Below are 72,089 nucleotides of genomic sequence, written 5' to 3'. Positions count from 1 at the left end.
TTAAGTCATGTGCCGAGTATGACTTAAGTCACGCAGATGTATTTTAGTCAGTTTGTATGGTAATAAGCGTTAAGCGTTTTTTGTTGGGAGAAGAACAGTTTTCATTTTTCATAAACATTTTTTTTTTGCTTAAAGGTGTTCGAAAGTTAGGTTCTGATTGTTGTTCTCGTGTTTCTTTTTTTTTTGAGAAATTAAAGATGACTTTTGAGCAACCTTCAATTTCAGTTGATTCTTTTATTTATTTTGTTCGATGATATTTATTATTTTATTTATATCCTTTAAATCACATTTTTTTTTTCCATATTAATATCCTTATTGACTTGCATTGAAAACTTTCTATAGTATATAATTTTGGTACTATTTATTTATAGACATTTTTTCTTTTAACGTTTTAAGTCAACTCTAAACTCGAAAAATAATCTTGACCAAAAAAAAAAAACTTGAAAAATAATTAATTTATATCAAGTTTGTTAATATTGTTTTTGTCTAAACATAGGTTATGAGCCTCATTCATTCGATCCAACTAAATTTTCGTTGGTGATTGAAATTTTAGGACAATTGAGTTTCAATGGCCAACTTAAGTCAGAGTAGGTCTTAAGTCTCAGGAAACACTAATAAATATACTTACAAATTACAATTTATTATTTTTTAGGGACAAAAGATATATTCAACCATAAATTATTTTATCTTTTCCACAAGAAAACTAATTAATTTCTTCTCCTCTTAACTTAAACAAACCATAAAAGAAGGGATCTTTAATATTATTTACTACAAAATGTTTGTGGCAGTGGCAATTTCAAAAGACATTAAACCACAACGGATTAATGGTTGATGCAATAGATTACCAATGTATACAAAAAGCTTAAAGGAAAGCTAATTAAAGTAATTGCACTTAACAGAACAACATAGAAACGGACACAACTTGTCTAAGTAGTATATATTCACATTTCAATTACAATATTCAATTTCACTTGATAATGTTTGAACTACCTATATCCTTACCAATATTCATCATCATTGTTGCCATTTTGCCCATTTTATTGCTCTCTAGGGCTATGTTGTTGTGTACAAGTGTGAGTTATATGTCTCACATCGGATAAAAAAGTAAAGATTAAACACTTATAAATAAAAATATCAAAAATTTATTTTCTTAAAATTTTGAATAAGAGTGTGGCGTTTATTTTGCTTATGGTTGTTACTCCCCCAACCCAACTTTTGGGTGGGTCCTCCTCAAGTGGGACCACACATTTATTTAAGAAAAGAAAAAAAATATATAAGTGTGTGTGCTATGTGTGATGGGCTAGGCCCACACGTGATGTGTGTGTGTGGTTGCAAAAGGGAATTCTTCCCTAGTTTTGCAATAGTGGTGTGTGCGTGAAATATATAATTGAGAGGCGCAGCACTTCTGAAGAGGAAGATTATTTGGGTTCCGATGACAAAAGTGTGTTCGGCAAACGATCTCCGTTTCGGCTGAAATTTGAGTATGTTATTTTTGTTATCTAGTTTGATACTTAGATAATTTTTCTAAGTAGTTTTGTCTTCTCTTTGTGTCTGTTTGGGATATCTATTTAGGGTTTGTTGGTTGTTAGAATCATCATAGTTGGTGATTATTTGATGATTGTCGGTTCCTAGAGATTTAAGAAGACATTAATCGTAACCATAGGTGTTATAGTGGAAGTTTTTGGCTGGTCTAGGTCCGTGGTTTTTATTTACAGTTTTTACTCCTTTTTATTGTTGTTATTGTTGTTGTTGGTTGTGCTGGTATATTGGATTGTTCAGGTTCTACAAAAAGAGATAATTCATGCTTCCGCACATTCCACTTTGCGCACTCTGATCCCAACACCAACAGGGTATACATGTATGATCAATCCCTTGCCATTGTATATCCTCAGTAAAGAACTGTTGTCATCAATTAAAATACAAATATGAAAAAGGATAGGTTTAAATGTGTGTTTAGTCCATGCACTTTCGCCCAGTTTTGGCATTGATCCCTACGCTTTTTTTTGTTTGGCATTAGTCCCTGCACTTTCTAAAACTTTTGGCTTTAGTCCTTCCGTTAACTTTCCGTTAAAAAAAAAAAAACCAAAACTAACGGTGTGCCACGTGGCCCAATCATGACACGCCACGTGGCATACTAAAAAACAAAAAAAAAAAAATCAATTTTTAATTATTATTTAATTCATTATTTTTTTACTTAAAAATATCATTAGTCCCTGCACTTTCAGCATTTTTTGATATTAGTCCCTGCACTTTGGTATTAATCCTTGAACTTTTTTTAAAAAAATAAAAAAAATACTTTCAATCAAATTATTATGTTTTAATTATTGTTTTGTTCATTATTTTTATTGAGAATAATCATAAAAAAATAAAATCAAAAAATCTTTGTTAAAAAAAATTAAGTAATAATTGTATTACATTGCAAATGGAAATTGTACCGTATTAACACCGTAACAATAGATAAAAATCAACAAAGAAGATGGAAATTAAATTGCACTTTGGATTTTTTGTTACGGTGTTAATACGGTACAATTTCCATTTGCAATGTTATACAATTATTACTTAATTTTTTTAACAAAGATTTTTTGATTTTATTTTTTTATGATTATTCTCAATAAAAATAATGAACAAAACAATAATTAAAACATAATAATTTCATTGAAAGTATTTAAAAAAAAAAAAAAGTTCAAGGACTAATACCAAAGTGCAGGGACTAATATAAAAAAATGCTGAAAGTGCAGGGACTAATGATATTTTTAAGTAAAAAAATAATGAATAAAATAATAATTAATTTTTTTTTTTGTTTTTTAGTGTGCCACGTGGCGTGTCATGATTGGGCCACGTGGCACACCGTTAGTTTTGGTTTTTTTTTTTAACGGAAAGTTAACGGAAGGACTAAAGCCAAAAGTTTTAGAAAGTGCAGGGACCAATGCCAAACAAAAAAAAGCGTAGGGATCAATGCCAAAACTGGGCGAAAGTGCAGGGACTAAACACACATTTAAGCCAAAAGGATATAATCTTTTTGACAAATATACAACAAATTTACTTGATCATCAAGAATGTGTCCCTTGATCAGGGAAATGAGATCATAACTCACAAGCAAGTATACACACGGCGTTAAAAAATATGGCGTTTTTACCTTGTAGAATGTGAGGTGGTAAAGACTAAAGACACAACATAACAAAGGAAAATGTCGGGTAAATGGGGAGAAAATGGTATTTGACAGAAGATATGGGTTGCATTGCATTAGATCAAAAGATTTGGTCTAGTTAGGCAATTATGATGAGAGGTAAAGAAAGAAGGAAGACATGATTTAGTTTAGTTGTTTCCTTTGATGACATATTTTTCACTGCAGCTTTAATCAAAATGTAACAGCTAAACCTTAATAAGTTGCTGGTTTACTATATTCAACAAAACATGGAATTACCTTTTTCAGATCAATCCATTGGAAAAACTCAGTTGGTTTATTATCATCATAGACCACTTTATGCTCTCCCTGCAATGAATTGAAATTTCAGATTATGACCAAATTGTTAAAACGTTACAAATGATTTTAGGTAAGGTTGTAGACATCAAAATTGAGACACAAATAACTAATGTTGCATATTTGTCATTTTTGTAACCTATACCTTTACGAAACCCCCCAAAAAAAAAAGATTTTTACATGTGAAAATATTTAGACATATCAATCTGAAAAGGGATTTTAACAGCTATAAATTTCGAGTTAAATATATCACCGGGCAGGGTCATAATCAGTAATCTCGGCAAGCTCTGACCATTTAATACGAAGTTTCTTCCCAATCAATATATCTAAAGTTGCTGCTTTAGCAGGTTCAACTTGAACAGAATGATCCTCCACAGACTTCACTGAAGATAAAAACCCGGCCAATGGTTGATCCTGGACCCAAAATTGGTAGCAGCAAAACAAAAGAAAAATAGACCTCATCAATACATGTTTTTCCTTTGCATTTCTCTAATATAAAGAATTAAAGCTAGCCTATTAATGCCACACTGAACGTAATTCTCTACAATATAAAAAATTGCGACCCCAAGGCAAACCGTGACTACAACAGTGTTGAAAGTGTTGATCAGTGGCTGCTGTTCTGAGTTGTCACATCATTAATGCATGAATACTCATATACATGATCATATTATTATTCACATCATATACAAGACAATGTTGATTACCATTTAAGAATCTTGAAAGTCCATTTGTATCTCTGGTGAAGCTGGAACTGTTGGAGAGGGTGATTTGCTGCATGTGATTTGTTAACATTATAAGAAAATTAGACCCTTTTCTCTACATGTGATTTGTTACATATTTACAAATTATTACAATACCTTGAGTGGTAGAGTATTGCATCATTGTTAACCTCTTGAAGAAGCTCTTTGTGTTCATTCTCTTCCTCTGTAATCATCAGTTCTTCAATAAGACCAATTACCACATTTTACTTATCCTGATAAGTACATAATCATAAAACAAGTGATTAATCTTCAATTAAATATAATATAATATAATATAGTATTGTAAATTATGTATTTCAAATTAAGCATATAGTATTTGTATAGATACCTGAGTGAAATTGTTGGTTCTGTACAAGAAAGCACGAATGACAGAAGCATATGCTTCTTTCTCAGCTGTATGAATGAAAGAGTCAAGCTGACTTATAACAATAATGAAAATAATTCTGAAAAAAATATCATATGACATAAATAAAATTATGAGATTAATTAAAAAATTTAATATCAACTACTCAAATGTATAATTTTTATTAAAAAAAAACTACTAATATTTAAAATTTCAATTACTTTCATCACTCTCTGCTTTATTATATATCGACTTTATCATGTCATTTACATATTTTGTAATTGAAAATGAATAAAATCTGTCCGGATGTATTTTTATTTGGTATTAGTATTTTATTTTACAATTTTGTTTGAACGAAAAATGTTAGTAATTAGATATGTATTAACTTTTTCTCTTTCGTCGGGATTTAAACTCAAGAACTCCAACTTTTTATCCCTTAGCTCTCAAATCAATTGTTAAATTATTTTGCAATTAACATATAAACACATAAAATCAGCAAAAAAGAAAGAACGATAGTTTACGGAAATTTTGCATATTGGGCTAATTATGTACAAGATTGTGGTTCTCCACCAAATACTTGTATGTGAGTGAAGCCTAAAAAAAGTAAAAAATACCATCGAGTCAATGTCGATTGAGTTAAAGTCGTTGTGGAAGTCTGTACCTAAAAGACATGACAATATTATAAGGTGTTTTACATTAAAATAAAATAACAAAGTGTTCAATGTGGTATTTTAAGCACGAGACTTCTCCATCTAATAGAATAGTTTTCTAGGTTGGAACTCCCTCCATGTAAGTCCTAACAATTTCAACATACTGACTAGATGAGCTCTAATTAAAAAAAATGAAACAATTGCTTATTTACCACATAAATTTAAGGAAAAAGATATATGGACACTCTTTTTCTGTTACCACTCTTGTACACCTGCCCATGTGGATGACAGTTTTGTAATTTCGTTAAACAGGCAGGGGCAAAATTGAGATTTCACATGTCCTTTGCTTCTCACATTCTCCCATCTCTCTTTCGTTCTTCTTCTTCTCCGACACATCAATTACCACCACCATCATCCTCCCCCATCACCGACCACCACTTCCACCATCGTTCTCATCCTTCTCTTAGTCAGCCACTACCGTAGTCGGTGGCTCAGATTAGCGTTTCCAACGACGTCGCCGTCACCGATCTAAAATTATAGAGACTGGAGAGGAAGAGGAATTCGACGGCGAGTGGAGAGAGAGATGACAACAGGGACGAGAGAGATGAGAACGGTGAGGACGAAGGTTTGTCGCTGTCGCCGTCGAGAACAGAAGACGGCCGGTTATGGTGGAGCAGAGGACGGCGACGGTTGAGAGAGAGAGGGGAGAGAAGGCAGAAGACGAGGGCAGAGGTGAGTTCTATGGATAAGTACGGTGACATTGGTGGCGGTGGCGGTGGCAGTGGCTGTGGCAGTGGCTGGAGGGCGAGGGGTGCGGTGAGGAGAAAAGGAAGAAAGATGATGAGAAGTGACGAGGCTGAATTGTGAGAGAGAAGGACACGTGTTGCATTTTTATGTGGTGGTGTAAGGGTGTATGCCACCTTAGTGTGTTCATGTATCATTGCTCTAAATTTAATAACTTAATAAACAACTTTCACTAGAGATGATTTAAGGGATTGAAATTGAAACATCACCCTTTTGTTATTATTTTAGAGATGTATTTGTGAATTCGTAAATTTAAGAACTATTATTTTAAATTACTCGATGTTAATATCGAGAATCAATTTGATTACTTATTCATTTGAAAATCAATGAACAACTTTCTTAGTATGCAAGTTAGAGACCATGACAAAAGATGTCTATATATGTAGAAGTGATGCTCATGCACAGTGCTGATTACTATATACTCCCCAAGATGCCTAGCTAGTGCAGCTTAGTCATCATGTTCATGTGAGGTTACTTACTACAATAAAAATATTCCAATGTGCTCATTTTCTTGATTTACACTCATCCCTATCTTCTAATTAATCTTGGGAAAACAAGAAGAATCTTGAGTACAAAAAAGAAACAGAAAAAAACAAAACATGACTGAGTGTAAATCTTCAGGATCAACAGTCTAAATTCAAAAATAAATTGTCTGACAAGCCAGCTATGATAGTTTGAATTTTCTACTAGAGTTTTAATCTAACCCAAAGTACAAGTTTTCACATGATATCTGAAAAAATATGGAAGCATTAGATAATTTTAATTTTTAATAATGGTGAAAGATGACAAAGTATAAATGATTAGGCATGTTAAAATTTAATAAGTTCTCTCTAGTAAGGAATTTCATCAAGCTAAACAAAACTGATTCCAGATGAACATGTTAAGTTATTATTAATGTAATAAAAGATCTTGCCAAGAGAAAATTAAACCATTATTTTGATTGACAAAGCTATATAAGAACATGAATTTACAAGTCTATTTTTGTTCAGATTCACGTGTCTGATCACATGAATCTCTATAAAATCATGTGTCACACGATCCACACCTACCAGGTTTCAACCTAGTAAATTAGTCTTCAATGTAAAAAAGTACTATGCATTTTTCTTTCCTTCACATTCTTGTTAATGCTGAAAATTTAACATTAGTCTTATCATTAACTGAAAACTAACACTGATGATTAATTAAGTATAGCTACCTTTTGTTTCCTTTTAATTAAGTATGGTTAACCACGTGGAAAAGGCATGCTCCACTCTTTTTTCATTTTATATAAACCTGATCCAAGCTAAGTATTCAACCCTTCTTTCATCTTAGCATGTTTTCTGCTTAAACCTTTCTCAACTTATTATGAAGATCACTAGCTGCAGAGTTTTTGCTGTTATATTGACCTTGATTCTGATTCACTTTCTTCTCTTCTCTTGTTGTTGTGTCCACCATGAACCAATGTTTTCAAGAAAGACGAGATTAACAATGTCAAGGGAGCTTCTATCTTCATCTTTTGCTTCTTTTGCAACAAGTGGCATCAATGGTAAAATAAGTGGAAGTAAGAAACAAAACAGGAAAGTTGTGGAACCAAGTATGAGGATAGCACCACCTAGCATCCCAAACCCTACTCAGAACAAGTGAGAGAGGAATACTCTCTATGATTTGCTCTTCTTGTCTGTTTTCTTAGCTTTTTGCTTATATAGTATATAAACTACTTAGATTATGATCTTTTCTTGGTTATTATTACTTCTTTTTATGGTTCATGGTTTTAAATTGTGGTTGCGGTTACAATAAGATCTATGATATTGTGAAAAATGCAATCAAATGCGATTGCGGCTGCGATGTGATTGTGGAGGCTTGAGAAATCTAAGTTGTGGATGCATTTGTAGTTGGAGACTGCAATCTAAAACCATTTTACTTGTAATGTTTAAGGATTTAGAGAGACTAGGATGGAAGAAAATGTACATATGAACTAGAATTCAAAATAAAAAGTGTATTTGAATTTTGAAGGATTTTGCTTTGCAAAAGGCAGAGAATAATTAGATCAAAGAGGCCTTGATGTCAATTTTACATTTGATATCAAGAAAATGTCTGTAATTTAATGTTAGTGTTTTTGGGGATTGATTGATTGTTGTTTTTTTATTTTATTTTTTATGATTGTTGCTTCTTCATTCCATTCCAAAATAAAACCAAATCGGATCATAGTATTTTTAATCAAAAAACTAACTAGCTAATAAATAAAAAGTCATTTCGATCTTTAAATATGTCAAGCGCTCTCACTATAATCATTGATGGAATGAATTTAAATTATAAAAACATCTTGAATGTGTTTGTTATTAATGAGTATGATTCTCGAATGTATTATTTCTTTGTTAGTTTGATCTTCAAATTTCTCTTATGTTGGTCAATTTAAACAACGAAATCATTAGAAAATGGCATAGTCAAGGATGTTATTATAATTTTGATATATTTTAGAACTATAGTGACACACACAGCCTCGCATATTTTTGGACCAAAATGATAATTCACTCTAATAATAACTTGTTTGTATTTTCTCGCTTGAAAGATAGTTATGGGCATTCACTATCTTCACTCGTGCAGGCTAAGCACATGAACTGATTTCCTTTTGAGAACATAAATTATTGCGATTCTTGGCTTACATGCTTGGCTAGCGAAGATGCATGGTACTGAATGATGCTAAGGTCAAAATGAGTCATAAGAACAGATGGAAAAGTAAGTAGTGCACGTTTGGTTGTTGGATAGTGAGTTGTTTGAACTTGAAAAATCTAGCCATACTAGTACCACCCACGTATAACTTTTAGGTATAGAATTGCCTTTACAGCTAAAATGATTGAAAACTCTTGGAGGTGATGTGAAACATTACTTGGATACGGAGAAAATGAGGTTGGCCTGGCCCAAAATTAATCAAATGCTAAAAGAAGAAGAGCGTGTGAATGTGGGTGAAGTGCACGCAAATTTGTTTGAACAACAATAATAATGATCCTTTAATTAAGAAAAAGATAATGATATGACGTGGATCAACAAGGACGGTCAAGGTTAGTGTGAGTGCGGTGTAGCCCCTCAACAAGGTGTTGTATCTCCGAACACTTACGCGCTCAAGTCTCTTTTTGATTGAGACAAGCGAGAGACATTTCAGAATAGAATGCATGCATTTCTTGTGGTGCAAGTGTCCTTTTATAACAAGGGTTTTCTAGAGAAAAGAGTGAAAAGCCTCTTGATGTGGTTGAAGAATCGTTGTCGTGATCGATAAATCACCATTTGATCTCATGTGTTGATTGATTGCTAAGAGATAATGTCTACTAACATTGTAGCATACCTAGCATTTTTCGGGATAGTCCAATTAAAAAAAAAAATTATTTATTTTAGAAATGGTAAATTCTATGGTACATTTAAAATTTTGATTGTATTAATACATCAAATCTTTAAATTAATAGTTAAATAACTCATTTTTTTTTTTAAAAATAAATTATTTTCTATCACGATTATAATAACTAAATATCATCTTCCTTCTCTTTTAGTTGTTGTTTTGAAGTTATTAACACATAAAAACAATAAACTTTGTTATTATTTGTCCTTTTCCTATAATAGTCTTAATTATTTATTATTTCATTCCACATGTATTTCCTTTTCGGTTGGTGTTTCCTCACAACCTTTTTTTTTTTTGGGAAATGTTGTACTAAAACTTGAAAATGACAAATAAATTGGAACACATTAATATTATATATATATATATATATATATATATATATATATATATATATAAAAGCAGCCGTTAAAAAGGAACAGAGTAGCTAAGCTAAGGTCATAGGAAGAAAAGACCATTGGTTCTTCTTGAGATGAAGATGAATAACATTTCATCCTCTAAAATTTGAGCCCAGTGGAAATATGCAATGATGGGAACAAACAGGCAATTTATGCACTCCCTTTTTCTATTTTTATTCTCTAAAATTTTATATTGTATTACCCCCAAAGTTGGGAAATATATCTGAAATTAAGATGTTGAATTGATGATGACGAGTTGAAGACTATGCTAATCAGCTAAAGCTACATTAAATGGAATTCAAATAGGTTAATGTCAATGAAGACTATGTGGTATTTTTATGTATTTTTGTTGGATGAATGACACATAAAAGGCATGGGAATGAGTGTTAAATCCATATATATAAAATGAAATTTTTTTTTTTTTTAATGATAAATGTTACTAGAATTAGTTTTTATATTAGTTTTTTTTCCTTCTGATTTGAACCCAAAATCTCAAATTTATCTTTTATTTTAAACCAGTTGATTATCTAACCCCTAAAATAAAAAATCTCTATTTATCACTACTCATAAAAATATTAACAATTTGATGCATTAATGAAGAGTTACTTGTGGAACACTCTCCCTCGATAAATAGCTTTTAGGTTGAGCTAGACCTGAAATAAAATTCTTTTTTTTTTTTAGAGATCCTGAAATAAAATTCTAAAACACAATCAAAGCTAAACTCATTTTATTGCATGTTGTCCCCCGTAGATGTGCTAGCTATGCTTCATATGTTCATGTGTCAATGTATATGCAGAATCTAGATCATTCTAGAATATTCCCAGATCATTCCAAGCTAGTTAATCTAGTGCTAACTAGGCAATAAGCTGTTAGATTATGTTAAAGTCAGTATTTTGGACATCGCAATTCAGTTACAGTAGCCTCTACATTGTAAGAGCTGCATATGCTAGCTACTGTTGTAATTATGAGAGCATAGAATTTTAGAATCTTAGCACCATGTCAACCAGTGTTGATATTCTTTCAATGTAAAAAAAACTCCTCAACTAGTAGACAGGGCATAGGAAATCTAACTCCAATTATAATTGTAAATGGTGTACAATCCTCAAGCAAGTTAGGTCCCAAATACAAAGGAAAAAGATAGGTAGACACAATTTTTTATACACCTTTCATATACACCCATGTGTTGGGGGTATTTTAGTAATTTTACATTACATTATCATCCATTTTCATCTCTTCTTACAATATTTTTGTCACGTGTCACAAATATGTATGGATGTAAAAGGGTGTATGCCACCTAAGATGATAAGAGCTTAAATACAAATTCTAAACTTTGATAAGGGAAATTTCACTGTTCAAACTCTTGCAAAAGAAAAAATAAAATGATGGATCATGTGATGAGATGTCCCATCAAAGCAGAACCAGACCAAAAATATATACTGTTTTTTCTTCCGTGCTCTACAAATTTTAGGCCTCATATTTCTGTGCCAATGTTCTGTAGTAGAGGCATTATTGTGATATTGGCTTGGGTGTTTTTTCAAATTTAAATAACTCAAAAAATGAGGAGAAACTTTAACAAAATGATAATTTCAGGTCACAAAGAAAAAAGTGTTATGCTTGCATGATAGAAAGTTAGTTCTACCCCAAAGTACACAACCACAGTTCAATTTCCGACCAAAATTATTAGTGAGTCGAAACAATTTTTTTGAAGAGTTATAATCTCATGACACTATTGTGAGAGACCACAAAAATATGCTCTACAATATAGACCCAACTTGGAAGTACTAACTAATTGGGCTGTTTTTGGTTAGTGGTCCAAGAAGGTATTGCAAGTAGAAGCAGTTTTAGAGCCACCTCATCAATTTTATCCCATCCTATCCTAGTCCTAGGGAATAAATTCCCAACCAATTTCACTTTTATGATTAATTAAAGGTAGTTTCTATCTGGTAACAAGGAGACCAAAGGCACCAAAATTGGGTATATTAAAGCTTCCATTTCTCTCTATAACAATAAAGTGGCTAAAGGTCAGTTTTGGAATAAAGGAACACTTGAGAATTGATTCCCTTAGCTATTTTCTTTTTACTGTCCTAAGAACCTTGCACTGTTTGTGAAACGGATTCTTGACTGGTCTTAGTTCCTCTACATCTACTTAATAAATTAGAAAGAAAAAAAAATGATAATTAACCTAGCTATTGTACAAAAATAATCAAAGACTATATATAACTCTGATATACGAGACGGCAAAGCACTTTAGGTGATAGGCCTTGAACCGAGGCACCTGACAATGGAGACTGTTGTCGATCTTGATCTAACAATCAACGATGTGTTGAATGTGTAAATGCATGTATTGTTGGCCGCAGTGATCTATATCCAAAATGATGGAGGTAATGTAGCAAAATAGTGTTGTGGTGGTGACAATTGGCAATTTGAGTACTAGTGCACCATTTTTTTAATTGTGTAACATAAACTAAACCTATAGTTACTATTTAAAATTTAAAAATAAAAAACTTGCTATGACGTGAAAGATGTGCTAGCTTCCTATTTATGTATTTTCCCCTGCAAATAGTTGAGATTCCTTGACAGCAATTTGGATTCAAATTAGTCATTATTTGGATGTCCTAAGACAGTGGAAACATAACATGGCTCAATAGACAAATATTTGGATACTTATTAGTTAATTTTCTTAATTATAGTTTTTAACATTTGTTTAATTATCAGTTGCTTACAAAGTTCTTAAAGATCCAACATAAATCAGACAGGAGTCCTGTATATTATTGACCAAAAATAATCATAGACTTCTAGTCCACTATCCTATAAGATCAATTATTAACCCCTTGATGTTAACTACTATAGAAATTAAATTTATCTTTCTGGATTTTAAAAATCCACTTGAGAATTAAAACAAAAATCAAACTATTTTAGCTTAATAATTGGAACATTCAAACTATTGAGTTTGGAATGCAGCTGGTTTATAAGTGATTCATAGACAATGTATCAAAAGCATCTATATACTGCAATGATATGTCACAAATTTGACATGGGAAAGTAACCAAAACTAATTAATCACAACTTTGATTTGTTTAAGTGCATCATCACATGATATCATTGACTTGTGCTCTTGTCATTTACATGTGCTCCTCTTAAACAATATGCAATCTGATTTCTATTTTAATTTTATCGTTTTACTTAAAATGTTATAAAATGAGTGTTACTTTTTAAAAAATATTATAAAATGAATATCATATTTAATCTCCAAAGCAATATTAACTATTTCTTTCTGTACTCTCAAATTAATACCATATGCATTATTTTCTAACCATTATTTTAGTTTAGTGGAAAAGAAACTAATAGATAGAAATGATAATTTGATAAAATAACTATTTTTTTCTATTAAATAATTATATTTATCAATATGTATGTAAAAATATTAAATAACATTTATTTTAAAACGGATGAAATATATTAAAGTCAAGCAAAACAGAACACAATCAATAAGATTGAAAAAGGATAATCATGAGTTTGTAGACATATAGAGATTGAAAACGTAGTTGACAAGCTTAATGAATTATGTAAACATAATTAATTTTGGGTTTTGAAAATTACTAGATGTTGGATCTATCGCTATATAATTATCTTTGCCTTTCTCAAAACTATGTCTAGCTGTCTTGTAATGTGAGAGTCCGTGCATCTTGATCCATGTACTATACCTACCTAATGGGGACCATCATTGTTTTTGATATTATTATTGCAATATGGATATTTGAGAGTTGAGGTTAAGATTCTTAATTTTTAATGTACGTTCCAACTACTATGGTAGCATATTCTGTACCTTTCTAACAATTTCTCAAATTTCTTTGTGAAATGTCATCAAATATTTGCATAATGTGAAAAGAGAAAATAAAATAAAATGAAAAAAGAAATAAAAGGAGGGGTTGATTGGAGCAGGTGAGTTGGGTATAGACTGAGTCCACTTTTTACTACAGACAGATAAAAACAAAAATGGTTAACAAATTGAGTTAATCTTCTGCAAAATCATGCTATATACAATTGACATGTGCTCTATAACTGAACGTATATTATATGCAATCAACAAGAGATACGGTAGGAAATTAGAAGCTTCAAAAGGTTAAAGATACGTACTCCCCAAGAAAACAAATTAAGAATACACACACATAAATTGAAAAGTTTCAAATAGGTAAAAAATAGGGAATGACGTGACTAACTTTCGTTGGGTCTAACGGATCGACAAATTCTACAACATTGCAAGTTATGGTTTGAATTGTGACAAATCTCTACAATATTATAGCTTGAATCTCTTTCAAAGAGGTACCACATTTAGTATCCGACTCATCAAATAAAAAAGGAAAAAAAAATAGAGAATGTCACGACTAACTTTGGTTGGGTCTAGTGGATCGACAAATTCTACAACATTGCGAGTTATGGTTTGAATTGTGATAAATCTCTTCAACATTGTGAACTATATGTGAACTATATATAGTTCGAATCTCTTTCGAAGAGGTACCACATTTAGTATCAGATGACGACTCACCAAATAGAATTATAAGCATCGATAGGACGAAATATGTGGGGTCACTAAGGAAAATAGGAGCCTGGTATTCTACTGAACAAAAGAGTTATTTTGAAGACATGAACTAGAAGTCTGATATTTCTTTTTCATTCCATTTGGCGGTAACTCACACATGGACTAACAAACAAGAGAGTAAAACCAAAAATATTTAACAATGGATAAGATGTTCTTGTCAACTAACATATGGCTATATTTTATTGTCCAGAAGACAAGGCGCCGTATAATTTTGTATGAATTTGAATGTGAAGAACTTCTTAATTAGATATATAAACAACTAAATCTTGGCTTAGCCTTAATAAAGACACACATCATTTTATCAAGCAAGAGAGTTAATTTTCACCATAATATAATAATCAAAATTATTTGAGGATTCCAATTTATTGTATACATTTTTATTTATCAAATATACATGAGATATATATTAGTCTTATTAACAATGGATAAATATGATCTGAAATTACGAATGTGATTATGATCCAAAGTCTTATGTTGCGAGAAAATGCAACCAATGCAGTTGAAATTGTATCTATGAAGATCTCAAAATTTATTGTACTGCAACCGCAATTACAATTACGGTTATGGATTGCAATTTAAAACCATGATGATAAATATATGTATTTTGCATATTTATAGAATGATAAAGTGAGTGAGATCAACTTAATTTTGAATTTTGTAAAAAAAAAAAAAAAAAAAAACTTAATTTTGAACTGCACTTTTCATCTCAAAAACACAAATAAAGCTTGCAAATATGAAGAATTGCACAATTCCCCATACCAAGTACACAATTCTTCAGAGTTGAGACCCCATTTCATCATTGGAAAAGTGTTTAAATTTGAATAAGAAAGAAAAAGGCAAATATATATGACCATAAATAAAATCCACCAATATTCCAATTAATACACTCCTAAAGATAATTTTTCCCAAGTAATTAATTATACCAAACTGAATTTGATTGTGGGAAAATGCACAAGCTACAAACCTACAACTGATCAAGTAGTGAAGTTACTAAAGAAAATTACATAAATAAAATAAAATTACATCTCTTAATTGTTTAAATGCTTCTAGCAAGCATTTCTTGATACTTCCTATCAGATTCTTGTTTTTCCAACTTGAACTTCTCATGACAATTAGCAATAAACATTTCAGCTAACATATCAATATTCTCATTAACAATCTCTTTCTCTTTTGTACCCTCTTGAATCTTCTTCTCCTCAAGCCACTGTAAATATCCTGCAAGATGTGAGTCAGGACAATCCTCACTTTTTGGCTGCTCTGAAGTATCAAACAAACCTTCATAAACCCGTTCCGGAACCGGCAAAACATGAGAAGATTTTGAAGAACACCAATTATAATGAAGTCTAAAGGAACCTAAAATGATCTTTTTTCTTATGTTGTTACGTTTTTTGTGAGAGGAAGGGTAATAAGTGAAGTTGATGGTTGAGTTGTTGTCGTCTTTGAGAATCTCAACTATAAAATCTTTGACTTTGGATAGTGCACGAATTATTCTACACAAGTGTGAAACTAAGAGGGTGTGGATAATTCTTTTGAGTTTGATTGAGGTTAAATTTGAAGATGATGATGATGATGATTTTAGTGAGAAAATTTGAAGAGATGGAGTGAACATTTTTGTGTGATTAAAGGAGCAGGTGGTGGATAGAAATATTATGAGAGAGTGGGTGTATGTATAGTTTTGGTTCATGCTAGCTAGTTTATATGGGGGGATAATTATGATCAAGTACTGATTTACCCTTTCTCTTTTGGTTTATTTAAAGGAGTACCCATATACTTTTTTGATTTAAATATAGTCAAAATATACATTTGTCATTGTTTGATCTTTTTCTTTTGTGGATAATATGCTGGGGATAAGACCCGCTTGCTTGTTTTGAATTTCTGCAATTTTGCCTTCACCTTCACTTAATTTACATGGTGTTATTATTATTATTATGTTAGTATACTAATTATATTATTGTCTGTAGTAATTAAGCAGCTCGAGAACGGAGATTAAGGCTTAAGAATCGCAAGAATCACAAACCCAGTGGAGAACATAATTTTATATATCATTTTGTCTCTTATATTATGGTTTTGTTTCTTAAAAAAAATAGTGAACAACTAATATAAACTCTAGTTGATGGCAGATGATCTTATAACGGACATCGAATAGGTGATAAGCGTACGTATAAATTATTAAATTGAATTTATATTGTTTGATAAACTAATGATTAAGTAGTTGATAAAATATAAAGTATATTTTCAAACGTTACTTGAAGTAGCTTAAAAAAACATAATATAACTATGAGAAAAATTGTTACCGTAAATCAATTTTGTTCATATGAAGTTATAATCAATCTACAATATTACCAACAAAAAAAATAAAATCAATCCACAATTTTTTTCATATTTTATCTTGCCATTCAATAGATAATATTTTTTTTTATCAAATTTAAAATATTAATTTAGATTTTTTATTTATATAGTGTCAAAACATTAAACTATTTATAGTAAGAGATTGTGAGATAGTAGTAGTTAATAGGCTTAAATGCTCTTTTGGTCCCTTAATTATTTAATTGATATCGTTTTGGTCCCTTAACTAAAAAAAAGATTGTTTGAGGATTTTAAGTTTTTTTTTAGTCTCGTTTTGGTCCCTTCTGTTAGGTTTCCGTTAGTTTTAATAAAAAATGTTAAGTGTGGACACGTGTCACCTTGTCATTGGCTCTGAGTTTTTTTTTTTTTTACAAAAAAAAATATATTTTATTTTTATAAAAAAAAAGAATAATAATAATTTTTTTTAAATATAAATATTTTATTTTTTTGTAAAAAATTCCCAGAACCAATGACAAAGTGACACGTGTCACTTTTGTCATTGGTTTTGTGATTTTTTTTTTTAAAAAATAATAATTATTTTTTGTAAAAAAAAAAAAAACTCAGAGCCAATGAGAAGGTGCCACGTGTCCAGGAGTTAACTTTTTTTAAAACCATAACGGAAACCTAACAGAAGGGACCAAAACGAGACTAAAAAAAAACTTAAAATCCTCAAATAATCTTTTTTTTAGTTAAGGAACCAAAGCGATACCAATTAAATAGTTAAGGGACCAAAAGAGCATTTAAGCCTAGTTAATATGAGGACTATTGTTTAAAGTTTCATCAGTATGAATGCAGTTTCCTAGACATTACAAGTAATTATTTTATTGCTCAGAACCTTCGTCTGAATAAGGTGTTAATTTCCCTGTATAAAAATATATAGCGTCCCAGTTATATATTTTGACACTTTCCATGCCCAAACGACCTTTCTTTCATTTGCATTAGAACCGTAATATTAAATGAAAAAAACTTGAATTTGTGCCGCAGTATCAAACAAAGGCTAAGATGTTTGAGAATACAAAAGAAATGAGCACCAAAAAAACCTCTTCTTGTTGCAATTGTTAGAGAAATTGTTGTTGGAGGAGGATGCTGCAACACTTGAACAATGAATAAATTGACGAGGACAACAAAGGCTAAAGCATGTGTTAGTACATTAACCTTAAATTAGATTTGATTTGTCCTCACCAATCTATGTATATGTTGGATGTAAGAGTGTATAATAGCAAATACCATTCCGTATATTTTGAAAAGCTTAATGTGATTTGTAAAAATCTAAGCGTATTAGAGAAAATAATGATGATTTAAAAATTAAAAACGACAGAGAATTGACTGAAAATAATAGTCAGATTTATATACTATGAAAACCATTCTGAACATTTTTATTACATATGGCCTATTTAGGCTTGAAGTGACTAAGTGTCTAAGTCCTAAGTTAAAGATTAAATAATTACATAGCTGATCATCTAAAAGATCAAAACTTGAGATGATAATATCCATTGATCCTCAACCAAAGAAACTGATAAGTTAGGGGTTAAAAATAAAAATGTATACTAACTTTTTCTTTTGAAAAAGGAAAAAAAAAAAATCATTATGGATTATCTCAAATCTTACAGAGATTTCTATTTCTCCTTTTTCTATCTATAAAATAGTATGCATCATCTTTAGGTAGTTGGATTTGAAGGAGACTTGCCCCAAAGAATTACGTGCACTCAAATCAAATTATTAGCTTAGATTTGAGACTTTTTTATCCTGGTGATGAAAGAGACTATCATGTCGATATGTAGAATAAATGTTACTAGTACATATTTATATACTTAATTTATCACTTTATACCAATCAGTTTACATTAAAAAAAAACTAAGTTAAATGTACCAAAACAAAAGATAATCTTTACTGTTTGACTATACTTAGTATCACTTGAAATTCTACACAGTTTAATATATTAATGCTATATATCTAATTAACTCTATCCAGTGTGTTTTGTTGACAATCCTCTATGAAATGTTAGGATTAGGTGATTACGTAGCCTTCAGCATTATAAGTTATATTTATGAATATGAACGTGTGAGATATCATATTGGATTAATTATGTGAAGGAAAAATTCACGAGAGCATAAAAAATGAACTATAGACATTGGATTGTTTGCAATAATTCACGTAGGGCACCTAAAATCTTATCTTTCAACGACATTGGGTTGTTTGGAGTTCAAAAATTATAATTTACATATAAGATCTGCTACATATCTTTGGTAAATCAACTAATTAATGTCTAATGATGCCTTGGAGCTACAATTTTATAATCTAAAAAATGATTCTCAACTCTCCATATTATATTTCTTAATTGAAATTGGTTCAACGAAAAGAATAAGAAAAGGTAACAAATTAAGTTTGTATGTTAAGCTTCTATATGAATCAAAGTCCAAAAGGTTAATTCTCCAAGTTCTTTAGTTAATGGGTTTGTACAGAACACTGCAACTCCATGTGATATACTTCAAATAAAAAGTACAGAACTGAGCTCGTTTTATCATACCGACCATATACAGCTTTTTTAAAACAAAAATAAATAAAAATCTATAAAACAAATTGCACTGAAGAAGTTTTTTATTGAAAGAGATAGAAGTGAAATAAGACAGAATGAAATTTAATTCATCCCATTTCAGTAGGTAATTAAACATAATTTTGGTTTTTATAGTGGTAAAATTTGAAAGTCTTTCTAAGTCACATTTCTATACCTCAAATGCGAGTTCATCAAAATCATTATGTCTTCTTCAAGCCGAAGTTTTTTCATCCAAATACACTTGCAACGTTGTTGTTTGCTCTCATTTGACATCCAAAGACTTTCAATACGAGAAGCCAACGAACTATCAATTATTAATGCATTATTAATATTTTTAGAAGAATGCATTATTAATGCTATTGTTCTCTTGCCAATCTCTTTCCAAAGAGTCAACCCTAAGATCAAGCAAACTTTAACATATTGAAACTAAGAAGTCATTTGTTACATCTTTCAGAAGTTTTCAATTGTTTGTTTCAGATTTTAAAAAATTAAATTTGGCGAAAATATATAAATTGTTTGAAATATTTTTTTGAGTAAATTCTATAAAAAAATCATTTTTGTTAAATTTTTTTTCAAATGATTTTCATCATGGTAAACAAACATAAAACAATTTTTGATTTTCTGTTAAATCTCTAAAAAAAAAATATTTTATTGAATACCAATAACATTGCATATCGGAAAACCCTCAATTGAATAGTCATTGGAAATTAAGAAGTAGGCTTCTTCAAGTCAAGTCTTATGCTAGTTTTCAAACTTTTGAGTTGAGTCCAACCCTGTATTACTTACATTATTCATGCTCAAATGAAATAAATTTGTTTTTGTAAAAAAAAACTTTATACTATTATGATCTGATAATTAAATACAAGTAGTAAAATTTTATCATACTTATAAATTAAAAGGAAAAAATATTACGCTTATCAATGAGTTATATGATATCGAACCAGTTAGTCATCTGCAATATTTACTTACGTAATGCTTGCCTTTTTCCTTCAATTAAGGTTACAGGTCCACATAACTTTATATTTTTTCAAACAATAATGAAGTAGACGTAACTGGATATATTATATAAATATCCAGCATGTTCCAGTTAAGAAGCATCGATCAATCACACAAACTAAGATATTAGTTCTTGTGATATCATTCACACACACATATATATATATATATTGCTGAAGTTGCTAAAGTGATTATAATCATTGGTGCTCACAGTTGATTTATTGATGCCTATTTTGGATAATAAAAACAAAACCAAACATGTTCGAAGTAATTAAAATGTGATGTCATTTTCTGTTTTTTCATGGTTAGGGCTAATGAAAGTGTGATATCATTCACATATATATTGCACAAGAGTGATCATGCAATTCGCATCAGCATATAATGCAATTCGTGTGCCCGCAATAGTCGCACTTTGCACAGTGTTGAAATGGTCTTGTGACACTAAATTGATCGGGTGTACTGTTATTGTTTCATTGTTTTTTACTTTTTGATAAAGATTGGTGTTTCATTTTAAAGTCATTGTTTCATACCCAACATATATATATCCAAAATAATATAGAACAAACATAACTAATTGAATGATCCAAGTGATAATAGATTTTGATCCTTTAAACAAGCGGTCAGAAGTTCCAAATGTTTTATAAATTCTCTTACCATAAGGTGTTTGGATGCTCGGTCTCTCTCCGTTAAATAGAACTCTCTCTATTTATAGATGGAGAGATTCAAACATGTTGATAGGCTAGTTATTTGATTATTTACATGTTTTTGTACCAGTTTATTTTTATTTAGATATTTATGGAATTAGTGCAATTTCATTTTTATTTAATCCAACTATTGTTTTTAAAATGTAAAAATATATTTAATCCTACTAATGTTTCACAGGCCCAATGCATCTTCTTCGTTCTTAGGTGAAATTCTTCCCCCACTTCTCACGAGGCTCTTATTTTTTTTTTCTTCTCAAAATATCCCTCAATTGTTTGATTCTAAATTTTGAAGCGAGTTTTTGTGTCATTTAAAAAGAGAGAAAAAATTAGTTACTGTTGAACTATGGCTAACTGTTTTTTTATGTCTTGATTCTAGAATTCAAACAGCAAAAAGTACTTTTACACATTCATGTTTTAGAATTCAAACACGTGCTTTACATATCTCAAACCCATATTGTGATAAAATGCAATTTTATAATCTTTTTCAATAATTTTACACATCAAGACTTTAAAATCTAAACACCTCATTTACATGTTTTGAACCCTATTGTAATAGAATTTCATAATTTTTTTCCTATCCTTTACCTGGATCCGATTCTAAAATTAAAAAAACCATAGGATATTTTTAGATTTTCAAGGGCACAATGGAGAAAAGGGATCATTGATGTTCCCTCTTCAATTTTTACTTAAAAATACATGGAAGTTACACATTTAATCCCAATGATAGCTAACTAGCGTTTGGGAACAAAGAACACGAAGGAAGCCGAAAGATAGTTAGCTACCATTAGAATTAAATGTATAATTTATATGTGTTTTCTAGCAAAAACTGAAGTGGGAACAGCAATTTTTGAGATTATCTTTGTTAAGCCCAAATCTAATTGGGCTGCCAATAAATTAAATAGACGGGCCTTAGTTAAGTCCAATCACGCTTGTTTTGATAATTTCTCAACTATTACTTTTCCCACCCTATATCACTTCCACGCGCCCTGTTAATTTTCCAAAAAAGCCCCTGTAATTTTCGGATTTTAGAATTCAAACTGAATTTTTTCTTTGTTATAGGGTAAAAAAAAACAAAGTTTTTCACCAATTAGGATTTTATAATCCGAAAACCTCAAAAAATAGAGTGCGTTACTTAATTTTTTTGGATTATAAAATCCAAACACCATTTAAACACCTTTTTTCAAGGGAAAAACAATTCGGATTATATAACCCGAACTGTATCAGCACAAATTCTGAATATGTTTGTAACATGAATAATCATTTTAAGACAATATTAAGCTTCCTAACTCTCATCCTTTTGTTTTGGGTCATTGTTAGTTGTTATTAGTCAAAATTCTGGTTTTCGGGATACTTGATCGAATTGCTTCGAAACTTCCCCAGAAAACCAGGAAAAAATCAAGGATCAAAACTCCCATAGAAGCAACTTCTAACTGGACTCCGCACCTTAAAATCCAAAATTCCATCATTTAGATTTTTTTTTTTTTTCATATTCTCAAAAAAATCGAAAAAATTTGCATTACTTTTATTTGATTTTTAGAATTTTTTCGTGGTATTTTTATGATTTTATTTGACAGGTTTTTATCATTTTTTTTACTTTGTTTTTCAGTTGTTTTTAAAAACAAAATTCAAAACTACTGAAATGAAAGAGATTTTGATTGCTAATTATACATAAGCATATTTCAGATTATAAAATCCGAATTAGTGAAAAATCATTTCAGATTTTAAAATCCGAATACCTTAGAAACATTTTTAAAAACTTCACAGGACGCGCAAGAAGGTGATAGGTGGAAAAAGTAATAGTCTAATTTTCATGTTGAAACTTGTAACCCCAATCCAATCCGAGGCTCCTCATCATTAATGATATCATAGTTGCACTAAAAAAAATATCTATGGGGATAATTCACTAATCTTTTTTTTTTTATTCAAAATTCACTAATCTAAACTTCTTTTTATAAGGAAATTCACTAATCTAAACTTATTTACGCAGAAGAGTTCTGCTATTTATCACTAAGTTTTTTCTAGGGGATTTATTACTAAGCTTAATTACACGAAAACTTCAAATACATACAAACTCACATACAAACTCCCTTAAAAAACGTGTTCTTGCATTTCGTTTCTTGATATTGAACATTTTTTTTTAAAAGAAACAAAAAAAGAAAATCTATATATCCGTTTGACTAAAAACAGGGATGTATTCTTGCACTTCAGTTGGTAATGTTGAGGATTTTTCTACACATAAATAGTTTTATGAGATGATTATCGACTATCAAATCTCCTACTAGAAATCAATTTTCATTGTCTTGTGTATGCTTGGTTCTACCTTTGGAAAATGTTAAATTGATTCTAAAGAAGTAAAATTTACTCTTACATATTTGATTGTTTTCGAATAGAATAATTTTGTCTTTAGAATTGATTTAAATTTGAAGTTAAAATTTAATTCTACAAAATCAATTTGAATGCAATGAGTAATTCAAATTTAATTTGCAGCGTCTGCCGTAAAATTCTTATATGATGTTCATATTAAATGCTTCGTTGTATCGTTTCTCAAGGTAAAAATTTGACTCAAAGTCAAACTAGAGTCCATAATCACCAAATGATCTAAAAAACATTGCATGTAATCAAAAGACGTGTTGCTTGAAAATAGAGGATCAAATTTCTATATACGAACAAAAGTTTGTATTCTCTAGATCATAATTAACGATCTTCTAATTTTATTCGAAAAGCTTCAATTGCACACTCAAAAAAACATTATATGATAAATACGCATGTTATTATCATCAAAACTAATTACGAGTCATTGTTCAACGAAACAATTTGATTCGAACACAGTTCATTAAAAATCAATTTTTGTAAACACATGTTCAACCTTATACAGCAGGACAACTTGTAAAGTTTCACAATGGTGTTTGAGTGCTTTGTTATCAACTGTAACATCGTAAAAGTTGTCCATAAATCTCTGTCTTCCGTGTAAATTGTTGTTGCTGAATGTGACTCTAATGTCTCATACCCTCTTTGAGTCAGTAACAAATGTTAAAGTTAAAAAGAAAGTGAAGCATTGTCCCACCAGGAAAAGAAATGGCAACAAGAAACACATGTATTAACCATCTTGAGAAAGAATAATTATATATTATCAATGTGGATAAAAAACAAGAGTGGTAACAAACATGAGTGAAGAAAAATCAATGGCAACACGGAACTGAGATTGCATTGCACATGAATGCGCTCAATATGCGTTTATCTTTTTTTAACCTTTTATTACTATTCTGAGAATCTTGTTGTTAAAGTTACATTCTACTTTTAGGATAAATATATACTATGCAATTTTCTAGTAATTTTTCTGACCCCCCATATTGCAAGTCGCAGTGGCAAGCAATGGAACAGAAATTTTTAATCTATATTATATTTTCTTTTGGGAAAGATTCGATTGTCTGTATATAATTATCTTAAGGTGTGTGGTTAAAGTTATTTTATCTTGATTCCTTTATGAAAATTTTAGCAGACCTATTGTGTCTGAATTTATGCCAGAATCTTTATAATATTTAATTACTACATTGCGTATGCTCACAATGTCCTAACAATTGTTCCGGACATGGCTAAGACCCGCTATACGAATGAATTCGATCATAGATTCAATCATAGAGGTAGATGATACGGCGCTACACCGCGAAAATTGTCTATTAACCCATCACTTGATCAAGATTAGAAGGCGATCCAAAAATCACGCCAGATATCCTTCGACGAACTCAACGGAATTTCACTCCATCCTTTTGAAATTCTACCTGTAAATGGACGTATGCACATGAGAAAGGTAGTAACACTTTTATCCAAAAATCTCACACGTGCCTCATTCACAAAATTAGCTCAGCGTTGAAGTGTTTGCAAATAGAACAACTCTGACGGTCAATCTAGATCTACTTCATATCAACAATATTACCCAATTTTAATATAATTAAAAAATCTCTCAATTCCAATTTTATGGCAATTTTAGCATTTTATTTTAATTTTAAATAATAAGTGTTTTAGAAATTTAAGATAAGATTTATTCAAAAAGAGGAGATATATGAACACTCTCTAACACTCACTCTCTTATTAGATAAAATCAATGTGAAAGAATGAATGTTAGAGAAACTGTTAAAAAAATATGTACATGATTCTCATTAAAAAAATAAATAAAAAATTTAAGATAAGATCGTCTTTGTTTTCCAACTTTACTTTAAAGTATTTATGCTCTCTGCTGACAGACAATTGAGAGATTAATATTAGTTTATATACATTGTAATAGTCTGGAAATACTTTTTAACCTCTCTTGAGTGTGACCCTAATCTTAAATAATTGATGTAAGGGCCAAAAACATTAGTAGTATGTAGTTGTGCCCTCTGACTTATTATTTTAACCTTTTGAAGTTTAGTTTTTATAGGCCAGCTTGCCCTTGAATAAATTATTATTTTTAAAAACAAAACAAGAAGTAAAAATGAAGAAAAATAAAATATTTTCTATAACAAAATGGACCTAAATTTTCCTCATTTTTTATCTCCAGATTCTTTTTCACTTGGTTCAATTTCACATGATGACAACATTAGACAATTATTTTTTGTTTGTTTCTATGTAACAGTACTTTGTTTATGTCAATTTGGTTATTGTCCATTCTTATCTTTAATTCAAGAATAATTTGCTGTTGACCCTGCATTACCTCATTTAGAAATATTGATTCATATCTTATTCTTGAAGCCTTTATATGGGAATATATGAGACAAATCTATACTAAATATAGTCTCAAATTAGCATTATTAGTATCACCCTTTCAATCTTCTTCTTACCTCCCTCTTCCATTTTGTTCTCAGTTTTCAATGAACTATTTTCCATATATCTATTAGTACAACTCAAAATCTTTGTCCAAATTTTGGTGAATTTTGAGTTTTGCAATAGTTCATGTCAATTTTTTGATATGAGTCAAATTTGGAATATAGGAGCATGCAATCAACAACAATTATCCATAGTTGAAGAAGGAGAATCAACAAAATCATGTAATACAAACACTATTATGAGCCGTTTCGAGTCACCAGCTTCTGCTTTTTATGCAACAGAAAACTGCATGGGATTTGCAGAATTTGATCACCAAGTTGATAATAATCAATCTTTGAGTTCTCAATCATATAAGGTTAATGATTTGGAATTCCCTTTGTGTCAATCTCTTAGGGAAAACAATCATTTATTGGATGCATCAAACCAACATGACCCCAACTTTGAACTGTCTAACACTTTGCAAGCATTGGTGAAATCTCAATTGAATGGTAATCAACACCTTAGATTCCCAGAAAACTTGAATAAATTTTCATGTGGGAATTTTCCATTTGAACAGCAAAAGTTGTTCTTTGATGGTCTTGCCTCAGTTAGCAACAGCTCATCATTTTGTAATAAAGGAAATCATGACTATATGGTAAGTGGTTTTGCAAAATGAATCTTCTGCGGCCTCTTCTACCTCTCCAGCAGAGCTTGGTCGTTGAATTAATCCAACGATCAAGATACTGCTGGAGGTGATGGAGAGACCGAAGAGGATTTGTGTCATAACATATTTATACTAGTATTGAGAACCCTTGCGTCTCACAGGGAAGAAATCGTTGCAAGAATATATAGTAGTTACGCTTTATACTTTTTTGTATTCAATTATTGAGCATCAATAACATGTAACATAAATCATTGTATCACATTAGGCATACATCAATGAATCACATGTCTAATTATAGCATCCGTTTGCAGGTTGCTCGTGGATCTTATCATTTATCAGTCGAGCAACTGAATTTCTCTTCTCAGCATGAGAAGTTGTCTCCAACAATTTCAGCAGGAAGTTTATCAACTTCTCTTGGAAGCACTTCTTCTAGTGGGAATGTAGTTTCAAGTAAAACAAGAATTAGATGGACTAAGGATCTTCATGAGAAGTTTGTTGAGTGTGTAAATCGACTTGGGGGTGCTGAGAGTAAGTATAGCTTTCAAAATTTGTCAATTGAAAGAAAAAATTGTTTAATATCTGATAGTCCTCTCTATTGGTTGCTTGATTATAGAGGCAACACCAAAAGCTATATTGAAGATGATGGACTCTGAAGGCTTAACTATATTTCATGTGAAAAGTCATTTGCAGAAATATAGAACTGCAAAATTCATGCCAGAGTCAGCTCAAGGTAATTTCTTTTTTTCTTTAGAATCATTGTAGTTGAGTATATTTTTGTTATAGTGTTTGTCAATGGATAGGATATAGGTTTATCCTTTTCCCTTTGTTCACAGTGAATAATGTCTGGTTAAATAGGCTTCAAATATAAGAAGTTGCAATGCAGAATAAATGTATTTATATCCACTAGAATGGTAGAAGTTTGAACTTCAATTATTCATAAATTAATGTGTCCAATTTCAGGGAAATCTGACAAAAGAATCCATATCGATGATGTGCAGCATGTTGGTGTTAAAACGTAATGCTATTTTTTCTTATACCTAAACTACTTTTATACTTCCACCAAGTTGCTTGATTAATTTCATATGAACCTTATATGTTATGACTCTATAAATCTACTAAATTTACACTACTATTGATTTGCAGTGGCTTTCAAATCAAGGAGGCACTTCAACTTCAATTAGATGCACAAAGGCGTCTTCATGAACAACTAGAGGTATATCCTTAATTGCCATTCATTTTCTTTAGGAATTTTGTTATCGAACCTAAATCATCATTAAAAAACAGTTTGTAATAAACTCATTTCAGACCTTATTTTTATTTTATATGGGACTTACTTTTATCTAATATTCTTTCTTGGTCTAGATTCAAAGAACATTACAATTACGACTTGAGGAACAAGGCAGACAGCTGAAAAAAATGTTTGATCAGCAGCAGAAGACATGTAGTAACCTCTTCAATACTCCAAATACAATCAATGATGATACAAAAAATATTGGCAAAGATGTTGAGGTTTCTATTTCTGAAAGGGCTGAAAACTCTTTATTACAATCCAAATCCTCCGAACGCATAATTTGATAGTTTATGTATAAAACTATTGTTTCTCTGAAGCTTACTCCTTGTAAGCAACAGCTAAATCACACTATGCAATTTTGTTATGGGAATAAAAGTACTATTGATCCTACAAATATAAACCCAGTAAATTAGTACATATTCTAGTGATGTTGCTTGTGTAATATTCTATAGAAACCAGAAGCAGTGTACAGTTATACTACAGTAAACTACACTAGCATTATTGAGAGAAAATATATATTATATCTGCACTAGCTCAAGCTTACTGACATGATTATTTAATTCATTATGATTGCATATAGTCACCATCACCAAAATTACATTCTAAATACAGTCATTATAAAAGCAACCATTTATTTGATCGGAGGTTAAATTTACTAATCTAGTGTATGGAGACAAATCTTTCGGGAGAAGTTAACCTCTTAATGGAAATAGTTACTTCTAATTATTAGCCTTTTTAGTTGCACACAGAAATATTTTAGTTTAACAAAAACTGACATCTGGAACCCAATAGCTACAAATTCAATACTTTTGAAATGAATAATTTATTTGTTTGTTTTCCATAGCTTCTCTCCACTATTGAAGGTATATAACACACAATGTAGATATATCTATAAGTCATAATTCGAATACGTTGTTCTGTGCAAGTGTGAGTTATATGTCCCAAATCGTATAAAATAGTAAAAGTTGAACACCTTATAAGTAAGAGGACCCATAAATCCATTGCCTTAAGGTTTTGGGTAAAAGTGTGGTGTTTCTCTTGCTTATGCGGTTGTTCTAGCCTCGATGTGGATGGGTCCCCATGCTCCCTTCAATGACCTAGCAGAATATTATCAAGGAGATGCTTAAGACAAACCCGTTTAAGTGGAGGATGTCTTACAACATGCACCATAAAGATAATTATATATGAGAAATTATATTTGGGAAATGTTAGCGAGTGTCTCAGTATACTCTCTCAACACTTTTAATGATAAGTTTTTATGTAAATTTGTGTAATTAATGCACTGAAATTTGTAACATTTGACTTTTTTGAGGAATATTTTTTAAATTTAAGATCCTTAAAGAGTGCCTCGGTCCCCGGAGGCACTCCTTAACAAAACCCATTATATTTTTATTTTGACACGCAAAATTACTTTGTCGTAGGCAATTACTCATGGATAGACCCCATCTTCGTAACTCCTTTGGCGTTTACCTTTGTATTCCTTATTGGAAAAAACCAAGATAGATGTAGAATAAAGATAAAGTCTTAAATGAGTTTATAGAATGATATTTCATCTTAATAAGTTAGTTTTATAAGAATGAATTATGTCCAATATGAAAAATTTAATATGATATAAGATTGTATCGTTTCAAGTCACTCACCATTTATATGCACTATAAAACTCAATAGTGTTGAGTGTGAGATGATGTATTGGATAAACCTCAAGTCCCACATATGAGAAAGATAAGGTCTGAAGTTTATTAAGTGACAAATCACATCTCACAAGTTAGTTTTGCAAGGATAAATTAGACCCATTATAAATGCATACTATGAGATCAGAGCTTATCGATTCAGGTTGTCCACCATTTGTACTTACACATCAAACCCATAGTATTGAAAAGAGTTTTGGTAAAGATAAAGATAGAATAAAATCAAATCTCACATAGAATAAAGATGAAGTTTGAAAAGAGTTTATCAATAGTGGCATCTTTCACCTTGCAAAAAATTTGGTGTTGTTTGTTGTTTAACATACAAACTAATTTTGTAAAGATGAGTTAGACTCAATATAAATATTTAATATTTTTTCTCCAATAGTTTTGGTATTGTATTTTGGCTATTAAATCATTGTGCTGCCAATAAGACCCTTTGGTAATATTGTGTCTACTTATATCGAACAATGAACTTTATCTTTTTTCGGGTATATTTCCTCCACACGAGATAATCTTATTTGGAACATTGTCGGATACTAAATATAAATAGATTTTCAATTGATTCTCTATGTTGTTGGAGACCAACCCCTTATGCTAAACCATCGAGGGCCAAAATGAAACTCATTGAATAGACCGGAATCTCTCTACATTTTTTTCAATTCTATTATAACATGTCCATGTGAACATAACTCAATTGACAAAGACACTACAATATGCAAAAACTGGATTTGGATTTGAACTCCAAAATTTCCACTTATTCACCTTTAAGGGTGAATATTTAGTCAATGCTACTTGGAAGAAAATAAATCTATATTGAAGACCGTCCATTCTTGGCATTTCTTTTTGGAGCTACTTGCATATATTATAAACATGTATTTGGGATCTACACTCTTTCTACGGCCATTGGTAACCGTTATCTAGCTGAGCAAATGAAACATAAAAAAATGGCCAAAGGGTAATTTACAATTATATATATTGTTTATTATTTTGTAATGTATTGGACAAGATTCTTTCTCTCAACCTCCCTGTATTTTTTGGAGCAACCTCTCTGTTAGGGGTAAAGTAATTGGTCGATAGGGACGACTTTGGCTGGGAGACACGTGGACTTTATTCATTACATTGAATTGAACATAAGACCTAATCTCAAATGTTCCGAAATTAATTAATTAATTTCAAACGATATTGGAATCTTTTTTTTGTTTTGACAAGAAACGATGTTGGAATCTCAGAAATATTATTTGCCGAATGTGTGGAACGTAATTTGCAAATATGAAATGAGTCAGCATAACAATGTAAAGGATAGTCAATGAAATTCAAAGTGTATAATATGTAATGAGAATGACGTGCATGACAAAGCCATAGCCGTGACAGCTTAAAGAAAGTTAGAAAGTGGCTCTATTCTATGTTTTATTTGTTAATTTTAAAGACAAGAGACAAAAATGTGCTTTTAACTGTTAAGAATTGTTGCCAAAATAATGTTAAGAAAAGAATTGATTATATACTAATTAATAGTTTGTTTTTTTTTTCAAAAATAATGTATAGGTTTTTTTTATATATAAAAACGTATATAATTATATAATATTCAGTCAGTGATTCTTGAACCCGACTCTACGGAAGAATCGTAACTCCAAACTTTGGGAGAATTTCGATCAGCCACCGTCTTTTATGGTCAAATGCGCACTAGAGTCACTCAATGAATGGCAATGTATGCATAGAGTTAGGAAACGGTCAATCATCGCAAACAACATATTCATGGACAAAGCCTCCATTTGCAACTCTAAAGTGCAATGTTGATTGCGCCTTCTTTAATAATAGTTTCATTATAGATTGTGGTTTATGTTTTCGAGATTCTGTTGGACAACTTCTTTCATGTTTGTCGAATATCAAACTTGCTTCTTCGCCACCTGCTGAAGCTGAAGCTTTAGGACTATTAGAGGCAAATGATATATTGACAATCTTTTGGTTATCCAACATCGTATATCTATATTGTATAGATACTATATCGTATAGTCATATCAATAGTTATAATTGATGTATTTTTAAACTAGTTGTCCAAAAGTTGTTGATTTTTAGATGTTCATATAATATTACTCTAAAATTTGGTATTGAAAGAGACATGAATTCAGTTATCTTTGAGTCTAATGGTAAAATTGTTATAGATGTTGTTAATTCTAAACTGATTCGTCATAATGAATTGGGAGACATTATTAATAGATGTAAGGATCTATTGACATCTCATCTTACAATGGTTATGTTGTGAGGAGGCAAGCTAATAAGGTTTCTCATATTATAGTTAGACTTATCTTATCCTACCCTAACTTCCATATTTAATATTTTCAATGATGTACGAGACTATTTGTACTTCTTATCATTGAATGAAATGATATAATTTTACGTTTGAAAAAAAAATTACAACTACAATCAGTAACCTTCTAATCAATAATTTACTTCGAAAGGTTATAATACCTTCTAATCTATAGTTATTAGTTAAAAGTAAGATAACCACATTAATGTCCAATAGATGCAAAAAGATAATCCTATGCCAAATAATAGAGAAAAAGACAAAGCAGTGTAATCACGATCAATTTGTGCCGATTAATCCTACCAGTTGGATTGAGAACCAAATCAGGTTCAATTCAAAAGACTGAAAAACACACTATCACAAAACAAATAAGAAATCAACTATATACTCTCATAAATATCTTATTTATGAAAGGAAAAAAAAGATAATTTAATTTCAGTTGTATTACTCACAAAAGTCTTGATTTATATGTATAAACTTTTCTACAATTTTTTTTTTTTTTTTTGGTACAAAAGAGGACAATTTTTTTCTTTTAAAAGGACTAGAGATGACAAATCTGGTTGATCGTCGTGCCAACCGATTTAATTTGTTTTTTGGCTGGGTGATTTGACATTTTCAATCCACCACAACGCTAGGTGGCTCGTCCCATCTAACCGCTAAAAAATTGTAATTTTTTGCAAATTTTTTGGTTTACTCCACACATTTAACCATCTATTCCTAAAGTGTCATGGAACAATAATAGAATTTCTGAAAGCCGTATGAGTTAGCTGAAAGTCAGTTTCTAACCAAAACCTACTTCAATTTTTCTTATAAGCTATCTTAATAGCATTCATCATCTCATGAATCAATCTAAAAAGCAATAGTGATATGCATATTGACGCCAAATCCACCTAAGTAATTAGAATTTTTAACCGTAATGGTTCCTCTACATGTTATAGGGATTGAACAACCCTTATTAATACCATCAATATTACACTAGACCCAATTAAGGATGGGGGTTGCCACAATACCTCATTATGCTAGGAGCACTAGACGCATGAATCTGAACAAAGAAAGCTTTTAAAATCACTACCTCATGCAAGTTAGAGTAAGATTGCACCTTGGCATAATCTTTTTATTTTCTAATGAAAAATGGTTGTGTATTTATATTCTATTTGAATTATCTTGTGTATGATGATGATGATGAAGAAAAAAAAGGTTTCATGATCAACATCCAACCAAGCATCAAACATCATTGTTAATTTAGATTATTTTTTTGTTACCCAATCAAGGTGCTGCCCATCTTGTTAATTTGGATTTAAGACTAATTATTATTGTTTATGGCTTACGGTTTACTTTTTTGTTGGTTGGAATTTAAACATTTAATCCAAGTTTTGTTTGTGCAGTTGGATTTAAACTAAGTATTTTATTATGGTTTTCTTGTTGGTTTAATGAAGAGAAGTTATATTTGTGCAAACATTTTATGATAATTTTTGGGACAATCTTCCCTCTCATACATTCATTATGTTCTTATTTTCTCTCACTATTGTTTTGGTTTTCGCGTCAATACATATATATTTCTTTCTATATTCTTGTTTATCCCATTAATTGTACAAAAATTGATTATTATCAAAAAGAAGTTATGTTTTGTTTGTTTATTAACGAAAATCCATTTTATTTTAGATCCAATTGGTAGTCGTGCGACGAGGCGCGGCCTCCGCATCACCTCACCTCCGGCATCCCTCATCCTATCCGGTAGTTCGTCGTCTCAGATCAAGCATTGTTCTGGTTCGGGCTTGCTGTGGTGGGTGGCGGCGGCAGCGTCGGTGACTTTGGGTGCTTTTAGCAACACAAATCGCGGTGGGTTTTCGTAGTTTGTTCTTGGTGGTGGTTTTTTTGGGGTGATGCTTTGCTATTTGTGGTGGCTTTTGGGGAGGTTTTTGTGGGTGGTGGTGGTGGTTTTCGTGGAGGTGTTAGTGGTGGTAGATGTGAATCCGGATCTGAATCTGTAACCATATCCGGATTTGGATCTATGTTCTTTTTTGAATTTGCGATCAAGGGACACGTTTCGGTTGGTGATGTCGGAGTGGTGGTGTTGTTAGTGCGCTGTTGTTTTTTGGTGAAGTTTCGAAGGGAGGTGATGCAGGGAGTGGTGCTGCTATCTTGGGTGATGTCCAAGTGGTGGTGATGCAGCCTGAGTGTGGTGATCTTCAGATCGAAGGTCATGGTTTATTGTTGATGGTAATTTTGGTGGTTGTTGGTGATGGGTATCACAAGTGGTGGTGTTTGGTGTTGAGTTGGGAGGCGAAATATTCACTGTCTCTTCTTGTGGTGGTGAGTTCGGAGGTGTGGCGATGATGATAATGAGGAGCTTGTGGGTTGTGTTGCGTTGGGGGGGGGGGGGGTGTTTGTGATTTTCGTCCTAGCGGGTGCTGAGTTTGCGGCTGTTAGAAAAACACAGTTTGTCTGGTGTTTTTGTGTGGTGGATGTTTCCTTCCGATTAAGATCTATGTGGAGGAGGTGAGGTGGTGATGTAGGTCACATTTTTGGTGGTGTGAGGAGGTGTCGGTGGGTCTTCAACGGTTGGGTTCGATCAGAACCTTCTCATCTGGTTCGACTACTCTATTATCTGGTGGTTTGCCAGTGTGGATTGATGATGTTGCTGCTGTGATGGTGGATTTTGTTGTTGCGTTGGTTGTTGTTGTTGTTGCAACGGTGGATTCATTAAGGTGTCATCGACTGTTGTTGTGGCGAAGGTGGTTGTTGTTGTTTCAATCGTTAAAGTAATCGGTTGTTTTTCAAAGGTTCCTGGTTGTTGTGTTGGTTCTTGACATTGTTGTTTGGGGTTGTGTGCGAGCAGTTGAATGTAGGTGGTGGAAGTTGTTTCTGTGGCAGCTTGTGATGTTGGTTGAGGGTTTTTTCTTTTTATGTATGTTTTTGGTACAACTTTTGTTCTTTTTTGTATTTTGCTACTTTACGACTCCTATCCTAGCATTCCTTGTGCTAGTTAGGATTCATTGTGATTTTAATAAATTCCATTTTGGCTTCTTAAAAAAAAAAAATTAAAACAATATGTTATCAAAAGTTATTTTTTAGATAAGTGAGGGGATGGATTGCTTATTTGATTGAGTTAAGATATTAAAGACATTAAGAGTTTTTTCAGGGGAAAAGCGTTAAAAGTTAAGGTTATGTGTCTCAATCCTGACATAGAAAAAAATACTGAGTTACTTCATAATTAATATACTAACATTTTTTTAAAGATCTTTAAAAAAAAAAACATTTTTGATGGTTTATTCCGTATTTCTTTTTTAATAGAATATTTTTCCTTTAAAATAAAATAAAACGCAACAAATCGGTTCTGAATTACGAAAAATTGATTGTAATTCACAAAGATTGGCTGTCCTGCAACAAATGGGTTCTTAAAGGGATGGTTGAATCTTGATTTTTCCAGTCGATAGCAAAAAAGACAAAATGATCATGAGTAAAGGTTGTGTACTGGTCCCATTTCCAGGTTGGAATGTGCGGCTTCAAGCTGCAAAGAGGTGGTTACATCACATGAAACAAGCATTGGACACACACTACACTACTCCATATATAGATGATGACTCAAAGATCAAAATCATGAACTGAAACTTCAGATACTATAGGATAGTTGCTAATCTTTTTTAGATGAAATATAGTTGATAATCTTGCTCTTAGCTGATTGAATTTTGTAGGGTATGGTAATACTAGCAAATATAAAGTGAAATAAGAACATGTTTACAAGTGTATTTTTCATATTTCTCTAAAAAGAAGTGCTTTTTTTTTCACATCATCATCTTGCATGTCACATCATAAAAAAAAATGACACGATTTTAAAATAAGGGGACTCTTTTCGTGAAAAAGGGTAAAATTGGAGATCAAAAGTATAATTGATATGAATTAATATTTAATTTTTTCAATTAAGATAATAAAAGTAGATTGGAAAGTAAATATGATAAGTTATAAGTTCAAAAACTAATTTATGTTGTTTATCATCGAATTTTATAAGCTAGTAAAAATTTATGTATGCTTTTGTAAGGAAAATTGATATCAATTGGGTTAAGTTTGGTTATATGATATATGCTATATGCTCGAAATTGAACCTTGTCAAACAAAGCCTTAAGAAAGGACATAATGTCAACTTGTTATCCATGATAACTTCTTCTTTTGAATAACAAATATTAGCAGTTAGTTGTTAGATTAATATTTATTTACTCTTTTGTCTTGATTTAAACTCATACCTCAAACTCTTTATCAATTCATTTAAACTAATTGAGCTACCGAACACCTCAATTACCCATGATAACTTCCAACAAATTTTGAAATAACTAAAGGAAAAATTGTTCAAAACCAACTAAAAAACGGCTTTAAAACCAATTCACAGGAAAACTAGATTTTGCAACAGATCCTCTTGAAAACCGGATTTTAATTTAAACTAGCTCGGAACCGGTTTTCAACCACTTCTCACTCTCAAACCGATTTTTGTGACGAATGGTTTAATATATCAAACTAGAAGTATAAAATGGGGGTTCACTTCGTTTGGTTAACCATGAACACCCCTAAAGAAAACAAGAGGAAGAAAACCATTAAAATTCTATTAAAAACTAAATGTGACATTCCTTTAGAAACAAATATATTTATTTTCCAACGTTCCTTAAAAAAAATCTAATGTGACGGTTATTATGAGACAAATATATATATTTTTAGCTTAATATTCCTTAATATATATATTGGTCTAGTATAGAGCTCACACAATTAAATGTAGAGAAGTGGGGTGTCCGGGGTTCGAACCCCGGACCCTGCATAAATTATGCAATGTCCCTGCCAACTGAGCTAAGTTCACAGGGACTAATATATATTTACTATCAATATTACTTACATATGAATAGGAGGCAAGCGGATAACAAGCTGCGCCGCTAGACTTTTTGGATGACTTAATATTTTAATTTTGATTGGTATAGTATTAGATTAGCTCTTTAAAGTGTTTAAAACATATCATGTAATAATTTTATTGAAAAAAAAAAAAAAAACTATCATGTAATTAAAATATCTTAAAAAGATACTACTATCATCTTTTCGAGTGGCAAGTGCAAAGTAAGATGGGGACTTAGGAGGATGGAATTAATAAAGTATTTTATCTTACAAACTTCAAATTTAATTTACTCTTAAAATAGAATCTTGAATCAATAACAATTACCATGAATCTAAAGTACTATTGCATATTGCTATGCTGACTGCTGCTGAGTCACAACAGATTTAACATTTTATGGCTGTCTTCTATTAACCTAAGTCCATGTGTGACTGTTAGTATTTCTCTGAAGCTACAATGCATACTATATGTTTCATGAGTCAAAATGTACTTCAACATAAATCCTGTCCTCATTCATTGATAAATTCTCTTTGTACAATGACAACATTATGTCTATATACATTTTTAACTTTTCCTCACTATTCATCACCCTCTCTCTCTTTTATCTCATCACAAACACACATATATAATATAAACAACAACAATTTGATGTTTTGTATACATAAAAATACCTTTAAGGTTTTTTTTTCTTCCCTTAAATATATAGGTTTGGTATGTTAATGAAGTAATGAACATCACAAAAGTTTAAGATAAGAGAACCAACCATGTACCAACATTGGTCAAAGATGTATGGAACTCAATGGGAATCCTACATAGGAATTAGCAACCTAGTTAAGGTTGTTGGGTCAGACCAAATTGTTGGATCAGAACAGATGAGTTTTGAGCCAATCAAATCACCCTGCAACAACATTGTCACTACAAATTTTCAAGGTCAAACACCCCATGAGGGTTTTGGTGCAGTGAGTGTAGCCAAAATCAAAAACCATGGTAGTTTTCAAGCTGAAGAATATTATGATGAGGATGAGATTGAAGTTCCTGGTTGGTGTTTTGATCAGTTTCCAAAGATAACAGACCCTCCAATGCTGAATTGTCAAGCCCATGGAGGAGATAATTTTACAAACTCCTTGTACTCTGTTGATGAATCTTTGTTGTCTAACAGTGCAGATAGTCACAATTCTTCTGAAGAAGAATATAGTAATTTTCAATCTGGAAATATGTCATTTTATGACCACTTTCCAAAAAAACATAATGAATTGTTTAGGAATGATGCTTCCATTGATGAGAATCCCCTTGAAATTTCCTTTCAGAGAACTAAGGTAATTTTTTTTTAATTTCTTTGTATGTAGCTTTTAATTTTTTACTCCATCTGAATTATATTTGAAATGATATATGTTGTGCTTTAACTTGTTTAATTATATTAGATTAGTGCTGTCCAAAGAAAGTTATATTGGATTAGTCCTTTAAGTAATCTTTGTGCACTCATAACTTCTTTAATTATAGTATTAGATTAGATTAGTCCTTTAAGTATTTCATGGATTTTGTTTTTTTTTAATGGTTTCATCTATTTGTGAATGGTGAATTGTGTTGGGTTGATGGTGTTATGGACAATAAGAAGGTGATATAATATGAGATTGAAATTAATGTTTTGATTTTTCTTCCATAAATGCAATGAATCTAATTATGAAATTTAGGGTTTTGTGAAGGGGACAATAATGAATTGGGGAGGAATCAGATAACATAATGAGTCAATTGTAATTTTAGAGGCAACATAAGCACATAAAGTGCACATTAACATTAAGACAACCACATAAACATCGATTTATCGGAGTTGGACGGAAAACTAAAAGGACTAGTATGATACTATTAGATCGATTAAAAGGGTCGCAGGATGTATTTTGCCTAAAGTGATACATGTGCGAAAACACGAGGATTTTACTAGTAATCTATATTTATTCTGGTTAAGTGCTACTGCTAAGTGCTAACCTAACAAGTTCTCCAACTCATCAATTAAAAGCAATTGTAATCTATGCCTTCTTATTTGTTTTTTTCTTTCTAATAAGCTACAATCCATGACTTTCTATAGTCAGGCTCATCTACAAAATCACAAAAGCAGACTCCTCAACTTTATGGAATGTGTGCCACTTCTAACAGGAAAGCTCCAACATGTAAAAGAAGAGTAAGATGGACAGAGGATCTGCATGAATCATTCATGATCATCGTTGATCACCTTGGTGGTCCAGAAAGTAAGTAATTAACTACTAAGTAATAGCATTAGTTACACATAAGAAAATTCAATTAATTCATTGATTATAATTGCAGAGGCAAAGCCTAAGGCTATACTAGATATGATGAAATCAAATTTGCTATCCATTTCCCATGTTAAAAGTCATTTGCAGGTAAAATTATTTCCATTCAACAATTTCAATGAGGTTTGTAAACGTTGTTCTGTGAAGCCTCATTTGCTACCAATTGACTCTAATATTTTTCTTATATAATTGCCTTGCAGAAATGTCGATCTACAATACGCGTCGGCGTGCATAAAGCTTTGCAGGGTAAATTTGTTTTGCCATTGCATTCTATTACAACACTGCTTAGTGCTTACTTATTAAGACTATATTGTATATTGTGACACATTTATCTTTATCTTTCAGAAAAACCCGAGGAAGGACATAGAACAGATAGAGTCGCAGATCTTCAACTCAAAATGTAAATATATTAGTGTTACTAATGATACTTATTGATTCTTTATGTAGCAATTGCAAATGTTTTTTTTTCTGATCACTGGTTTTTTAAATATATATACCCTTTTTTTCCTATTTCCTAGCAGCCTTAAGCAAATTGAGGAATCACAGCAGTTACATCTAGAGGTTCGAAAAAGTATTTCGCAACAGTTAGAGGTAATATACAATTCTGCTTTGATGGAAACAAATTATACAGAATGAGTTATTATCGTTAAGATCATGAATCAGTCCAAAGTCGTATATCCTTACAACTTTGTTTTTATTTTTTCTTTGGCTTTAGACACAAAGAAAGTTGCAAACACTAATTGAACAACATGGCAACAAGCTCAAACTAATGCAAAAAGAAAGAACCAACCAAAGAAAATCATGGACACAACGAGAAAGAACAGTTCCCAAATAACAGGTCAATTGTTTAAGGCTACTCGATTCTCCCAATTTTTTCATCCAGTAACAGAGCTTTGATGCCATCTAAGTTGACGAAATGGAGCCTATTTTCACATTGGATGACAAGATCCAACATCATTACCTGCCAAGAACGATTGATAATTTTTATACAAAATATTGTGATTCAAATGCATTAGAGCTTTTAAACAAATGTGAACCATGTATGATGTATATTACTGCAAGAAGATGATGAATCATTAGAATAATTAATTATGTTGTGGACAATTGTGTTTATCTTTCCACAAGTAATTAAGCTTATAAGTTTAAGGTGAATATGTACTTTGGTGGCTACTTCAAAATGCAATCATATGTGATTTGAATGGTGAATGTCAATAGGAAGGAGATTCATGAATTGATTATATATACATGTAGTGACTACAAGAAATACTCATTTACTTTAGTCACAAGTACCATTAAAACATCAGCACAAGTACTCGCAGGTACGGATTTTTATCCATCCACGGCTAACATTGTGTTCAATCCAATTCATGGGGATAATTTTTAATGTACACTCGAGAAAATTTGTGTGTATCAGTACACCCGATCATTAAATTAATAGATAAATTAGTTGTGTTTTGAAAAATATATATATTATCTATCATTTTTAGTTATAATAACTAAATCGTATTTGCTAAAAGTGTCACCAAAATAAAATTCAATTTTTCTGAATTTGTATTACTTGTAATAGCAAATTTTGATTGTTTTTTTACGATAAAATGTTAAAAATTCAAAAAATGATTTTTTTTTCCCTTATGAATTACTTATATCTTAAAATATACAAGTCGATAAGTAGCTATTTTATTTCATAAAAATTGTCGTTAATCTATTAATTTAGGAAGCAAGTGTATCATACATTTCAACTTGTGAGTGTATGGTAGAAGCTTCCGTTGATGGAGAATAAATAACAACTATTTAATTTAGTTTTTTAACAAAAATAACAACTATTTATCAAAAAAGTCACTATATTGTGTGAGAATGCCAGAGTAAAGGCAGAAGAAAAATCAATTTGAAAAAACCAATGATCGTGTTTTGTTTGAGCATAAAGAGGTGTCAAAATCCTTCGATTGCAGAAGAAATAAAGAGGGCCAATCGAAAGCATTTTGTTTGTGCATGTTATGGCATAAAGAGCTTCTTTAACTTTAGGTGTTGTGAGTGTGTGCATGCTTGCCCTTTCATTTCACTTGGAACATGGAATGTCAACTTCAACATTCCTCTCTAATTTAAACGAAATATGAATATCTATTCTTTGTAGATTGCTTCTTAATATTGAATTTTTCTTTTTCAGACGTTTGAAGAGCATGTAGAAATTGAGGAAGTGTATGTGATTTATGATAAATTCAGAGCAAAATCACGTAGCAATGGAAAATTACTTACTAACATATTAAATCAGCTTATAATGTTCCTTAAAAAAAAAAATCAGCTTATAATGTATTAAGTGCATCTATATAGTTCATTGACATGTTTTATATCATAAGTTTATTTTATGGATTTGCTTTCAATAAAGATATGATTAGGTGTATGCAATTACACAAGGGTTATGGTCCAACTGCTCCTAATTTTTTATTGAGATAGAAAACTTTTTACTATAAACGCATCACAAATGTTGATATACTGGGAGCAGGGCTGGCAATGAACCGAACCAACTCGATTATAGTTCGACATTCGACTCGATATCTAATCCGTTGAACTTGGTTCATGAACCTAACGAGTTGGACTTGAGCTAAAAATTAAGTTCGTTAATTAAATGAGTTGAACTTGAGCTACATATAGTTCGACTCGTTAGGCTCATGAGATTGCTTGATTATTGATTATATATATAAATCAATTTGAGTTAGTTTTTTAAAAAAAATTAATTCAAATGTGACAAATGTGGTTGAATACAATTTTGTCTTGAAGGGAAGAGCAGTTGGAGTTTAAAAGTAAAAGATATTATGAATTTTGTTCACAGCTAATAGAATTTTGTTGGAATTTTTTGTCTCTGTTACTTTTATGCAATCTTTAACTTTATATAATTTATGTCTACTATATGCATGTTTGTGGGAACTTTTATTTTAATTCAATATTTAATTTATATATATATATATATATATATATATATATATATATATATATATATATATAATATCAAAGATCTATAAATTAACTTTTTTTTTATAATTTTTTTTGGACGAGTTGAGCAACCGAACTGAACCTAACGAGCCGAATCGAACTGTTCGTGAATTTTAAATGAGCCGAACTCGAGATGAAAAAATAGTTCGTGTCGAACTCGAGCCGAGTTTCGAGCCGAACCAATTCTTATCGAGTCGAGCCGAGCTCAGACAGGTTCGATTCGACTCGACTCATTTCCAGCCCTAGTTGGGAGGTATGGTGCAATAAACGAGGAAGGTTTAATACAATAATTTAGATAAAGCATGGTAAAATAACAACATTTCTTTCATATGCAAAGTAGGAAGGTGCAGTACTTCAGCTTAGATAAAGTTAAATGTGGTAAGTGTCTTTAAATTTGCAAATGACAACAAACAAATTATTTTTTCTATCAAGACATTCATTCTTTTATCTGTCAAAACATGCATTCTTATAGATGAATTGTTTTTAAATTAGAAAGAGAGAGAGATGAATGTTTGAAGTCTGCAACGTGGATGACGCCAGAGCAAATAAAATATTTTCAAATTGCTAAACCCTACCCAGTCCAAACCAAGGTTCTCATTAGCATTCCTCAGCTGGTCATCCAGGTATTGCGTGCCAATCTTCAAAGTCATTTCTACAAGTCACACAAAAGAATTTGGGTTTGAGCTGCAATTAGGTTTCTACATTGAAACCACTATAGCACCTAAATTTTAAAAAGCAAACAATATCAGAAAAAGATATTGTTGAGTTTTGCAGCAATATTATTTATTTCTTCAGTTTTGTGTTATATATAACACTAGATGCAACAGTTTGCAACACTAAAAAAGAATTTGTAAATAAAGTCAGAAAAGATTATTAGTTTCGGCATGATTTTGAATCGTATACTGCATTATAGGATGTATGTTGATAGTATTTGTTTTGTAATTATTTACTTTTTTTATTTTTCTAACTTGGTCTCCTGTGTACGATATCAATTAGTCATTACTTTCTATCCAATTCTTTCGGTGTTATCGCTTCTTTAGAATTTTGCACATTATGTTTAGTTGTAATTGTAAGTCAAAAACATTTAGAAAATTTTAAATACTAGTGTATTTTCCTTGCATTGCACGGGTTATCTATACTATATATAAAGAAAATATATGGCTTTTTTAGGGAAGAAAAAATACATGGTTTTTGGCTGCTGAATTTTTCAATTAAAATTATATATATATTTTTTTTTTAACTTCAGTTCCAATTATACTTTTTTTAATAAATAATGTTATTTTGTTGTTGTTATTCAAAAAGATAAGAATTTATGTTATATTTGTTATATTGTTGATAATATTGAAAATAATAAGTATAGTTTGTTACAATATGAAAGTAGTAGCGGAGCCAGAAAATTCAAATAGTGGGGGCATCGTATGTATTTGTAGCATTAAATATATATTACATTTCATTTTTTAAATCAGAAATATACATCACAATTTTTTTTAAGGAAGAAATATGCATCACAATTGTTCTTTACGATTTACCATTTTTTAAAAATATTGAATAATTTTATCATTTTCAATCTCAATCAAAACACATCTCTTTTTTTTTTTTTTTAGAAAATCTATCTCTTTATACAAAAAAAATCCTGCGTAACTAGGTTTAATTACACTTTTTTTTAACACAAATTTGTTAATTGTCTGATTTTGTCCTCCCAAATTTTTTATAGCAATCTTGGCCCCTAAATTTATCATCTTTCTGTTTTGGTAGTCCCCTTCCCAATTTTACGTTGAGTTGGCAATTTGTATGATGTAGTTGTCCTATCACCTTGCTAATATTGATAGTATTAATTAAAAGAAAATATAAGAACAAAAAACAGAAAATAAAGGAAGTGACATTAACTTCCTTAAGCTCTTCATGTATCGGAGATTAAATCGTTTCATATACATAGAAATAATACTCATTTATGTCAATGATAAGCCATCATTAGCATCTATCATCATTTTTTATTAGATTAAATCTATTAGCACCTATCATCATTTATTATTAGATTAAAACTATCAATAGTATTATTTTATTTATTTTTTTGTAAATTTAGTGCAGGCAGGAGCCCACACACACAACCTTGTGTGTGGCTCCGCCCCTGTATGAAAGTGAAAATATTTATTATCAATACATATAATTTTAATCAAAATGAAAATAATTTTAATCAAAATTTCATAAAAATATTATTTATAATTTATACGCATTAATGTAATAAAAAGAGCGGATAGATGAGAACAAAGTGGTTGTTTGAACATTGTTATACATAATATTAATATTTTTTTGTTTTTTCACGACCTTCACAAAAAAAAACATAATATTAATGTTTGTATTTTATGTATAATATTTATTAAAAGTTCATATAACTCACGAGTTATAAGAGAAAAAAGATGACTCATATTAAAACCCGTTTTTTATTAAATAAAGTATTAATATCTGCCTAAAATATAAAATAAATAAATTCTTTTTTTTTTACAAAAAAGTAAATAAATTCTAGTTATCTAAATTGAAAAAATTATCAATAATATTATTGTTTGTATTATTTGTATAATATTTTATTAAATAAAGTATTAATATCTGCCTAAAATATATATATTTAAACGGCGCCCCACAAATGAACGGTGGAATTTGACCCTTCAAATTAGTTGATCATTGAGCTGGATACTGAGTTTAAAAATAAAATAAAAACTACTTAAAATATAAAATAAAGATATCCTAGTTATCTAAGTTGAAAAAATATCAAGAGTTCGTATTTATAATGAAAATAATTAGAACATGTAGACAAATAAAATCTTTTTCTTATAGATATATAAAATTAATCAAAATAAATAATTTAATTAAATAATCATCTAAATTTTCTCATCAATTTAATAATTAAAAAATGAATGAATTATTTATTATATTTGAAAAAATCTATGCTAAATGAAAAATAATTTAAAAGGAAGTTTAATGAAGGGGAAAATTGAGAAACAAATAAATAGTTTGAAATAAGGACAAAACTCATGTTAATTTCTTTATGTGTTTTTTATATGATTCTTAGCTAAAAATACATTTTCATGACTAGTTTATTTAGGAACCATATGAAATGCATCTAAGTTTTTTTTTTTTGAAAAAGTTAAAATAAGGATAAAGCTTATGAGCATGCTAGAGTTAAAATAAGGATAATACTTATGTGCATTTTCTTAAATGCTTTTCATGTGGTACTTCAAATAAAATACTCACAACTACCTATGATTTTTCAAATTCACAATGTTTTCAAAGTTTGTTATAACTACAAAAAAATGAATTAAAAAAAAAAGATTTTGTGTTAAAAAATATAGAGATTTTTTTTAAAAATATTTAGAAAAAAAAATGAAGCTATTTTTATTTGTTTTCTATCCATCAAAATCATTTTAAAAAAATATATTTTTAACTAATTTGTGTGTTACCTCCTTGTTTTTGAAAAAAAAAAAATTTGATTTTGGCAAAAGTTAATCCTAGTAGCTTTCATTTTGGAGCCAAAAATGTTTTTTCATAACATGATTTTTTAAAATCTTAAACAAACACTCAAAATGAAAAGAAAAAAATTTGTTTTCTCATAAAAAAATTGATTTTTTTTTCCTGAAAAAATCTAAAACAAACGTACCCGAAGACTTAAAAATATTGAGGGGTAAACAAAGAATGGTGGTGTAACAAACTTGGGCTTCATATGTGTGGGAAATCAAGAAGAAAAACCAAAATTTAAACTATATATACTACATTTAGTTGAGTGAATATTACATTTGTGAAGAGAACTATTGCTTACAAAAATAGTAATTGACTGGAGAGAGTAACTAAGAAGAAAGAAGTGGAGGATTTGAATGCGAAGAAGAGAAGAAAAAAATATATGAAACGAGAAACAACGAAGAAGATGAGACAGAAAGCAATAACTTTGTTAATTAAGTCTAAGAAGATGAGAAGAAATCGTGGATGTTGATGAGTGTCGGTTAAGTGTAATGTTGGCAACCAAAATGATTCATGATTTTGCAGGACGTTCTCAATTTGGTTATCGATAATATGAACATTTCAGTTTAGTACTCGACTCTATAAAATGTTTCTCAAAATCATCCTTATTTAAACATTCTTTACTGAATGTTGTGGATGATTGCAATGAACCTCCGTTCCTTTTTAATTGTCACATTTTGACATTTTAAATAAATCAAGACAATCAACAATTGATATTACTTTTTGATGCAATAAGCTATGTTTTTACTATAATGACCTTATTCATTTAATATCTCATTTCATATATTTCTTTCTCCGCAATAAATAACTAAGGATAATATTGGTAAAACAACATTTAATGTTGCATTGAACTTTAAAAGTGACAGTTAAATAGAAATAAAAATTTTCTCTAAAAGTGACACTTAAAAAGGAACGAATAGAGTATCTCTTAGTGTATAGATGACATTCCTAGTCACAAAGAGGAAAATAATTTGTCTTAACTTTGTGCGTCTTTCCGTATCCATATTTTTAAGGAATCTTTCATTATCCTTATCAACGTTTTATCTTCTTCTCCACGACATTATACATTGTGAGAACAACAATTGTTCTTCATTTCACAAACATCGTTAATATGTCTTCACAAAATTTGGGACTTTTTCGTAAATAAAATTTGGGACTTTAAACGAGTGTACATTTCATAACCATCTTAAGAAAAAGTCAATACATAGGGTGTGCTTTTGTGATTTTTAATGAAAATTAATGCATTGAATATGAAATAAAAAAATAGCTTTTTTAAATATTAAAAGTAAAATATTTGAAGTTCTCGTAATCATTATATGAATACATAGTTGAGCACACTCAAAGATTGAAAAATATTTTTAGCTTATGTGCTAGTAGTTATACTATGAAAAATGAAGTTGACATAACATAATTGAAGACAAAAATTGTGAATACCTAATTATACAACTTAATAATTTGTGACAGTTATCAACTATTTACATATTTTAATTCAATTGGTAAAGATAAGTATAATATATATAGGTTGGGATTCGAATTCAAACACCTCACTAATTAACCTTAAAGGTGAATTTTTTACAACTAGATCACTTGACAAAAAAATATTTAATTTCAATCAGAAATAATAAGCTTATCATTTGTTATTTTAGTTATTTTTTCTTACAAATGAAGAGAAATTCATATTTCGTTCTTTTCTAAATATTCCTTCCTATTAGGTAAAATTTATATCAAAATAGGTAAAATTAAGAAGAAACATAAGTATGAAACAAATTATTGGGAAGTAAAAGAAACAAATTTATCATTGAAAATGAATTGAAAGAGATGGAAAAGAATTAGAATCGAACCTGATGGTGCAACAATGAAAAAATCGAATCAAAAGCGATTATTCTTGAGCTATGTAATTGGGGGTTAGTACATGTTTAAGTAATATTCATTATTCTTGCGGTTTGGTTTGGTTCGGTTGCTGAGATGCAAACTGCAAACCAAACCGAACCGCGTGGTTCAATGCAAAAGTAATCCGAATTCATCCGAACCAAGTGCGGTTTTTTGTAGTTTCGGTTTGGATTGGTTTGGTTTGCGGTTTTTCTATTGGGTTGGTTCGGTTTTGAACACCCCTACATCTATTATATGTGAGTTTCTTAGTGCACCTTTCTCTCTTATCAAACACCTTTTTTTCAAGAGTAGTGATATATGTACAACTCTTTGGTACAACTTTTATTACAACTTTGATTTTCTCTCATTTGATTGGTCAAAAATAATAGAGAGAATAAGAAGATAATGTAAGTATGAGAGAGAAAGTTGTCAAAAAATTGTTAAAAATGGTAGTACAAATATCATTTCTCTTTTTTCAAGCACTTTTTTGTATTTCCTAAACTGTTTGTTTGTCATTGTCGTGTGTTTGGTTGGGTGTTTACCCACTCCAAACGCACGTTTACTTTTGCAAACGTCGTTGTAACTTTCTAAATGATGTTTGGGCAACTCAAACGTAATTCTACAAACAGTACTTTTAGCACCAAAACGCCGGTTCGACCGAAGCTACAAATCAAAGCTTTTGCGGCAGAAGAAAAGCATGAATATGCTTTAACTTTTAAGATTTACCAAATTACCTATAAACCTCTTTCTAGCACATCTAACATCTTTCTCCCTCTTCTCCAAATTACCCATAACGACAATGCAAATCAAGATCTGTCCTAATTTTTTTGCTTGAAGTAGATTTTCTCTTGGTTAGAGAAGACGATGATAATGAATTAAAGGATAAGGCCCAATCTTTTTATTTTTATTTTTACTTTTTATAAAATTCCCAATTTTCTACAATTAAATATTAAAAGATAATATGGTCATTATATATTCGCAATCAATTTTGATTCAATGTACCCAAACAACATCAACTCAAAAGAATCACCTTTAATTAAACGTATTCAAACATAAATCAATTTATATCTAACTCACTTTTAACCAAAATCAATTCTTTCAAACTCAATTTTATCAAAATTAATTCTCACCGCAGCCCGACCAAACACACAAGTCGTTACCACGCGGTAACACCACTAAAACGACACCGTATCCGACCTCACCTTTCTCTCTTCACATTCTCCACAAACCCTATTTTTCATCTAAATCCCGCCATGATCGACCTTAGAAAACTGAGATTAACATTCACATTTTTCAATCTCACCAATCTTAAACCCTCCCTAAACCCTAGATTTTACAACACAGCGAAAAAACCAATTCAGTTAAATTCAAAACCTAAAATTCTCTCAAAATTAACCATTAAAGAAGCCCAAGCTGCATTGTTAGAATATCTCCATTCCACAAGAAGCTTGCAGTTTTTAGACGCAGATAACATGTGCAAAAACTCGCCTTTTTTCCTTCAAAATCTCGTCCACAAAACCCTAAAAAACGAGAACTCGATTAACACGAAACGGTTAATTTCTCGCCACCTGCGTTACAACCCTATTAACGAATTTGAACCCTTTTTCGAGAGTTTGGGTTTGAAGCCTTCTGAATATGAATCCTTGCTTCCACGTGATTTGATTTTCCTCAACGATGATCCTCTTTTGATGGCGAATTATCACACTCTGTGTAACTATGGTGTCCCTCGATCCAAAATGGGGAAAATTTTCAAACAAGCGCCGCAAGTTTTTAAATTTGAAAATGGGGTTTTGGTTTCGAAGATTAAGGCTTATGAAGATTTGGGTATTTCGGCCTCGATTTTAGTAAATGCTGTTGCTGTAAGTCCAGGGATTTTGGTTGGTGATGTTAATGTTGAATTTGTTAAGGTTGTTGAGATGTTGAAGAATATTGTTGCAAAGGGTGGTGATGGTGATTTTGATAGTGGTTGGATTCAGTGGCATTATTTGGATGAGGTTTCTTGTAACTGGGGTTTAATGCTTGAGCTATTGTGCTTGCTTTCGGATACTGGTTTCAGTGAGAAACAGTTGGCTGAGATTATTCACCGTAGTCCTTGTATTGTTTTCGAAGAATCAGGAGGTAAGACACTATCGATGATTGGTTTTTTGGTCAAATTTGGATTGTCTGTGAACCAGATTGCCCTCTTGTTTCTCGAGTTTCCACAAATTTTGATGGTCAAGTTTTTCGCCAACTTGAGGGTGTGTCTTCAGCTTCTGACTGAAATTGAGATGGAAGCTAAAGAGATTGGAAAGATTTTCCAGTCTCACACAATACTTGCGGGTTCCAATACTCTAAAGACAACTAAGAGTTTGCTTGGTTGCTTGAATGTAGGCAAGAGGCGTCTATGTAGCATACTGCAGGATAATCCTCATGAAATGAAGAACTGGGTTCTTGGAATAAGAGTTAAGCCTATGGTTGGCTTAAGGGATCTGGAAGAGGAGAAATCGAGGGTGGGGAAGACAGAGTTCTTGTTGCGCTTAGGTTATGTGGAAAACACGAAAGAAATGGATTCGGCGTTTAAGGCATTCAGAGGTAAGGGAGCTGAGCTTCAGGAGAGATTTGATTTTATTGTTAATGCTGGATTGACACGTGATGAAGTTCGTAGAATGATTAGAGTTTCACCTCAGATTCTTAATCAGAACACAGATAGGGTCAAGATGAAAATTGAGTATCTTGTAAAGAAAGGATTTTCTGTATCAGACTTGGTGAATTTTCCATCATATCTTTCCTATAAATCTCCAAGAGTTAAGCTTAGGTTGTCAATGTATAACTGGCTCGTAGACCATGGGGCTGTAACTCCCGGGCTTGCTTTGAGCACCATTATCGCATGCACAGATAATCTATTCTTACAAAGTTATGTAAAACGCCATCCGTCTGGCCTTCAAGTTTGGGAAGAGTTGCAAAAAGAAATTCATTCTGAAGATTCATGAATAATCAGTTCTGGAATGCATAATAATGGTTTGATCTGGCAAAAAAAATTACCAATTAAACTGCAATTGGCATTTTGAAACAAATCATCTCAAGTTAACTTAAAGAGTGGTCTGCGACCGCGATTTGGATTGTGATATCAAAGTTTTTTATGTCTTGCCCTCACAACTCGACTGTAATTGAAGTTACTTCAGATGCACTTGACCGTGATTCCTTGCAATAACAAAAATTGCAAAGTCGTCGTGGTTTGAAACCATCTAGCTAGCAACCATTATGCTGATATGAAACCAACGGGGACAGCTGAAGAACAACAGCTTTCATGAGCAAGCATCATAGGTAATTGCTGATTGCAAATTTTTGACGTGACTCAAGAATGCTGGGTAGGTACGCGATCTTCACTGTATGTAGGTGCTTCTGACCCTAGTTACATTGGAGATTACTGTCCAAGTGGTTTTGGTTTTGAGAAACTGTATGTTTTAATTATTGCAAGCGATATAACCAGGTTCATTGGGTTATAGGCTATCAAAATTAACATGACTCAATTTTCTCCTCAATGTGATTTTAAAAGAATACAGACACAAATCCTCTGTAGCACTAAACTCTGCAATCATTTTAGATTCAAATTTTGCCAGTTGAAAATGATCGAAAGACCCTTACAGTGAGGTAGTATATTTTAAATTCAGTTCAATTTAATAGTTAAAAAAATGGGTTGTTTGATTTTATCGTGTTAAGGCTGAAATTTGCAGCTTCTAGAACTCACAACTGGAGAGAATACAAACAATTAAGATTCACACTTGCAATTTGGAATGAAATTGTGTAATTATGTACTACTGAAGCCACACATTGGACAGAGATTTATATTATCCATCACACTTAGAAGTGGAGGTTGCAGTGATATCAAAATGTTGCAGAGAACTCCATACTGCATCCAGTAGAATATCTAATCTTCTATGTACTGGTGATGTATGTATCGTATCCACTAGTATTATTACATTAAACTGATTTAAGCCTGTGGCTTAACTATGTGACTGAGAACACTGGCGTTTATGTCCCAATCCTATTCCCCACAACACTGCATTACAGTCTCTATGTTGGAGCCAGCTGAAATTATTCCAAACTTTCATAATTAATTAATTGATCATATACATGCTTAGTATAATTACTAATCTGTTGTCGGAAACGTATACACAATTGACAGAACTTTTTGATCTATCATTTTTGTTCTTGTGAGTTTATCTTCTTACTTTAGTACTACTTTAGTAAATGCCACCCTAGATTTACTATTCTAACAATTTTATGACAATAATTTAACCAAAGTTTGTCTGCTATAAATTCAAAAAACAAAAATTAAGAAAATACTCCCTCCGTCCCAAATTGTATGACGTTTTGGGCATTTCACACGTATTAAGAAATGTAATTAATATTGTGTGGGAAAAAGATATTATGAGTTGTTTTACAAAATTATCCTCAATAAATGATATGGGAAAGATAAATGAAGGAATTGAAAGAAGATAGAGTAATAAATAGTTAAGAATATAATATGAAAAGTAACATTAATTTTTCATTGATATTGTAAAGCGATTTATAATTTGGGACAAATATTTTTTTTAAAATGACATACAATTTAGGACGGAGGGAGTAAGTGGCATGGAGCTATTACTGAATTAGGATTCTTCCACAAGATTACTTGGAATTGCTGCCTTTCTTGTTAGGGGCAAAAACTTTTTTTTGGAATCATCAAATGCAAACTTTAAAGCAACGAATTTAATTGTAGCTAACTACCATTCATATCCTAACTTTAAAAGTCTACATGTAGATTAAGTTGATCCCTTATTCAAAAAAAAAAAAAAAAAAGTTGATCGCTTGAATTGCCCAATGAATTTCATAATTTCGAATCTGTAAACTTTTCTAAGCAACTCTAGAGTCTAATTTTTTTTTAACAGAACCGTAGAGTCTAATATGAGAAGGGTTAGAAACACTTTTTTCTTAACATTTATTTTTTTATCAGATAAAATTAATGTGGATCACATACTTTTGAATTGAATCCCACGTAAAATAATGATATTCATGTGGGTTTCATCTAATAAGATGATGAGTGTTAGAAACAATGATGTTTAAGTTGTACATTGATCTTTTATCAGGTGATTAAATATTTGACTCTAGTTGGAGATTGTTAAACTGACATCATTACAACCAGACATCGGCTTTATGGCGGGTCCAATTGCTAAGCTGTGTTTATAATTTTAGATTTTATATTGAGTTGAGGTTAAGAAGCATTATTAAAAAATTATTTAATGTATTTCTTGGTGTTTTTCGTATAATTAATATTTAATTTTTATGTTAATTTGTTAAGTTCATGACACTTGTTTCAATACCATTATTATCACCAGTCACTAACACGTTTAAATTTAGTTGAAAAATAGTAGATTTTATCTGACTATGAATGTATGTGTGTTTCTGTTCTGGGATCCCCTACTTCAGCATTTCCATGCCATGCTCCTACCAATTTAGGTGTGAATTATTGGATTCTCCAAGTAAGTACTATCCTGCAAGGATTTTAAGAGATCCAAACTCTTATGCACAAAAACCTTTTAACCCCATTGAGGTTGCAGACAGCAGCATGCTGCCCAACCTTGTGTTGTTCCTAATGCGGTACAAGATTATTTATGATAAGAAGATTGACATTCAATCATTATACTCTCTCCGTTTTAAAATGAGTGTCGTTTTAGCCATTTTCACATAGATTAAGGAATGCAATCATTTAGTCAAATATCATAGCAATTTTACTGAAATAGCCTTACTATTTTTTAATCAATTAGAAAGGCACATGTTCCAATATTGAATGCATCTTTTTCTAATTTGTCTCACGTGGATGTATGAAAAGGCACTAAGCATGGATATATGGAAAGGCAAGCTTTGTACTCCACGAGATCATAATACTCAGAGTAAAAATTACATATGCGCCAACCATGCTTTAAAATTTTCTGTCCAAAAAAATTGCACCAACCATGCTTTAAAATGTTTTGTCCACAAAAATCGCGCCAACTTGTAAATTTAATTTTGCCAATTTTTTCTGTTCAGCGCCAAAATGCTTTTCATTCTTAATCTTTATAAATAGACCAGTTTAGTAGGAGTATTAAACACATCAATTCTATATCATAAAATGGCTATGAGAGAAATAGATTTGAATGTTACTCCTACGATAGAAAAATTTGATGATAACATCAATCAAAGTACTTCTACTTCAATGCTTCAAACTTCTTCATCAACTCTTTTTCCTTTTGATTTAAATGATGACATATTTATGGAGGATGATACACCAATAGAAGAAATAATGCCTCAATCAAATTTAAATACTAGTATGTACATCTCTAAGTGATTCCATTTGTGTTTTTTTTTCTTCATTTGTATCTTTATCTTTTAATTTTTTTTTCTTCATGTTTATGTACAGAGTATTTAGCAATGCTTTCATGAATCTCCATTGAACATATAATACTCTAAATGAATCTCCATTGATCCTACGTTCTTTTTAGTGTATTTAGCAATGCTTTATTGGAGTACTTTTTAACACCATTTTATATTTTTATTAGAATTATATGACATTGATCAAATTTCAGCAATTTCTACACCACAAATTTCATCATCGATCAGTAATTTATCATATGACACAGGTATATTTTGATGACAATTCTTATTTAATTTTTCTATAGGATTATAGTTACTCCATTTTTTTAATTCAACGTACGTAATATTCTTTTTGTAGGTGATGATGAAAATATTGAACAAGCAGCAACAAGCCTTACTACAAAAAGAAAGTTACGTAATGATGAAAGAAGAGCCATATTTGAGGCTCTTTTGGAGAAGAGTTCAGAAAGAAAATTAAAAAGAGGTGAGACAAGAGCGGCGACTTCACAATTTTCCGTTTCCATTCGTACCATTCAACGCATTTGGAAACAAGGAAAAAATGATGGTCCATATGTTGATGTATCCCATAAATTAACAAAAAATTGTGGCCGAAAAAGAATTCAACTTGATGTTGATCGTATGCGTGAGATTCCTTTGTCTAAAAGAACAACAATGAGAGATCTTTCTTGTGCATTGGATGTCACTGCATCCACAATACATCGGCGTGTAAAGTTGGGAGACATACAAAAACATTCAAGTGCTATAAAACCTTCTCTAACTGAAGAACATAAAAGAGCGAGATTGCGCTTTTGTTTATCAATGCTTGAAAGTTCCAGCTTGCCTCATAATCCAATTTTCTCGGAAATGTATAACATCATTCATATTGATGAAAAATGGTTTAATATGACGAAAAAGAATGAGAAATACTACTTACTACCAGATGAAGAAGATCCAGAACGTAATTGTAGTAGTAAAAATTTTATTGGAAAAGTCATGTTCTTAGCTGCAATAGCTCGCCCAAGGTTCGACGCACAAAGAAATGAAGTATTCTCTGGAAAAATTGGTATATTTCCCTTTGTCACACTAGAGCCAGCCAAGAGGTCAAGTAAAAATAGAGCTGCTGGAACACTAGAGACCAAACCAATGACTTCGGTTACTAGAGAAATAATAAAGCAATTCATGCTTAAACAAGTCTTACCTAACACAATGGAGATATGGCCAAGAGAGGATATAGGTCGTCTAATATTTATTCAACAAGACAATGCAAGAACTCACATTAGTTGTGATGATGAAGATTTTTGTAGAGCAGCTTCACAAAATGGATTTGATATTCGACTAATGTGTCAGCCTGCAAACTCTCCAGATTTAAATATTTTGGATCTTGGATTTTTCAGAGCTATTCAATCTTTACAACATAAGAAGGCACCTAAATCTGTTGACGAGCTTGTGAATGCGGTTGTGAAATCATTTGAAGAATATTCGGTGGTGCTCTCAAATCGTATATTTTTAAGTTTGCAATTGTGTATGATTGAAATCATGAAAGCAAGAGGTTCCAACAAGTATAGTATTCCTCACATGAAGAAAGAAATGCTGGAACGTCAAGGCAAGCTGCCGAGACGAATGAAATGTGACCCAACATTGGTTCAAGATGTTCTTGATTATTTGATGTAACTTATTTGTTTAAATGGACATGTTATATGATGGTTTGTCTTTATTTAGAGTAATTTTCTTTTACACATTTTTTTAATTCCTGACTTGAATAATGGATATGTAGTGGCCACTCCATTGCAACTCAAATAAGGAAAATGCGAGATTGATATAAATAAAGGAAAGCTGGCTTTGCATATAACAGGAAAAGAAAAGCTGCTAGCATTGATATAAATAAAACATGTCTTACCAACAACAGAAACCAACATAAAATTAAAGTTCACGATAAACAAAAACACAACACCATTTATATCATGTTTTAATAAAGTATTGGAATGTAATTTTTTAGCATGGCCTCCACAACTTCTCTTTTTTCTTCTTCTTGTAAACCTTCATATTCTTCCACCACAACTAGCTCAAAATCCAGTCCAAAATCATTTTCATCTTCTTCCTCTGCAAGAGAATCTTCATAGTCTTCATCTTCTTCCTCAACAACTCTTTCAAAATCCATAGAATCTTCTACTATTTCACGTTCATTGTCTCCATCTTCATCTTCTTCCTCAATCAAAGAATCTTCTACTCTTTCACACTCATAGTCTTCATCTTCTTCCACTGCAACTCTTTCAAAATCCATAGAATCTTCTACTATTTCACGTTCATTGTCTTCATTTGCTTCCTCAATCAAAGAATCTTCTACTCTTTCACATTCATAGTCTTCATCTTCTTCCTCTGCAGCTCTCTCAAAACCTAAAGAATCTTCATTTCCAACTCTTTGCAACTCAGAATCATTAGTATTACTTTCAACTGCATCTCTCTTCATTTCCATTTCCATTGATAAAACATACTCATTCTCATTCTTAAGAATATATATAAAGGGTGAGTTTATAATTTGTGAGTTTAAAGAACAATGAAGTTTACCGTATGTAGCCACAAGTTTCAATAAAAGATGTATCATTATAAGCCAAGTAAAATGGGCATTTGACACTCTTCCCATATGTGTTTCACGTTTTCCAAGGTAACAAGGAAAAAGCAATTGACGGCAGCACATGTTTCTATTTCTTAATTTTATTATTTCAATGAAGGGTAAAGATGGAAAAAACAAGTCAAATTTACATTGAAAGTTGAAAACGACATTCATTTTGAAACAAATTTTTTTTGCTAAAGCGACACTCATTTTGAAACGGAGGGAGTATATGATAGTAAGACCATATTGTTATTTGTATTAATGGTCTCATTGACCTACTGAATTAGAACTTCTAGTTCAGGATTGTGAGCTTCTCTATTACGAGTTTGTAATACCTTTTGACTTAGTACTTCAGGATTGGTCACTTTCAATAACATACCCCTTCTCTACTGAACAATCTCTAGTGTAATGCTTTTGACTTGCTATAATATAAGCTTTTTTTTCTTCTTTTTTCTTTTAGAGGTTAATATAAGTTCATTTTCTTTTTAACAAAAATATAAGCTCTTATTTTTTAGGGGAAAATATAAGCGCTTTTAACTTCAAGAAAAACACCATCATTAATTTTTGTAAAAAAAAAACAATAAACTAAAATTTAAATTATAATTAGTTCAATAAATGGCCATTTATACTAGTGCAACTTTACCATATAACCTTCCAAAAAATAATTACTTTACCATATAACCTTAGGCACTGATAAAGATTGACTGTGATGGAAACAAATGACATTTTCAAAAAACACCAATTTTCAAACTTTCTTTTAACAAATATATCCAATTTTTAAAATTGAAAATAAAACAAAAGCAAAATGGATGGAAGAACTTCCTGCCTCAAGATAAGTCTCACATGTGGGGATATATATCATGCGTAATTATTAAAAAATTTGAAAAAATTATGATACTTTGTATGATTAATATTTGTTTCTATATCTATGTTCTTTTATTGAATAATAAAACCATTACATAGCTACATAGGGGATCTATGACACTAGGATTTTCGTTAGGTAAGACACTGGCGTGAGTTGAAGAGCTGTTTAAAGAGATTCAAAATTCGATCTCTACGCTTGACAAATTTGTCTTCTCCCTAACAAATTAACTGTTATAATTAAACCAATCAACAATTAAAACAAACATTCTTATATAGAGTAGATCAAGTTTTTAAAATTTCATATTATTAAAATTTCCACCATTGTTTAACAATGACTCTTCTTTGTTTAACAATTAATCTCCGACAAAGAATCTATGTGGTACACAAAATAAATTCTCTCGTATCAATCAAATTCATACACAAGAATCAACAATCAAACACTTGCTTAAAAAATTAAAGTTTACTATCACTTGAACAAATTCACTTTTGGTATTGTCACACTTCTCATTAACCTATAAGATGGTATAGCGGTTAGAAAATTAGCTCATAATAAATATCCCTACCAATTAAAATATGTTCATGGAACAACTCAGAGAGAGATAAAAAAAAAAAATCACTTATAATATTGTGATCGATTAATGTCACATAAATGTTACTCATATCCGATATCTCTATGAATATCCAACTTATCATTTAAAATAATATTTTATTTTATACACATGAAAGATAAGTATATGTTGAAGTTTAGTACCTAGTTTTACAACAGCAAATTGTTGGAGTAGTATGTGTGAGTGTGTATGTATAAGAAAGAGAGAATAATAACTCCTCCTCCAGCTATCTTCCATTTTGTATCTATTGTTTCCATCCATCTTCCTTCCGCTCCAATGCAGTACTACTCACTCATTACTGCTCTCTCTATAACTCTCTAACCTAGTTCTTCATTTTACCATAAAAACTCAATTTTTAACCTTCTAAATCCCTTTATCACTCTCTATCATCAGATCAAAATTTTCACCATACAAAAAACCAGTTTTTTTATCTGATTTTCTAAAATGGGTTGTCTTTGAGATACAAAAAGTGGATTCAACAAACAGGGTCAGTTTCATTTCTCTTCTGCATCTCTTGTTTCGTCACTTTCAATTATTACATGTTCAATTTTATTGCTTTTTTTTTTTTTTTTTTTTTTGTGTGTGTGTATATGTTTATCATAATCTGTTTTTTGTATCTTATAATGAAGAGGGTAACTGAATTGATTTATTTTTATTTATATAGTTTTATTTTTCTTACTATTTAGATTCAGATGAGTTGATGTCTTGATGGTGAAGTCTTATTGCATTTGCATAGTACTAGATCGAACATGCGTTTTGAAAAAGTTCATAATTTCTGTGTTTATAAGCTGCTTCTATGGTTTCTTTGCTATGAAATTTAGTATTTTTACATTTTGGGTTTTTCTAAACTATTGCCAAGAAATTGAAAAGGGTTTCATTTGTTTTGTTTATAGGATTAGGTGATCTGTGATATGGTTTGGTTTTTTTGTTGATATGGAGAATGATTTGAAATGTAAAATTTTCACTGTTATATGTGTTTGTGATTTTTGCTGTGTGAAAAAATGGACATAACTTGATCCTTTGATTGGTTGTTCAGAATTTGAATTTTGAGCAGTAGTAAGATGCAAGTACTGTGCTTGTGCATGTTGTGTTGCTTCTGATTACTGACAGCCGAGTGCATGTTCGGGATCATGGTGAGTTAGACGAAATCACGGCTGCACCATGATTTTGTTAAAGCTCTAGAGTGTAGCTCTTGTCAAAATCATGGTGGTTCATGTGATTCTATCAAATTCACCGTCAATCCAACATGCACTCTTGTTATGTTGTACATTTGAAAGCCTGAGCGTGTGTAACAATATTTAGAAGTTCTTGCTGTTGGCCTTAATCAGAATTTTAACTCATGTACTCTTTATTTGATTCTAACATAGTAAAAAACTGAAGAGGAATTATCATGGTATACTTGATACTACCTGTTTATAATTGATTCAAGTAATAGTTAATGGATCTGAGAGAAAGTGTGGAAAAGTGGTTGGCATGTAGCATCTCACAAAAATCGATGTGCAGTTTTAACAACCACCTTTTAAACCTCATGGTTTAAGTTTGACATTTTTCATTGTCATTAAGTTTTTGATATTTGTTTGGACTTTCAAGTATTGTTGTTTTCTCTGTGCAGATTTCTTGTAGGTATATTTAGTGACTTTCTGTCAACCAGGTTCTTTGACTATGGGTAGAGGTCGAGGAAAGGGGAAGAAGCAATCTGCGATTGTTGAGGATTTTGTCAGCGACGAAGATGATAAAGTACCAGCTCACAGAAAAAGAGGGAGACCATTAAAGCCGGTCACGGATGAAAACGAAGAAGTTGAAGCAACTGAAAAGATAGAGAAAGATGAGGAGAATGTAAATGGTAATGTTTCTAATGGTGATTTGAAAACTCAGGTGATCACTGTGAATAAAAGGAAAAGGAAGAGGTCTTCACAGGTTAAAGAAAAGATAGAACCAATGAAAGAGGAAAATGGCGTCCGAGCTAAGTCTAGCCCTGGTGATTCAGTGAAGTCTACGGGATTCCGACAAAATGGCAGCAGGCGTAAAAGCAAGCCTCACCGTGCTGCTGAAGCTGGTGTAGATTGCAAGTGAACAAGGTTTTTTGGTAATAGTTTCATGACCTTGGAATTGCCGGAACTCTGCTATCACATGTCAGGGTTTGTTTGATTATATAAGGCTTGTTATGGTTGCTTCTTATTATTATTGTAACTTTCATATGCTTATTCCAAAAAAAGAGGCTTATTTTAGCTCTGAGGATTCATAGTAAGACTATGCTTCTATAGTCTTCTATAGAGAGATACTATCCTAAAAGGAACTATTGAAATTTTGTAGATATTCTTTTATCATGGGTTTGTATAAACTGATTTCCTCTTGTTATGCCAAATACTCTATAACTCATGCAAGACAGAGATTGTGCAAAATGAATGGTTCAATTTCAATTGAGGTTCATACTAATTGCATGTTGCCTAAACCCAAGCCTTCACTTGAGGGGTTCATTTTCTTAGGAGTAAATAGTTAAATTGGTTTTTTTTTTTTTTTTTTTTTTTTTTTTTTGCATATACAAACTTAAATGATAGAAACCATGCATGAGATATATGCTTGAATGTCCATTCAGTTGGTCAAATTGGTCTGCACATTATCTGGCTAAAATATGAACTAATAAAGGCATGCTACCTTTGAAGCACATGTAAAGAGACAGCTTTTCAACTCCTCTCATAATTGTTACAACATTACTCCATCTTCTCCTACTGATGTCAATGAAAACATTCAAAGCAGAGGTCCCAAACTCACATTCAAGAATTCCAACATACAGAGCCTCAACCATTCATCTAGCTGTCACTCTAGAACTTCCAACTTAGTAATGGGCCTTATGACAGTTCGACCTTTGAAATTTTGATATGGGTTTAGTGTTACTTTTATTATTCAGGTTATGTTTAGCAGCATGCATTCATATTAGAGACTATAGAGTAGACAGGGGAAGATGACAATGAAAGGGGAAAAAAAAAAAAAAAAAGAAGGGCATAGATGAATGTGTTCTAATTTGATAATCAGATTAAGTGATTGACTAGATACATAATTTAAAACAAAACCTAACAAAATTGAGATCATTTTGATAAAGGGCAGCTATAAGCTAACAGTTTGATGACAAAAAGAAGAAGAAAAAAGAGACCCTTTTATGTCATAAGCTACTAGTTTTTAGCTGTTCGATCTTGCCCTTTATATGGTTCTCAATTTCCTTTTGTTGATCCTTCTTATATTATAGTGAACAAATGCGTAAAACTGTCCCCCATGCTTTGTTTGGGAATTTGGAGGGGAGGGGAATGAAAGACTTTGGAGGGTTGAAAATATAGGAGAAAAAGGTAAAATCTTTCACATTTTTTAAAATACTAATTTTTTAGATAATGATAAATTAATGTTTATGATTACTATATTTTTAATTTTAAGAATATTATAACTACGTTGATTAGATTTTAAGAATTCACGTAAACCCTTTAAAACCTCCAAAACCCTCCTCCAATGCAATTTTGAGGTTCCTAAAATGAAAGTTTCCCTCTCTCAATATCATCTATATTCAAATGGGATTTTGAATATACGTTTTGTATCTTCCTGAAATTTGCCATTGCAGTTTATTCTATGCACAAAATGTCATGTGCTGCAGCGAGGTGCAAACTTGTGGGTTAGTGACTTGCTTCTATTAGGAAGTCTGGGTGGCATTTAGCATGGAAGAGGGAAAGAGTTTCCCATCATGAAAAAATTAATCTTGACCGGTTAATTGAGTAAAGAACGCATTTTTATTATAGCCTCTCAACATCATATCTAACAACACACATAGGGGGACCCACGGTAGGGCGTTTTGCAGTTAAAGTCAGGCATTCATTCTTTTTTTATTTTATATTTTATTTACGGTAAAACACACACAAATTCTTTTCCTCTCTCTCATGTTGTTCAATCTCTCTTGTTATTTGGTTGCTAATCGACTCAACTCTCTCGGTTCTCACTCACTCTGAGATAAGCCAATTGATTCTCCAATTTTTTATCCTTCCTTGCTTTAGGGTTTTAGAATTAGGAATTGTTAATTGGAACATTGGATGTGTAATTCGTAGGAATAAGGAATTGTTTTTGGTTCTTTTGGCGTAACATATTGATGTTGTTGTTAACACTAAAGAACCATCCGAGCTTAAGGAAAATGTTTAGCCATGTTATGGAATTGATTATTTTATGCGAGATATACTTATACTGATAATAAAACATGATAAAATTACCATTCTGGAAGACTTGTGATGTTTTATGGAATTGATTGTGAACACTAAACAACCAAGAATAAAATAAGCTCATTGTTATAGAGAATAACTCACAAGTTTGGAAAATTAAGGAATCGAATATGATATGGTTTATAAAAAGAACCGACACATCTGTTATAGTTTATAAGCTTTTGAAGTTGGCTTTATTCTTGCCAAATATAATTTATATAGAAAGAGATGTTCTTTTGACAATTAACAATAATGTTATTTTAACTCACTTTCAACAATCGAATAGTAGACGATTTTCATTCTAATTGTATTGCACAATGTTATTTCGTATTTTTAGTATAGTATTCATAATTATTTCTTTAAGATTTTAGTCACATGTATATCAAATGTTTAGATCCGCCCTTAACAACACACCCTCCACAACCCATCTCCCTCTTTACCCCACCACCTCATTGCACCTTTCTCACTGCATCCTTATTGGAATTTCTACATCAAACTTTTGTATGCGAATTTTTAACATGGGAAATCCAATATATATATATATCCTGATGTAAGATTTGTGAGATTTTACCTTCTAATTTTGCAGTATTGGTAGTATGGTATGTTTCTTTTTCTTTTGTATCGAGTGGTTAGAGTGTAGATGTTGACTTGTAGTGTATTATGCTGTCAGGTTAAGAAAGGGGTCGATTATCGGCCAATACTAGAATTTGTGCATCGTCTATACCATGATTTTGGCGTGCAAGACCTCACGGTGCAGACTGATCATGTATGATGAGTTTGTCTCAACTGTTTCATCCTACTCCCTCCGTCCCTAAATAAATGACCCAGTTGACAATATACATAATTGACTTGACATACTTTGACTATACTTTTATACTAATTCACAAAGATAAATAATATCATGTAAGATGTTGTTGGATTCGTCTCGATGAGTATTTTTAAAATATTAAATTTTTATAATTTTTTTTAGTAGAGAATTGAAGATATCAAAGATAAAACATATGTATTGGTATGTGTGTCAGAGTCAACTAAATCATTTATTTAGGGACGGAGGGAGTAATGATTATTACCAAATATACATGCTAATGTATCACTACTCTTTTATATATATATATACACCCCTTACGGTTACAACTCCACTGTATAAACACTACGGATCCGGATTCTGAATTGTCAACGTTAAAGTACAAAAGCCCCCTAATTCATGCATATAAGGTTTGCATAATTTGTTATTTATTGTAACAAGTTAATGAGGAAAATAGATACATACAAAATCATTGAATTCTAAAATACTACTTACTTGTAAGAGGAAAATTTCATCTATAGCCCATGTAACTTCCATCAACTGTGTAACTGAATACCGCGGATTACTGTACGCTAGTTTGTTAATAACATTGGATTTTCAGTTTTTAAATAAATCAACTTAATAAAAATAAAAGATCTTGGTAAAAAATAAATATAAGATCACGATGCAATACTTCCTAAAAAAATATAATCTTGTTTTTTATTCTGAAGTTTAACTCTATAAATACGTATAAACCAACAAACAAAGTAAAACTCTCCAAAGCTAAACCTAATTTGTTTGTTTTTTCATATAACTCTCCAAAGGGAAAAGAATAACCGATCACTCATCATGGATTCTGATATTTCGTTCATAATAAGTCCAATCGAAGATCCAACCTTTACAATCCCAAAAGATGATCCTTTTAGGAAAGACTTTTACATTAATTTCCATTACATCCAAGTTAATTTTCCTTTGCATCTCAATGCCTCAAACTCATTTTCTGCTTGTAGGACCACCATGAATCGAATCTTTTCTATTCCTTGTGACATCTTATGTAATTGTGATGACGCCAACACGTTATTATATAACACTTTTTCCTCCATGCCTATTTCTCCTCACATATTAAAACAAATCCTGCTTGAGATTGGAAAATATGCTAAGGAGATGATCGCAAGTAACGATGATAGTTGGGGGATGAATGCGAAGCTTTTTGTCTATACATGGTATATTGAAGATGAAGATGCTGTGAAAGCTGTACTTGCTATGGATGATTTGAAAAAGGTTGGAATGGATCAGTCATCTTGTTACTCTATGGATCAATGTTCAATTTGTTTGGAAGAGCTCTTCAAAGGATCAAAGTCTGAATGTGTTATGACTGAATGTTTGCATGTTTTTCATAAAGAGTGTATTTTCCAATGGTTCAAAAGATCCCTCACGTGTCCATTGTGTCGCAATGATAAGATATTTTAAAAAAAAAATCAACCAACTCAAGGGTGTACCTATGCACGGAGTATTTTTTTATGTTCCTGTGACTGGATTGTGTATTTTCTTTTCCTACCTTGTATACAGTATTATGATGTGTTTTTTGGGGTTCTTAGTATAATGGTTTGCTTCAAAATTTATTAGAACAATCGCTTTAGTTTGCCTTATAAGGCCGTTATATTTCAGTATATGTTCTTGTTTTCTTTTTCTTTTACTAAATGAGTATACGATCTTCTATTATTTCCATTGCCTTGTTTGTTTTTATATATGATGTTTTATCGTTTGAAATTTTGTAGATATTCTTTTATCATGGGTTTGTATAAACTATTTCATCTTGCTTTCACAAAGTTTCTGATGGCCCATTTGTTTACTTGGTATGTATGTGATGTGATGCCAAATACTCTATAACTCATGCAAAATGAATGGTTCAATTTCAATTGTGTTGCTAAAACTAAGCCTTCACTTGAGGGATTCATTTTCTTAGGAGTAAATAGTTAAATTAGTTTATTTTTTTCAAATACAACTTAAATTATAGAAACCATGCATGAGATGAGATGCTTGAATGGTCAAATCGGTCTGCATATTATCCGGCTAAAATATAAACTAAATAAAGGCATGCTATGGGCCGGATCTTGGGGTGCAAAGAGCTCAATTGAGCTGGGCCTCTCCAAGGTATAAGTCTAAAAATAAATTATAGTCCAGTAGTACTACTAAGTACTACCCTACTAAAATAAATCGGCTTAATAGCAGTTTTAACCCCCTAACTTTTTCAATGTTGCGATTTTGGCCCTTAAAAAAAACTACAAAACTGCACCCTAAGTTTTGCAACTGTAGCAGTTTTAGCCCCCAAGGCCAATTTTCGGTAAAAAATAAAAATAAAAATAACATGTGGCACCTCACTTAGGGTGCCATGTCAGCGTAGACCGAGTCAAAATTGGCCTTGAGGGCCAAAACTGCCACAGATGGAAAACTTAGGGGCGGTTTTGTAGTTTTTTTTTATCTTAGGAGGCTAAAATCGCAACTTTGGAAAAGTAAGGGAGCTAAAACTACTATTAAGCTAAAAAAATCCTTATGAGAACTATGATGATACATACCACCCGTGTTTCTTTCGTTATTCTCTTTCTCTCTTCTGATACGCATACGACGTGTTACATCACCACCACTCCTCCACCGAACTTCTCTTTTCTTCTTCCCAAATTCGATTTTCGATCAGGCTACCATAGATTCTAAGACAGATTAAATAGATAACAAAGATTCTCTGGCTCTCTTCAATAGATAATACAGATCCTCTGGCTCTCCTCATGTATACAGTACTGATTTTCACCTTTAGGTGTACAACATATATACGACATCTTGTATTTATCTATTAAAAAATTTAAATAGAACATTGTTCTTAAAAAAATACGTTTTTATTTTATTACTAGAAATTAAGACAAAAACTACTTTCTCCGCCCTATCCAATTACGCCAATTTAAATTATGATGTCCCGTAGCAGAAAATTTATCTTTTTTTTACATTGTACGGGTCATTGGTTTTGCTCTTTCCTCTTCCACCTCCTCACCATGAATTTCTTCAACATTGGTTTCCATAGTCACCTCATTTTGCACTTGTGGAACAAAGTTCGTCCAAATTTCATTAACGAAATCATCTTCGTTAAACCCTGCAACCAGACTTTCTATGGTATAACTATAATCCAGGAGGCAAATCAGCGTGCATTAGATTGGGTGAACAATATACCTAAGGAAAAATGGACTCAAGCATATGACGAGGGTCGAAGATGGGGTTAAATGACAAGCAACATTGTTGAGTTGTGGAACTCTATGTTTAAGGGAACACGCAACCTACCTGTTACATTTATAGTCCAATCAACGTACTATAGGTTGGTGTGTCTTTTTGCCGAAAGGGCTCAAGGTGTGTTTGCAAGGGTAGGTTCTGGAGACGTGTTTAATGAATATTGTGTGAATGTAGTTAAGGATGACATTAATTCCAACACCTATCATGTTGAACAGTTTTTCCGAAAGAGGTATACCTTCTCTGTCTGTGAGGCCTCAACTACGGGAAGGGAAGGTCAAATGGTCGTATCCATTGGTCAAATTTAACAGCGGTCAATCTTAAAGGAGGAGAAGGAGAGGAAATAGAATCGAAAGCAGAAGCAGGAGTGATGCAAAAGAAGTAGAAATGTATGAAAATGACTGTAAATTTGGATGAATGGTATGGAATATTTATAGTGTCAAAAAGAGAAAAAGGAAAAAATAAAAATTCAATATCGTTGCGTCAATTGGCGGTAATGAATAAAAAATAAAAAAATAAAAACCCGTCAAGCCTGCTACCGTCTGTCCGGCCCTGCCAAGTGTCAAAGTGGCATCTCATTACCGCCATTTGAGGCGGTAATGAGAAAAACGACAAAAATAAAATAAAATAAAGGGGTTCATTTCAGTATATAAATAAGAAAGTGGTTCATAAGTGAATTTTTTTTTGGCAATAGGGTCAGAAAAAAATCAACTCAGGCTTACAATTTTGTTCGTAGGCCAGACTCAGACTTATCAAAGTTTGGCCTGACCTAGTCTAGCTTATTCCCACCCTTACTAACGGATGGCTTAAAGATATTCATTACTCTCTTCATCTCATATTAGATGACATACTTGACAATGTTCACTATTGACCTAACAAACTTTTACGACATTTTTCTACTAATATGCAAAGATAAAATATCATATAAGATGTTGTTGGATTCAACTTATGACCATATTTTTTCTACTAATATGCAAAGAAAAATAATATCATATAAGATGTTGTTGAATTTTACTTGATAAAATATTCTCAAATATTAAATCTTCATATTTTTTTTCTTCTAATAGATAATTAAAAATATTAAAGATAAAAAAAATATGCATTACTACATGTGATAGAGTTAATTGTGTCATTTAATATATAAGATGTTAATTGTTTCTTCTAATAAACAACACACCTGATCAAACATAAACAATCTCAAACGGAGGTGTCTTAAATTTCTAGACCATCTTCAATGGGAGAGTCTTAACCATTTAAGACTTCGTACCTTTTAGGTACCTCCATCGGGGATAATCTTTTTCAGGGTCTTATAAGATCCAGAGTCTTATTTAAGACCTCCACTTTTAAGCTGGGCCCTTATTCTTTTAATATTAAAAAATTAAAATATAATGATATAAAATTATTGATAGTTGATTAGTAGGTCTCATTTAAGAAATTTTTGTGAGATACTCGGTTGGAGGGATTGAATTCTTTATTAGGTACTACTATTAAAAAAAATTGTGTCTGCAGTCGGTAATTTGCCGAATTCACGCATTCTTGGCCGTCCGATCATGATTGGATGGTCGGTGTTGGTTTGAGAACAGAAGTATAAATGCAAATTGAATACTTTTTTTCTTAAATGCATGATTGAGTGAAAAAGTTGACTGCGGAATCACAATTAACAACGAGTAAATAGTCAATCACCCCCTTGAAATTGTAAGTTTCGTCAACTACTCCCCTGAAATTAACAAAACTTCAATTACCCCCTGAAATTGCATAACGTTAATCAATTTACCCCCTACGTCAAATATTTATGTTAGTCAACATAACGTTTTGCAAATACCCCCCTGAAGTTTTGCACTTATGTGTGCAAAATGCCCCCTAAACTTGAAAATTTATATTTTGTTTTTTTATTGTCGCGTCACTTTTCGGAGATCAAGGCTATTTGATTAGCTTTTGACTCACTAATTATTTCACGACTGAACATTTAATTTTTTTAAGAAAAGGGGAAAAAAGTTCAAACTACCCCATTTTGAAAAGATTTAGGGTTCGGGGGTTAGTTACATAAAGGAAAGGTATTAGCACCCTTTATGTCCGTAGTACTCTACGGGAACCTCTTGATTTTAATTTTCGTGCTATAACTTGCTTGCTTACTTTGAAAAGAAGGAATTAAAGTGGAAAAATAAAGACCTAATTATCTACATTTTTTATTGATTTGGAAGGACATGGTCCTCTGCCTACGTATCCATGAGGGATCAAAACAAAACCTCGTAGTTCGGGGTAGAAAATGACGTTTGATTGGTTTGATGTTTTTTATTTGTTTTGAAAAAGGTTTTAAATTGAAAAGCCAAGTGGCAAATAAGAATTTGTTTGTGATTTTTTTAATATTGAAAAAAGAGATTTGAAGTAAAGTTAAATTGATTGAAGTTTGATTAAGAAAAGAAAATAAAAATGCGGTCACTTGATATTTGCATGTTTTTGAATAATGGCTAAAATAAAAACTACTTGCAAGGTTTATTATGAAAAAAAAATGTTTTTTTGTGATTTTTTGTTATTTGCATGTTTTTGAATAATGGCTAAACTAAAATATAAACTAACGGAGAATGAAAATAAAGCGTATGCACTTTGTGGTGATGTTGGATCACCACAAAGACCATTAACCTAAACTAAAGAGCATAAAAATGAGGCATACACACACACGCGCGCACATGCATGATTTACATTAAGCGTATTATACATTCTAAAGTCTACGAGAAAGTAAATAAATTACATTAGAGCTTATATACATTCTAAAGCTTTATTATAAAGTAAATGACATAAAATAAATAAATATGTATAGACAAGATGCAGAATGCGAACCGAACTAAATAAAAAAAATTCAAGGAGAAACGAAAATAAAATGCAGACGGAAAAGAAAAATGGCATGAATAAGGAATTTAATAAAAGGAAGGGGGTGCGAAGAACATGTGTGTGTGTGCAGGAAGCAAAGCAGAAGGTGAAATGGGCCAACAGCCAGCAGTTGGATTAGGGTTACATGGACCGGTTTGGGTTCACGGGCGGGTCGGTTAGACCGGTTCGGTTTGAGTTGATATATATGGGGTGTAAGACCTTTTTTTCTTACATTTCAAACAAAAATTCCTCTCTCTTCTTTCTTTTTCTCAACCGATCACTCTCTCCTCTCTCATTAATGTTCTTAGTTCTGGGTTTGAAACATGAAGATTTCGGCGAATCTTCATCATCCCCGGTGAAGGTAAAGTGGGTTCCGGCGGCGGTGCCACCTGCCGGAACCCTAACAACTTATTTTTTGATTTTTGGTTCTTTCTACTTGTTCTCTTCTCCTCTACTCGATTCTAAACTCACAAATCTCAAAAAGTGAATATACGAGCCTAGATCTAAAAGTTAATGAAATACTACCTTTTGATTTCGATTTGGCTTTTCTGATCGGTTCTGTGATGGCTGTTTCGGTTGATGTACGGCGTTGTTCATTTGATGCTGGTATTCTGTGATGTTTTTGTGTGTCGGTTTCTATGGAGGGGTTTGGAAAATTGTTGGATCGGTTGTGAGAAGTTTGTGTGGGTTTTGGAATTGTGACTGTCTTGATGGCTGGAAAATTGATGTGTTGGTTGGAATTGTTGTGATGATGATTCGATGATGGTGTGTGATGAGGGTTTGAGAGAGGTTTTGATAGATTTGTGATTACTGGTCTTCTTTTCTGATTTTTGCTCCTCTTTAAAGGCTCAAGGTTGATAACAAAAGCAAATGTTGTTAATAGGAATGGATGGTGCTTGAATGGAATTAAAAGAGATGAAACACGTTTTGGTAAATTGGGAAAGAAAGAGTAGACCCGAGTAATTTTGCCTGGAATTGTGGCGTGAAGAAACTTTGGACCACGACCCCTTTTTTGACAATTTTGGACTTATTAAAAAAGTAATTAAAGAAAATAACTAAAATAAAGTAAAAACAAAAATAAAAAAATTAAAGAAGATGGAAATTGAAACTTAAAATTAAAAATAAAATAAAAATAAAGTGATAATGAAAATGTGGGCTAGGAAACCAAACTAAATGAGGTATTTTAAAATACTTAAGTGTCAGTGGGACCTTAAGTCAAAAATTGGGGTATGACATTTATCCTTAAAATGATTGTATTATCATTTGTGAATCATATTAGCTAAGTTTTGACGATATACAACCATATATTGACAGTATTGTAGAAGAAATCATTTGTGAATCATATTAGCTAAGTTTTGACGATATACAACCATATATTGACAGTATTGTAGAAGAAATTGGCAGTATTTGGTAAACCCTACAATAATGTTCAAAACTCAAGAATATTAACAAAACAAACATAAAAGTATTTCTTTGTTCCAACATCAAATGTTGTTTTTTTCTTTTTCAAGTTATCCTTAACCCCATTAGAGATCAAAGGGATTGTGGCTATCATGTTTTTTTATTCTCTTAAAAAAAACATAATGAAATATACATAATATAATATTATCAACATTCCTTTGAATCCTAACGGGTGAAGAAGACATAATTCCTTCAAGATCCTTTATAAAGCGAGAGAAGTAACAAGTTTATGTATTTTTTCTTGAAAGTGAGAGAAGTGTGTTGATGGTGTGCACCGCTCACAATATAAAGGAAGTGAAAATTTTTGGTGTGGTTAAAATTTGCAATAGCAAAGTCATATACTTTGACATCTTGGTAATTCTTGACTATGCCAATCATGTATTATTTATGTGCTTCATTATGTATGACATGTATTAGTTTTTCATCTCAAGTGTGGTTGTACTTTACTATGCTGACTTTCATATCGTTAGACTCTAATACATGATTAATGTTTGATCGTTTAAAGGAACATATATGGTTGTATACCGTCAAAACTTAGCTAATATGCTCTACAATTCAGTGATAATGCAGTCACTTTTTAAGGATAAGAAAAAAATATATAAATTTTCAAGTTAAGGAGGCATTTTGCACATAAATACAAAACTTCAGGGGGTATTTGCAAAACGTCATGTTAACTAACAGAAAAATTTGACGGAAGGGGTAAATTGATCAACGTTATGCAATTTCAAAGGGGTAATTAAAATTTTGTTAATTTCAGGGAGGTAATAGACGAAACTTACAATTTGAGGTGGTAATTGACTATTTAGTCAATTAACAACACTAGTCTCTTCTGAGTGTACCATACGCTGCACTGCACTGAACTGGGTTCCTGCCAACAATACATGGCCCAGCAGTGTCAACTCACTTCTCCCTTCCACCTCTTCCTCTTTTGTCCACTTCACTTTTCCACTACCATTCACTCTTCTTTTTTAAATGTTTTCACTTTAACCAAACAACAACAACCACCACCACTCCCCAGACCCCCCCATACTACTATTCTCACACTTCACTTATCTCTCACCAATGAGCACAATCTAGCAACCACCACCAAACCTTACACACCAATGGATTCAGGAGGCAACTCTTCTTCAGAAGAGTCCTCACTTAATGGCTTGAAATTTGGCCAACGAATCTATTTCGAAGATACAGCTCTTACTGCTGCTTCTGCTGCTGCTGCTAGTACTACCATTGCTGCTGGTTCTCCTTCTTCTTCTGGTTCAAAGAAAGGAAGAGGTGGGTCAGTTCAACATTCTCAACCACCTAGGTGTCAAGTTGAAGGATGTAAACTAGATCTGACTGATGCTAAAGCTTACTATTCTAGACACAAAGTTTGTAGCATGCACTCTAAATCCCCTACTGTTACTGTTTCTGGTCTTCAACAAAGGTTTTGTCAACAATGTAGCAGGTCTTTACCTTTCTAACCCCTATTTCCTTCTCTTTCTTCTTCACCTTTTTATTCTTGATGTAATTTGTATGGTAAGGACATTAGGGTCTTTTTCATTTTTTTTTGGTATTATTTATTTGTTATTTTGTTCTGTTACTCTCCGGGTTTTATTGTATTATAGGTATAGTATAACTATAAGTATTGTATGTAGGAGTGAATATATGTTCATACTATGTTATCCTGTTTGGTCGGTTCAATTATATCTTTTATTTAATTTTATTAATTATTAATAGTAGTACTTAATAATATTCTTTGCTTG

General features: G+C 31.4%; 9 protein-coding genes and 1 long non-coding RNA gene across 11 annotated transcripts in view; 6 read left to right on the top strand and 4 right to left on the bottom strand.

Moving 5' to 3' along the window:
- Positions 1–38, bottom strand: part of LOC11443476 (non-structural maintenance of chromosomes element 4 homolog A) — a 3,710-nt gene extending 3,672 nt beyond the window's left edge. Inside the window, exon 1 of the mRNA XM_003625203.4 lies at positions 1–38. This exon is cut by the window's left edge and continues 542 nt beyond it. The gene's annotated coding sequence lies outside the window, so the exon portion shown is untranslated.
- Positions 39–3,631: 3,593 nt separating this feature from the next.
- LOC120576825 (uncharacterized) lies at positions 3,632–4,705 on the bottom strand. The gene is made up of 4 exons (XR_005642900.1): positions 4,571–4,705; positions 4,339–4,454; positions 4,186–4,252; positions 3,632–3,895 (listed from the first exon to the last, which is right to left on the bottom strand). It is a non-coding gene; the product is annotated as an uncharacterized lncRNA (long non-coding RNA).
- A 10,521-nt stretch (positions 4,706–15,226) lies between these two features.
- LOC11423658 (uncharacterized) lies at positions 15,227–16,092 on the bottom strand. The gene has a single exon (XM_003625198.4). It carries the CDS (start codon positions 16,086–16,088, stop codon positions 15,441–15,443), a length of 648 nt encoding a protein of 215 aa, XP_003625246.2. The 5' UTR covers positions 16,089–16,092; the 3' UTR covers positions 15,227–15,440.
- Positions 16,093–25,602: 9,510 nt separating this feature from the next.
- LOC11444748 (myb family transcription factor PHL5) lies at positions 25,603–28,270 on the top strand. Its single transcript, XM_003625197.4, has 6 exons — positions 25,603–26,441; positions 26,762–26,978; positions 27,064–27,180; positions 27,411–27,465; positions 27,594–27,663; positions 27,813–28,270. The coding sequence occupies exons 1-6, from the start codon at positions 25,950–25,952 to the stop codon at positions 28,023–28,025; spliced, it is 1,164 nt and encodes a 387-aa protein (XP_003625245.1). The 5' UTR covers positions 25,603–25,949; the 3' UTR covers positions 28,026–28,270.
- Positions 28,271–37,078: 8,808 nt separating this feature from the next.
- On the top strand, positions 37,079–40,145 carry LOC11418488 (myb family transcription factor PHL5). Of its 2 annotated transcripts, none has more exons than XM_024770149.2 (7): positions 37,079–37,917; positions 38,685–38,844; positions 38,921–38,997; positions 39,108–39,153; positions 39,253–39,307; positions 39,426–39,498; positions 39,623–40,145. In XM_024770149.2, the coding sequence occupies exons 1-7, from the start codon at positions 37,366–37,368 to the stop codon at positions 39,740–39,742; spliced, it is 1,083 nt and encodes a 360-aa protein (XP_024625917.1). In that variant the 5' UTR covers positions 37,079–37,365; the 3' UTR covers positions 39,743–40,145. The 2 variants fall into 2 exon arrangements, with proteins under 2 accessions (XP_024625917.1, XP_003625243.2); XM_003625195.4 differs by having other exon boundaries at positions 37,081–37,917; positions 39,429–39,498.
- An 8,303-nt stretch (positions 40,146–48,448) lies between these two features.
- LOC11437920 (transcription termination factor MTEF18, mitochondrial) lies at positions 48,449–51,239 on the top strand. Its single transcript, XM_039828090.1, has one exon. It carries the CDS (start codon positions 48,528–48,530, stop codon positions 50,241–50,243), a length of 1,716 nt encoding a protein of 571 aa, XP_039684024.1. The 5' UTR covers positions 48,449–48,527; the 3' UTR covers positions 50,244–51,239.
- A 3,079-nt stretch (positions 51,240–54,318) lies between these two features.
- On the top strand, positions 54,319–55,317 carry LOC112416713 (uncharacterized). Its single transcript, XM_024771051.2, has one exon. It carries the CDS (start codon positions 54,319–54,321, stop codon positions 55,315–55,317), a length of 999 nt encoding a protein of 332 aa, XP_024626819.2.
- A 295-nt stretch (positions 55,318–55,612) lies between these two features.
- Positions 55,613–56,125, bottom strand: LOC11441476 (probable DNA-directed RNA polymerase subunit delta). Its single transcript, XM_003625193.2, has one exon. The coding sequence runs from the start codon at positions 56,123–56,125 to the stop codon at positions 55,613–55,615; it is 513 nt and encodes a 170-aa protein (XP_003625241.2).
- Positions 56,126–57,882: 1,757 nt separating this feature from the next.
- Positions 57,883–60,143, top strand: LOC11444222 (uncharacterized). The gene is made up of 2 exons (XM_003625192.4): positions 57,883–58,216; positions 59,342–60,143. The coding sequence occupies exon 2, from the start codon at positions 59,392–59,394 to the stop codon at positions 59,800–59,802; it is 411 nt and encodes a 136-aa protein (XP_003625240.2). The 5' UTR covers positions 57,883–58,216; positions 59,342–59,391; the 3' UTR covers positions 59,803–60,143.
- An 11,037-nt stretch (positions 60,144–71,180) lies between these two features.
- The window catches only part of LOC11430800 (squamosa promoter-binding-like protein 9), a 3,910-nt gene continuing 3,001 nt past the window's right edge, over positions 71,181–72,089 (top strand). Inside the window, exon 1 of the mRNA XM_003625188.4 lies at positions 71,181–71,791. Coding sequence (XP_003625236.2) covers positions 71,229–71,791 — 563 coding nt within the window. The 5' untranslated portion in view covers positions 71,181–71,228. The remainder of the gene's footprint in view (positions 71,792–72,089) is intronic.

Source organism: Medicago truncatula, chromosome 7 (genome assembly GCF_003473485.1).
Source record: "Medicago truncatula cultivar Jemalong A17 chromosome 7, MtrunA17r5.0-ANR, whole genome shotgun sequence".
Lineage (NCBI taxonomy): Eukaryota > Viridiplantae > Streptophyta > Magnoliopsida > Fabales > Fabaceae > Medicago > Medicago truncatula.
The sequence above is the reverse complement of the archived record's forward strand: the minus strand, read 5'-3'. Positions and strand labels throughout refer to the sequence as shown.

Bases quoted from the DNA above. Each gene is read 5' to 3' on its own strand.
- LOC11441476 (XM_003625193.2), bottom strand. From the start codon at position 56,125: ATGGAAATGGAAATGAAGAGAGATGCAGTTGAAAGTAATACTAATGAT.
- LOC11444748 (XM_003625197.4), top strand. From the start codon at position 25,950: ATGAGTCAAATTTGGAATATAGGAGCATGCAATCAACAACAATTATCC. The intron at 26,442-26,761 runs GTAAGTGGTTTT...ATCCGTTTGCAG, and splicing joins AAGGAAATCATGACTATATG to GTTGCTCGTGGATCTTATCA. The intron at 27,466-27,593 runs GTAATGCTATTT...ATTGATTTGCAG, and splicing joins CAGCATGTTGGTGTTAAAAC to TGGCTTTCAAATCAAGGAGG.
- LOC11423658 (XM_003625198.4), bottom strand. From the start codon at position 16,088: ATGAACCAAAACTATACATACACCCACTCTCTCATAATATTTCTATCC.
- LOC11418488 (XM_024770149.2), top strand. From the start codon at position 37,366: ATGTACCAACATTGGTCAAAGATGTATGGAACTCAATGGGAATCCTAC. The intron at 39,154-39,252 runs GTAAATTTGTTT...TTTATCTTTCAG, and splicing joins CGTGCATAAAGCTTTGCAGG to AAAAACCCGAGGAAGGACAT. The intron at 39,499-39,622 runs GTAATATACAAT...CTTTGGCTTTAG, and splicing joins GTATTTCGCAACAGTTAGAG to ACACAAAGAAAGTTGCAAAC.
- LOC112416713 (XM_024771051.2), top strand. From the start codon at position 54,319: ATGAGAGATCTTTCTTGTGCATTGGATGTCACTGCATCCACAATACAT.
- LOC11444222 (XM_003625192.4), top strand. From the start codon at position 59,392: ATGGGTAGAGGTCGAGGAAAGGGGAAGAAGCAATCTGCGATTGTTGAG.
- LOC11437920 (XM_039828090.1), top strand. From the start codon at position 48,528: ATGATCGACCTTAGAAAACTGAGATTAACATTCACATTTTTCAATCTC.